This window comes from Sus scrofa, chromosome 6 (assembly GCF_000003025.6).
Source record: "Sus scrofa isolate TJ Tabasco breed Duroc chromosome 6, Sscrofa11.1, whole genome shotgun sequence".
Lineage (NCBI taxonomy): Eukaryota > Metazoa > Chordata > Mammalia > Artiodactyla > Suidae > Sus > Sus scrofa.
The window spans coordinates 53848835-53917479 of record NC_010448.4 but is presented as its reverse complement, the minus strand read 5'-3'; the positions used below and the strand labels follow the sequence as shown (position 1 = coordinate 53917479).

Genomic DNA, 68645 nt, shown 5'->3' with positions numbered 1-68645 from the left:
TCGAATCTGAGCCACAGAAGTAACAGCACTAGCTCTTCAGCCCAATGAACCACACGGGAACTCCCTGAGTTATATTCTTTTATAATACACTAGTGATCCAGTAATTAATGTTTCTCTGAGGTCTGTGAGCTGCTCTGGCAAATTAATTGAACCCAAGGAACGGTCATTGGAAGATCTGATCAGCTAGTCAGAAGCGCAGGTGACCACTTGAACTTAGACTGGTGTCTTAAGTGGGGATTGGGGGTGGGGTGGGGCGGTATCTTATTAAACTGAATCCTTAACTTGAGGGCTCTGACGTTTCGTCAGGAAGACAGCGTTAGAACCGAGTTGAACTGCAGGGCACCTGGTTCGGGTCTGAGAATTGCTTGATGTTGGGGAAAAAATGACATGGACATGCTGGAAGTGGAATTGGCATCAGAATATCACATGCTCAGTAGAAGAACTAAGGTTGGAGTTCCCATCGTGGCTCAGTGATTAACGAATCCGACTAGGAACCATGAGGTTGCAGGTTCGATCCCTGGCCTCGCTCAGTGGGTTAAGGACCCGGCATTGCTGTGAGCTGTGGTGTAGGTCGCAGGTGCAGCTCAGATCCTGTGTTGCTGTGGCTGTGGTGTAGACTGGCAGCTACAGCTCCAATTCAACCCCTAGCCTGGGAACCTCCATATGCCATGGGAGCAGCCCAAGAAATGGCAAGAAAAAGACCAAAAATAAAAATAAAAAGAAGTTAATAAACCCAACTAGCATCCCTGAGAATGCGGGTTCGATCCCTGGCCTCATTCAGTGGGTTAAGGATCCAGTTGCCATGAGCTGTGGTGTATGTTCCTGAGTTGCTGTGGCTGTGGCGTAGCTCAGACAGAATGGACGCCTAGTCTGGGGACCTCCATATGCCACAGGTGTAGCCCTCAAAAGACAAAATCAGGAGTTCCCATCCTGGCGCAGTGGTTCACGAATCCGACTAGGAACTACGAGGATCCTGCGTTGCTGTGGCTCTGGCGTGGGCGGGCAGCTACAGCTCCAATTCGACCCCTAGCCTGGGAAGCTCCATATGCCTCAGAAGCGGCCCAAGAAATGGCAAAAAGACAAAAAAAAAAAAAAAAAGACAAAAACAAAACGAACAAAAAATGGAAACCATACCTCACAGACTTAAAAAAAATCCATCCTGAAGCCGTGCCCCAGGACAGAACAGAAAGTGGTGACTAACAGAAAATCTTGAGATTGTTTTGCAGCTTGCTAAAACCCACTTTGCTTGTAGCCTAACCTTCACTGAGCACGCTTGCCTTAATTATTTTGTTACAAATTACCTACCCTCCAAGCTTCACCTAGGCTAAGCAGTGAGACGTTTGCCGAGGAATTCCCATTGTGACTCAGCAGGTTAAGAGCCTGACGTGGTGTCCATTGAGGATGTGGGTTCAATCCCCGGCCGTGCTCAGTGGGTTAAGGATGTGGTGTTGCCCTGAGCTGCAGTGTAGGTCACAGATGCGACTGGGATTCAGTGTGCTGTGGCTGTGGTGCAGGCCCCTAGCGGCAGCTCCGATGCGAACCCTAGCCTGGGAACTTCCGTAAGCCTCGAGTGTGTCCGTAAAAAGAAAAAAAAAAAAAAAGATGTCCGCCAGAGTTGTTTTCTAGGCACTTGGAGTCAGCTGTGTCTCCTTCCAGCTCCAGCTTCCAGCTCTTCGCTTCCAGCCAGTTGGGACCATCAACCCTAAAACTAGGCCTGCGTAGGTGTCTGATGAGTGACTTCGACGTCAGAGGGCCAAACATGCCACCCTCAGATGATGCTAAGCGCCTCCATTCTTTAAACATACATTCCATGAAGAAGCGTGTAACTCGGATATGCCTGCACGACCCCTTTATCCCATAAATATCTCAAGCCCCTCACCTTCGTGGAGGTGGATCTGAGACTTTGCTCTCTGGTCTCTCTGCCTGGCTGCCTGTGAAGACATTCTTTCTCAGCTGCAACTCTCTGCATCTCAGCATTTGTCTTGCGGTGCGTCCGGCAACCCTGGTTCCGTAACAAAACCTTAAATGTCTCCTCCACAAATACCCGTCTCATGATTAAACCTTGAAAATAGAAAGCTACGAGGTCTCTGCATCTGTCTGTATGGTCATGTGTGTCTATTTATATGCATTGTAGTTGTGCAGTATTTTCTACTTCCCCATGGTATTGCCAAAGTGAATGTGTAAAAGAGAGCTCTATTTAATTGGCTTAAAGGTGGAGTTCCCATTGTGGTTCAGTGGAAACAAACCCAGCTTGTACCCATGAGGATGCGGGTTCGATCCCTGGACTCGCTCAGTGGGGTCGAAGGTCTGGCGTGGCTGTGGCTGTGGCTGTGGTGTAGGCTGACAGCTGCAGCTCCGATTCGACCCCTAGCCTGGGAACTTCCAGATGCCGCGGGAACAGCCCTAAAAAGACAAAAAAAAAAAAAAAAAGAAGAAGAAGACCTGCCAGATTCCCATCACCTGCCCCCAGTCCATCTGAAGATGCTTTGAGCCCAATATGTAGCAACTGGGATTATAATCTGCTCCAATCATTAGCCATTGTTTTTCTTTTGTTTCCATAGAAATGCCTTATTAAATCCCTAATGTCTCATGCAATCAAGGCCTAACTTTGGGAGCCCAGCTGCACCACCACCTCCTAAAAAGGAGACGCAACTGTTGAGCTGAACTGACCTATTTTCAAGACTAAGCGATTCATTCCATGACATCACGGAACCAGCTACCAGCTCCGCGATGTGCAATTTCCAGGGACGCTGCGGAGGACGTTCCAGGTGGGGTGCAGGGCAGGGTCACCCCAGGATGTACCACTTCGGCGGGTGTAGATGATTTTAAACGGAGGGCACTCAAAGCCCAACAGACCCAGCAATCAGACATGGGGGTCTGGCCCAGGAAGAGAACGGTTACCCGAGAGGGGGCTAGGTGGGACAAGCTGGGGGGAGCCGGGCACAGATTCCTTTCTGTGCCCCATTGCCTCTCTGTGACGTGGCAAACATTTGCTCTTCCCATCTTCCAGTGAATTATCTTCCTTGGAAGCCCCAGACCCCTACCCGCTTCTCAACTCAGGATGGCACATAAGCCTCAATTTCTGTCTTCGAGCCTCGTGTCTACCTGGGGCTTCCATACACACCCACTTCAATCTTTTTCTCTCCAGTTGATGCGTCTTCATTCAATTGAATTATTGGACCAGCCCAAAGCACCTAGAAGGGTAGGGGGGCCTTTTTTTCCTCCCTACTCTCATCAAGTTAAATTACATGTGTCCCATGACCCAGCTGTTACACATCTGGGTATTCACTCAAGAGAAACGGCAGCACAGGTCTCTATGCAGATCCAGATAGGAAGGGTCCGCAGCTTTATTTATTGTACCCAAATCCAAGAAGCAACCCAAATGTTCACCAACAGGCAAATGAATCAGCAAATTGTGGCACGACCAGACCAGGGAATACTTCCTGACAATAAAAAGGAATGAACGTCTGAAATACCCAAAAATATGGACGAATCTCAAAATAATTCTGCTGAGTGAAAAAAAAGCCCGAGGAAAAAAATAGACCACTCTAAAAGATTGCATTTATATAAAAGTCTAGAAAATGCCGACTAATCTACAGTGACCGCAAGCAGATCAATGGGTGCTCACACATGGTGGGTGAGAAGGAGGAATTACGAAGCGGCACAGGAACTGCTGGGGGAGAGGCCACGTGTTCACTATCTGGCTGGTGGCTGTGGCTTCCCTGGGGTACACAATTGTGAAAGCTTAGCAAATTGTGCACTTTCAACTATGTACAGTGTATGGTACATTAATTATACCTCAATAAAATTGTAGGTAAAGAAATGGAAACAAATGCCTTGAACTGGGTGCTCCGTCCCTGGCCTGGGAACGTCCACATGTAGCAGGTGTGGCCAAAAAGAAAAAAAGAAACAGAAAAGAAAAAGAAAGCCGAGACTCAACATGGAAAACCTGACAATTACCGGAAAGGAGGAGGAGGAGGAGGAGGAGGAGCGGACCGTCTCCACGCAAAGCCACTGGCGTCCTCTCCTTCCAGGAACTTCTCCAAATCGCCCTAAAGACACATTTGAACGCCAAGCCGCGTTCAAGTGGGGACCTTGAACCTGCAAGAAGAGTCACCACTTTGCTGTTTATCACAGCAAAAGCTGTGAAGCCATCTAGGTGCCGCCAACAGGGCAATAATCAAATACACTGAGACTCACCCTTCTATGAAATTCGACGCAGCAGGTAAAAATCTCAGGATGGATAAAAGCAAGTTGCAGGACAACTCATTCAGGACGCTATGCAATGTTTAGATGCAAAAAAACCCTACAAAAGTATATGTTTATAAAGGTTTAAATATTTGGGAAATACATAGCAGCATAAAACAGTAAGGGGACATCCTACAGTGAAGGGTGGGGCCTCCAGGAAAGACGTGGAGGGGCCAAGGGGCTTTCTCTGTAAAGCGGAAGGGCTGGAGTTCCCGGAGTGGCGGAGTGGAAACCAATCCGACTAGGAAGCATGAGGTTGCGTGTTCGATCCCTGGCCTCGCTCAGTGGGTTAAGCATCCTGCGTGGCTGTGGCTGTGGTATAGGTGGGCAGCTGTAGCTCTGATTCGACCCCTGGCCTGAGAAGCTGCATATGCTGTGGGTGTGCACCCCCCCAAAAAAAACCAAAATAAATAAAGTTGAAAGGCCAAGACTGATCCCCAGGGCTCCTCCAAGAAATAACCAGGAGTAGTGCTTTTTTTTTTTTTTTTTTTTTTTTTTTTGCTTTTCAGGGCCTCATCTGTATCACAAGGAAGTTCTCAGGCTAGGGGTCAAATCAGAGTTGCATCTGCCAGCCACAGCCACAGCCACAGCCACAGCAATGCTGGGTCTGAGTCACATCTATGACCTATACCACAACTCAGGGCAACGCTGGATCCTTAACTCACTGAGTGAGGCCAGGGATCGAACCCAAATCCTCATGGAACCCAGCTGGGTTCGTTACTGCTGAGCCACAACAGGAACTCCAGGAGTGGCATTCTTTGAAGGGTTTTACCTTTGTAAAATTGTGTTATTAGCATCCTGGTTTTGTCTCCTAATTTCGCATATATATATATATACACACACACATAAAGATTACATAGAAATTTATAATATAAAATGTATACTATAATAAATATAGTAATATATTTATTATTATATAATAATTAAAATATAATATACATTTATAATATAAATTTGCATATTATAATGTAATAATAACTACACTACCACAAATATAAATATAATAAATTAAAAGTGTAAATATATATAACATGGAGGATGCAGGTTTGATCCCTGGCCTCCCTTAGTGGGTTAAGGATCCGGTGTTGCCATGAGCTGTGGTGTAGTTTGCAGACACAGCTCGTATCTGGCACAGCTCTGGCTGTGGCGTAGGCCAGTGGCTGCAGCTCCGATTTAATGCCTAGCCTGGGAACTTCCATATGCCACAGGTGGGACTCTAAAAAGCAAAAAAAGAGTAAATATATAAAATTTATATCACATTATATGTGTGTGTATATATATGTATAAAATCCCCTCTGTGCCTCTTTTTTTTTTCTTTTTTACCCTTTTTTGGATTTCCCAGGCCAGGGATCAGATCCAAGCTGCAGTTGCACCCTATGCCACAGCTGCCGCAAAGCCAGATCCTTAACTCACTGTACCAGGCTGGATATCGAACCTGCATCCTAGCCCTCCCAACATGCCACCAACCCCCTTGCACCACAGTGGGAACTCCTGTGCCTCTATTTTGTGTGTGCGTGTGTGTTGTATAGATAAAATCAAAGAGAACTCTGTGTATGTATATACGTGTGTATATATACAAAAATGTATATGCAAACATACATAGAGGTGATTCTATTGCATATGTCATTTTATATCTTGCTTTTTACACATGATTTTTTTCTCTTTTCTTCTTATTTATTTATTTTTTGGCTGCACCCACTGCATGCAGAAGTTGCTGGGCCAGGGATCAAACCCTTGCCACAGGAGTGACAACGCCAGATCCTTAACCCCCTGTGCCACATGGGAGCTTACATGTGATTTTCAACACAAACATTTTCCTGGGGGCTTGAAGCATGTCATAAACAGGACTTTTTTTTTTTCTTCTTCTTCTCTTTTTGTCTTTTAGGGCCGCATTGGCGGCAGAGGGAAGTTCCCAAGCTAGGGGTCGAATCAGAGCTGTTGCCCCCAGCCTCCACCCCAGCCACAGCAACACAGGATCTGAGCTGCATCTGCGACCTACACCACAGCTCACGGCAACGCCAGATGCTTAACCCGCTCGGCGAGGCCAGGGATCGAACCCAAGTCCTCATGGATCCTGGTCGGGTTTGTTAACCACTGAGCCACGACAGGACCTCCATAAACAGGACTTTTAATACCTGCCTAAGTCGCTATGGGCGGATTATGATTTAGCTTCCCCCCCCACCCCAGTTCCCTATGGTTGGACCTTTGGCTCCCTGCCACGCGTTCGCTGGGAAAATTACGCCTGTGCCTTGTGCCGTCTCTGCATCTGGAATTAGTTCCACCATCTCCAGGACCGAATCCCTGATCAGTCAGAGGAAGTAAACACTTTGCTTTGAAAATGATTTCCTTTGGGCTTTAGGATCATGTCTGTGTTTGTGCAGGGTGTTGGGAGCTACAGATAAGCAGAAGATGAAAAGCAAAACCGATGGCGATTCTGTCCCCATCATTCGCTATGGATCCTTCCAATAATTTGAAATGGTGACGCGTTTTCTTCGAATTTCTTGTTGAGGATACCGTACCCAGCACTTCCCCGGTCTGCTTATTTGTACTTAATATATCATCAAAACATTTTCTGCTTTTAGGTAAAATGATTGCATAATACTCCATGATGTTGCTACTCTCTCACTTAGAGAGCCTTTCCTCTAAAGCTTATTATCAAAAGTATATGAAAAGTATTATCAACATTTGCTGTACCAATTTTTTGTTTACCAACACAAAAGATAAAACAGAGAAAAGTCTTTGTGCATAAACTTTTGCACAAATCTAGGGGTTCCCATCATGGCGTAGTAGAAATGAATCCAATTAGGAACCGTGAGGTGGCGGGTCCGATTCCTGGCCTCGCCCAGTGGGTTAAGGATCGGGCATTGCCCTGAGCTATGTGTAGGTCGCACTCAAAGCTGGGATCCAGCGTTGCTGTGGCTGTGATGCAGGCTGGCAGCTGTAGCTCCAAGTCAACCCCTAGTCTGGCAACCTCCATATGCCGTGGGTGTGGCCCTAAAAAGCAAAAAAACAAAAAAACAAAAAAAACCCTTTTGTGCAGATCTTACATTATTTCCTTCTAGTAGAGTCTCAGAAGTGGAATGGCTGGGTAAGAGTCAGTTTCTAGAAAGGTTAAAACAATTTCCACTGGCTTACAGTAAACACGGTAAAGCCATGGTCTCGCCACATCCTCCCCTTTGAATGGTACCATTTTATTAGAGCTTTGCTATTGGTCAGTGAAAAGGTGACGCTCCTTTTCATTTCCATATTCATTTGTTGAGTAAGTAGTTATTGAGCACGGATTGCATGGCTGGTACAGTTCTGGGTGCTGGAGATGCAGCAATGAACAAAACAGAATCGTTCTAGTGGACAGAGGAGGGAGATGAAGACTAAATACGTAACTAATAAATTTTTTTTTTAGTTTGTTTTTTTTTTTTTTCAGAAAGCAATGCGTACTGGTCTGTCTTTCCTTCTTTCGTCCTTCCTGTCTCCCTCTCTTCCTTCCTTTTTTTCCTTCTCTCTCTCTTCCTTTCTTTCTTTGGCGAGCGTGGAGAAATTCCCCTGGCACCACAGCAGTGATCTGAGCCACAGCAGTGACAACGCTGGATCCTTCACTGGCACGTCACCAGGGAACTCCAATAGTACTACCAAAGTGAGTTAATACTGAGGGTAAATGCTTTTCCACTGGTTTGTAATCCACTGTAGTTCTGCCTTGTGATGTATTTGTCCTGCCTTTGCCCATTTTTTTATTGGCATAGCGGATCTGCATTTTCTCTTTCTTTCTCTTTTTGCTTTTTAGGGCCATGCCCAGGGCTTATGGAGGTCCCCAGGCTAGGGGTCTAATCAAAACTACAGCTACTGGCCACAGCAACCCAGGATCCGAGTTGCATCTGCAACCTACATCACAGTTCATGGCAACACCAGATCCTTAACCCACTGAGCAAGGCCAAGGATCAAACCCACAACCTCATGGTTCCTAGTTGGATTCCTTTCCACTGCACCATGATGGGAACTCCTGCATTTTTTATTTCTTTATGCATTTATCACAACTCTGGCAAACCCAACAGTGGTATCATGTAGCCAACATCTGCTCTGTGACAATGACTCTACTAAACACTTTCCCCTTTATCTCAGGCAGTTTTGCCCAGTAAGTGCTGTCTCCATTTCACAGATGTACAAATTAAGGGTCAGAGAGGTAAAGGAACTAGCCCAAAGCCACACAGCATTGGTGGCACAGTGGCATGCAAAGGCAGACAGCCCAGGCTCTCAACTACCAGGCAGTTCAGTTTCTAAAAAGCCTGAGATACTGATTCATTATCTTATTTGATAATATGCTTCTTGGGCAATAAAATTTGCTTGAGTTTTTATGGGACTCCGAAGTTCCTGTATAAGAGGACCTATTTCAGAAGTGGATTGCTTCATGAATTAATTCCAAGTAGACTCAAATATTATCTAGCACCAGAGTTTATTTTATTTTTAAAAGTCTTCATTTTATTTTATGTTTTTAGGGCCACATCTACAGCATACGGAGGTTCCCAGGCTTGGGGTCAAGTCAGAGCTGCAGCTGCCAGCCCAGGCCACAGCCACAGCCATACCAGATCCGAACTGTGTCTTCAACCTACACCACAGCTCATGGCAACGCCAGAGGATCCTTAACCCACTAAGCGAGGCCAGGGATCAAACCCACATCCTCATGGATACTAGACAGGTTCGTTACCTGTGCGCCACAACAGGAAGTCCAATATTTTATTTTTTAATTAAAATACAGTTGATTTACAATATTGTGCCAAGACAATAAGACAAAATTTGAAAAAAAAAGACAAAAAAAACCACCACAAAAAGAGTTTAATTAAGAAAATGCAATGTACCAATTTCTGCTGTACAGCAAAGTGACCCAGTCATATATCTATCTATCTATTTTTTTTTTTCTCGTTCTTCCATTGTCCTCCATCATGGTCTATCCCAAGAGACTGGATAGAGTTCCTCAAGCTGTACAGTAGGACCTCAATGCTTATCCATTCTAAATATAGTAGTTTAGCACCAGATTTTAAAAGTAAAACAGGAGTTCCTGTTGTGGCGCAGTGGTTAATGAACCTGACTAGCATCCATGAGGTTGCAGCTTCGATCCCTGGCCTCACTCAGTGGGTTAAGGATCCGGCGTAGTGGGGGGCTGTGGTGTAGATTGCAGACGCGGCTTGGATCCTGCATTGCTGTGGCTGTGGTGTAGGCCAGCAGCGGTAGCTCCGATGCGCCCCCTAGCCTGGGAACCTCCATATGCTGCGGGTGCGGCCCTAAAAAGACAAAAATGAATAAAATAAATGTTTAAAAAAAGCAAAGCCAAACCAAACCCGGGCCCTTGTACCCTGCAGCCCTGCCCTGCAAGGGAGTCATGCCCATTCATTCTCCTATCTGCTAATCCTGCTTTAACTGCCAGCTCTGAATTCCTGAAAGGCACACTTAATGAGATGCCTTTGTCAAACCAATGGAGCGTCCTCAGCATGCAGGCACACACGCCTTCCCCTTTATACCAAAGGTGCAATAAAAGCCACTTTTCATTCTCTGCATTCACAGTGTAGACGGCCTCATTTAAATTAATGAGGTGTGCCAACCCCCAAGCCAGAAGGTGATGCGGGGACAAATGGATGGATGTGGAAAGGGCATCAAGGTCGCAGGGAAGAGAGTGGGTCCCCCAGGGATTGTCAGGAATGTCCCTGGCTAGTGGGGAACATTTCAGCCATAGCTTTGGAAGCGAAACGGAGTGTCACAGGAACACAGGGCTGGATGCTATTTGGTCATTTGCACCCCCAGTGAACTGGTCCCAGATTGCAGCAGGCAGCCTCCAAGAGGGTCCCCAAGAATCCCTACCCCTGGCATTCCCACTCGGCTACACAATAACTAGGTGACACAATAAATAAGGGGTCGATTGGAGCTGCAGCTGCTGGTCTACACCGATGCCAGATCCAAGCTGAGTTTGTGACCTACACCACAGCTCATGGCAACACCGGATCCTTAACCCACTGAGTAAGGCCAGGGATCAAACCCACAACCTCATGGTTCCTAGTGGGATTTGTTAACCACTGAGCCACAACGGGAATTCCTCTAATGTGGTAAATATTGATAGATATAACCCACATAAATTATAGCCTTTGGGAATCCTTAATAATATTTTTTTTTTTTTTTTTTTTTGCTTTTTTGGGCCGCACCCACAGCATATGGAGATTCCCAGTCTAGGAGTCTAATCAGAGCTACAGCTGCCGGCCTACACCACAGCCACAGCAATTTAGAATCCGTTGCAGGTTGCAGACGCAGCTCGGATCACGCGTTGCTACGGCTCTGGCATAGGCCTATGGCTACAGCTCTGATTTGACCCCTAGCCTGGGAACCTCCATGTGCCGCGCGGGTGTGGCTCTAGAAAAGGCAAAAAGACCAAAAAAAAAAAAAAAAAGTTTTACCACATTAGAAATTAAAATTGATACTTTTAAAAATATTTTTAAAATTTGTTTACTAATGTATCTTAAAATAATAAACCCATTGCACTTAACCCATAAACTACTTTACTAAAAATAATAACTTTTCCAAACCAAAAAAAAAAAAAATTTAATGATAAGAGTGGCATTGGTTTTACCATTTTGCAAATCTTTTCAGTATCTGGCTCACCAAGGATCTGGCTGGATCCTTGTAACTGCTGCATGTAGGCACTATATTGCATGCTATATAGCTTCTGGAAAACTCCAGTGGACACTGAGAGAGAGAGAGAAAAAAAAAAGCATGTAAGCTTTAGTATGAAAAGAATTTTTACCTCCCTCATCCCCTGACTGGGTCTCATGGACCCCATGGGACACACGGAACCACAGTTTCAGATCAACAAAATGCTGAGAACAAAAAGGTTTATTGTAAATTTGGAAGCAGAACCTGGCCTAAACAGACACACAGTCTTAAATTTCTCCCGGAGTTCCCGTCGTGGTGCAGCGGTTAACGAATCCGACTAGAAACCATGAGGTTGCGGGTTTGATCCCTGGCCTTGCTCAGTGGGTTAAGGATCCGGTGTTGCCATGAGCTGTGGTGTAGGTCGCAGACGCGGCTCGGATCCCGCTCGGCTGTGGCGTAGGCCGGTGGCTACAGCTCCGATTGGACCCCTAGCCTGGGAACCTCCATATGCCGTGGGAGCAGCTCAAGAAAAGGCAAAAAGACAAAAAAAAAAAAAAAAAAATATATATATATATATATATATATATATATATATAATTTATCCCTTTTAGTGGGACAGCCCATAAATTTCACCCCTGAAATATGTCAGCCAGGCTGCCCCAGACCGCATTGGCGCTGTTCCGAATACACAAAATATGCTCCTATGATCTTATTCAAATTTAAAAATTCCCAAGTCCTGAGTATATCGGGGCCTCAGGTCTTCGAATAGGGACCTGTCAGAAATAAACGTTCCATACATGGATATTTCCCTTGCATCTTCTAGATTATTCCATTTTATTTTTCCTAAAACTCTGGTTGCAACCCAAAAGGTTGACATTAAACCTCGGGAATGGCTCACTGTTCACAGTTTGAAAAACTCTAGTGGACCTTCTGTGAGTCCCTGTGACATGCACCCTCCCACCCCCCAGGGCAGGGAACGGATTTGACTTGTTGCATGCTGCACCCCTGAATTCTGCCATGAGGCCTGGCTATGCACAGTAGGTTCAATGAATTTGTTTGTTGAGTGAATAAATGAACAAAGAGCAAGCCACCGTCAGAGTTAGGGCTGCATTCTCACTTACGCCGCTCCCTAGGACTCAAGTATTCTGCCCACGTCATTTCCAAAGACCCAAGCAGCGAAGCCCTCGCTCCTGCTACCTTCACGCACCGCCGCTTCCGCGGGGACAAAGGGGCGGGGGTGGTGAGGGGGGGAAAGACCATTAATCCGAGCCTCCCTTCTGGATGAACCAGAACTCCGTTTCCCACAAGTCTCCGGGGCGGGACTACATTTCCCATAAGCCTCTGCTTCCTCCAGGTTCTGTGCCCTTCAGCGCCCCGGCAGATAATTGCACCTTTCTTCACCCCCGCCCCCCCGGACCCTAGCCCCGAATCCTGTTCTTTCTACCCGCTTATGGTCAATTCACCCCTTAGCTCTGGTCCCAGCACCTCCTGCCTCCTACTCCTCCTGGTGTGATGAACCTGCCTCAGTGTCTCCAGTGAGACCCCCGAGAGGCAGCCTCCTCCTCCTCCCTCTCCCCCACCCCTGGGGTCGTCTGTCTGGAATGCACTGGCGGCGCGTTTTGGACCCCGAGGGTCCTGGACCCCTGCTAGGCAGCGGTGGCGGGGTGGGCCCTGCTGGGGAGGGGGTGTCTGGGTCGCCTCCGCGGTGTGTAGTGAGGCTGCGCCTGGGAGGCGCAGCTCCGGCCTCACGCGGGAGCGACCGCATCGCAGGGGCTCACGGACTACGGAGACGTCCGCTCGCACGGTGGGAACCCGTGCTTCCGGTGCGTCTGCAGCTCAGGGTGCTGTGCGGGGGCGGGGGGCCGGGGAGGGTGACCCCGAGATGGCGGCGCCCTGGCACGTGATGTGTGCGTCCTTGTCTGTTTTGTCTGTGTCCCTGATGGACCGAGTTCCAGTTCCCACTCTGCCACTTCCCGGCTGCGTGCCCTGGGGCAGATGTTTGCACCTCGCTGTGCCTCAGTTTCCTCGTCTGTAAGATGGGGATGATGATTTAAAAAAACCAAAAAAAACCCCAAAACTGCCCCAGAGGGCAGTTGTCAGGATTTAAAAGTAGTATATGTAAAACGCTGAGAACAAAGACTGGTGCCGAGTAAATGCTCATGAGAATAAATAAATTAAATAAGCTACGATCACGTATCTGTTGTATGAGGCAAGTGTCTATGGTTGTATAATGATTGTGTAACCTCACAGGAAATGTGAGTGTTTGTGATGTGTGTTCCATGTGTATCTTTGTATGTGTTCTGTACGCCTGTATTTCGGTATGTGATAGGTGACCACAGCGGGGTAATGTGTCTTTGTAGCCTCGTGTGACGTGTGTCCATCTGTGATGTGTGTGTCCACGAGTGTTCAGATATGTGATGTCTGTATCTTCGTGTATCTGTGTGTTCGATGTGTGTGCCGTGTGTGGCATGTGTCTGGATGCTTCTTTATGTATAATGTGTGTGACTGTCGTGTATGTGATATGTATGGATCAGTGGAATATATTTATGTGTGTTTTGGTACGTGATTTGTGTAGCTTTGTGTATTCTCTGTATGGCGCATCTATATCCATGTGTGAGTTGTGCTTGGATATAGATGAGTACACGTGTATTTGTGTGTCTGACGTGTGTCTCTGTGTATTCATGTGAGTGAGATGTGCCTGTGAGAGATGTATCTTTTCTGTGTCTGTATCTGTGTGTGTGTGTTGTGTATGTTGGTGTGTATTCTTGTATGCGGTGTGTACCTCTCTCTGTGGATCTGCTGTGTGTCTGTGTATATGCCTGCATGGGATACTGGTGTCTGTGTTCGTGTGTGTGTGGTGTGTGCCTGTGCGAGTGATGTCTGTATATTTGTGTGAGGTGCATATTTGTGTTTATCTGTGTGTGTGATTCATGGGTCTGTGAGTCTTCTTTGTTGCCCATTTGTCTGGAACGCCTGTGTTAGTGACTTGGTGCTTTGGCATGTCACCGTGGTGTCTCCGTGGATCTTTGTCTGTGGCGCGCATGTCTGTGGACTTGATGCTTTACTTTGTGGCGTGTGTGGGTCTTTGTGATGCATTTCCTGAGTGGCTGGGTGCATCTGTGCCGGGGGCCGGCCTGCCTGTGCGTTCTTAGTGCAGCCCATCATTCCTGCGTCTTTGTGTGTGACGTGTACGTGTCCCCGTCTGCCGATAGCCATCCACCTTTGTATGTGATGTGTTTGTCTATGAGGGTCTCTGCGACATGTGTCAGCTATGTGTGGGCTGCGTGTGCCTGCCTGACATCTGCATCTTGGCGTGGAGCACACGTGGCCATGCTGGTGGCATGTCACAGCAGTGTCTGGGCCAGGCACTGGGGGCCCTGCGCCCCCCCCCCATACACAAGGGTCTGCTGGTCCCTGTCTGTCCCTCCTCCTCCCCTCCCTCCTGGCAGCCAATGCTACTGGGGAGCCAGTTGCCATGACGACGCTCCATCCTCCCTCTTCCCACCCCTCCGCTGACAGGCTCTCTGCTCCCCCAATCCCAGCTGCCCTCGGGGGCGGGGCCCTCATTCTCCCCCCACCCATCCTACCCTCTCCCCCCCCACCCCAGCAACCCCGGCTCCCCAGCTCCTCTCCTCTGTCCGCCTCTCCATCCCTTCATCTGTCTGTCCCTTCAAAGAGGGGGAGGGGGGTACCTGAGCCAGTAAGCAGCCCCTCCCTCCCCCTGTCCTGAGTCTCCTGCCCCTCTCCTGGGCCGGGGGGGAGGCCAGGGTCGCGCGGGTCCCCATGGCTGGGGGCTGAGGGCCCGCCCCCCCCTCCTCCCCAGCCGCCACCACCTCCATCTCCCTTCCATCCTCGACAAGATGCCTGCCCCCGGCGCCCTCATCCTCCTCGCGGCCGTCTCCGCCTCCGGCTGCCTGGCGTCCCCGGCCCACCCCGGTAAGTCTGTCCGGCCATCCGGCTGTCCAGTGGTCCCCAACCCCACCCTGGCCTGCCCAGGGGTCTGTCTGCAGGGCTCCGGCTCCATCACCTGTGTGGCGTCTTCCCGCAGAGCCGGGGCCTGGGGAGCCGCGGGGACCGTGCCTCTGTCAGCAGGGCCTGTGGGAGGAAGGCTGGGGGCTGGATGGGGAGGGGGTCCGTTCTGGCACCATGTGTGTGTGCACACGCATGTGTGTGTGCAGGTGTGTGCAGGGAGCCGGGGAAGGACAGGGCCTCTGGCAGAATCGGGGGCAGAGGGGACGTATACTGTTTCTAAGGGGGACACGGCATAGGAGGCTGGCTCTAGCTTTGCGGGAGACCCGAGGCTTGCGGAGTTTCCTTCTCAGGGGCTTGGGCTGGGGACAGAGGACTCGTGTGTGCTCCAAGCCTCCCTAAAAGAGACAGGCCTCAACCCCCCTAACTAGGAGGTTCCAGCATGGGGCAAGAATCTTCTCCCAGCCTGCAGTTGGGGACTCATCCTCTTCCCCAAATACCGGGTCTGAAGGCTGTCGTGGGAGCGTATTTTAAATTCTGAGAGCTCCAGGCTCCACTACTACTCCTCCTTCCCGCAATCCTCACTGAAATTCATCCAAACCTGGGGGTGAGGTGATGGGGGGGGTCCCAGCTTAAGGAGAGAGGAGGGACCCCACCCCCAACCACTTGAGAAGGCCCCGAACTACAACTCCCACAATGCCCGGGGCCATCCGGCTCCTTTGCCAAGGGGGCCCCTGGTTACAGAGCATCATGGGAGCTGTAGTTAAGACCGGCTGGGCGGGGAGGGGCATGGAGTCTGGGAGCCCCTGGCTGAAAGCCGGGACCCCAGCCCAGCCCTGTGCCCACAGATGGATTCGCCCTGGGCCGGGCCCCTCTGGCTCCTCCCTATGCCGTGGTTCTCATTTCCTGCTCTGGCCTGCTGGCCTTCATCTTCCTCCTCCTCACCTGTCTGTGCTGCAAACGGGGCGATGTTGGCTTCAAGGTGAGGTGCACGAGGGGATTCAGGGTGGAGGGGAAGACTCAGGCAGGGCTGGGTTTCCCCAACCTGGGTGGCAGGAGGAGAGCGGGGCAGTGAGGCTGAGAGGCCTTCAGGCCTGAAGTTATGGCACGATCTCGAGCCTGGGGATGGAAATTGGGCTGGAATGGGGGGACAGATATGAAAAAGATAGGGATAATATTGATGAAAAGGACCATGGCATGTGTCAGCCCTGTGTTCTCCCCCCCCACCCCTCCTGGCCCCAGGAGTTTGAGAACCCCGAAGGGGAGGATTGCTCTGGGGAGTACACTCCCCCCGCGGAGGAGACCTCTTCCTCACAGTCGCTGCCTGATGTCTACATTCTCCCGCTGGCCGAGGTCTCCCTGCCGATGCCTGCCCCGCAGCCATCACACTCAGGTGCTGCCCCACACCCTGACTAGGATCCCCTGGCCCCAGGGGAGAGGGTAGAAGGCCCTCGGGGAGCAGGGAGCAGAGGCCCCAGGCAGCCAAGGGGAAAGGCAGAGGTGGGAGCCCTGAAATCTTGGAAGCAGCCTAAAGGAAGTTGGAAGTTATCTTGGTGGAAGCCACTGCTTAATCCCAAACCAGATTTGGGGGATTCTTACGGGGCGATCGATGGCGAGGTCAGCCTAGATCTTAATGGCAGAGGCAACCAATGGCAGGCTGAAGTCATGTCAGAGGATCTTGGGATGCCAAAGGGAAGGTCAGATTGGATGCTGGAACCTTGTGGGCAGCCAATGAGGAGGCTGAGATCCCATCATGGAATGTTGGGGGCAGCCTAGGAGAAGAGATTGGTTGGTGTCTCTGCTCTGACCCCGGTCGCCACTGAGTTGCCGGGTGTTGATGGGAGGGGAGAGAGGCTCAGGGGCCTCCCCCTTTTGTCCACCCCACCCCAGATATGAGCACCCCCCTGGGCCTTAGCCGCCAGCACCTCAGCTACCTACAGGAGATTGGGAGTGGCTGGTTTGGGAAGGTGAGTGGGGCTGGGGGTGGGAGCTGAGGATCCATGCAGTCCGGGGCCATGCTCCTGTTCTGTGTCCGTCCCCCCCACTTATCATCTGTCCCCTGCCTACCCCCCCACACCCCTTCAGCCCACCCATTGCCCCCCACTCTGTCCACCTCCCACCCACTGCCACCCACCCCTCCCCCCACATCTGTCCAGTCAGCGCCTCCCTCCTCACTCCATTGACCACTCCGCCTCGCCATCCGGCTCTCCACGCGTCCGTCTGTCCATCCTTCCACCCGTCCCTGCGTCCATCGGACTCTGGGTCTGTGAGTCTCTCACCCCACGCCTGGTGGGGGGACAAGGGTGGTGGGATTTGAAGGAAGAGCCTAGAAAGGAGGGGGGAAGATGGGATCCATGGGGTGGGGCCGAGGTGATCCCTGGGGACAGGGCTGTGGAAACAGCAGGCACTGACTCCTGGGTCCCCCTTGATCAGGTGATCCTGGGAGAGATTTTCTCTGACTACACCCCAGCTCAGGTGGTGGTGAAGGAGCTTCGAGCCAGCGCAGGGCCCCTGGAGCAGCGCAAGTTCATCTCGGAAGCACAGCCGTACAGGTATGGGGACTTCTCGGTGAGTGTGGGGCCCTGGAGGCCCACATGGTCTGAGTTTGCGTCGCATGGAGGCCACATCTGGAAGTGGGAGGAGTAGAGCAGGGGGTCAAACCTGGGTTTGAATCCTAGATCCACCGGTTCCTGGCTATGCCACTCAGGTCAAGTCATCTCCCTCCCTGAGCCTCGGGTTCTTCCTTGGGACAGAGCCTAGGATCTGAAGGCAGGGGGATGAAGGCGAGGGGAGAGCACGGAGGCCTGCCCCTCTCCACTCTGAACCTCGGTATCTTCATCTGGAAACTGAGTCCAGGAAGTCTAAGCATCCTCATGGAGAGGGCAGGAGATGACTTCCTGGGAGAGGATGGGAGGTGACCCTGTGTTAGACGCTGGGTACCTCGTGGTGGTTCCCTCCCTCAGGCCCCTCCTGGCGGGTGAGGAAGCCTAGAATTAGAATCAGAGATCAGGTCCCAAGCTGTTGCCCAGTAAGGCCACTGCGGGGTTTTGTCCTCCCACCCCTGCCTCACTGGACCCGTCCCTCCCCTGCCTGGCCTCCCCTCCACTCTAAAGGCTTCTAGATGAGGATGAAGTACATGGATGCCCTGTCATAGAAAGGGGGTGTCTATGGGGACTTCTCAGCAGCTGGTTGTAAATGTGAGCTTTACCCTGAGACTTGATCGGCCCCTCTTCTGTGAAACATCCCAAGGCTTCCTGTGGCTCACAGGACAAAGTCCCACATGTCTCTACAGCCCACAAGCCTTCTAGCTCCAAGCCCTCTAGCTCCCCCCCACCCCCCTGCCCCTGGCCACCCTCCTCTCCTCATTGACCCTCCCGTATATCAGCCTCTTTCCTGCCTCAGGACAGCCATCCTTGCTGTTCCCTCTGCCTAGAATACCACTCCTGGCTCACTCACCCCAGGTTTCAGATGGTGGGGTCCCTTCCCCTCCTCAGGTCTCAGCTCAGAAAAGCCTTCCCTTATGTGCACAAGCATGCATGCATGTGCACACGCACACATGCACACACACACACACACATACACATGAGCACAATCCCACCTCAGGAGGGCCCTGGGCTGTTCCATCACAACTTGTGTGTTTTCTTCATAACACTTATCCTAGCATGTCATTCATTATTTCTTCTGCTCACTTGCTTATTTCCCAGTCCCCCTCTAGACCCGTGCTGGCAACCACTAGCCACCAGGCTATTTAATTTTATCTTAAAGAAAATGCAGTCGGATTCAAAATGTCTTTCCCCAGCTACCTTTGCCACATTTCAAGGGTTCAGTGGCCACCTATGGCCGGGCTCCCGTGTTAGCTCAGATCTGGAACAGTCCCACCTTCACAGAAAGTTCGGTTGGAGAGTGCAAGACCACACTGGCAGCTCATCCGGGTCCGTCTCATCACCCTGGCACAAGTCTGCCCTCGGTAGGCGTTTGCTGATCAAGCCAGGGACCTGAGAGCAAATCCCAGCTCTGGCACTGTTCCCAGCTGTGTGACCCTGGGCCAGTCCGTTCCCCTCTCTGAGCCTCCTTTTTCCTCTGGCTCAAATGGGAAACATCATCCTGCCCAGCAGGGTTGTTGGAGGACTTAATAGCAGAAGGGGCCAGCCTTGGCTGTGATTAGTTAGTGGGCAGTGGACCCAAGTTCCTTCCACACCTGCCATTGGAAATCTACCCATGTCAGGAGCGCCGGCCAGTTTTTTGAAGCCCCAGCACATGGCCGGTGCTCTAAGAACACTTTCTCTCGTGAATCTTCTACAAAGGAGCTGGAGGCACTATTTCCACCCCGCCATGGCGGGGGGGGAGGTTGGAACACAGATGATGGGCTACTCGGCCCTTAGCACTGGTCCCCACAGTGAAGAAGGGACCCCTGCCTCCTGCCTGGCCCCTGTGGGACCATAACTTATTGTACACCCTCCTGAGCCAGGCTCTGGACCACAAACCTCGGATGTTTTCATCTTCCCACAGACCCTCAGGCTACGTATCAGGGTAAAATTCATTCCACACAGTTTTATTGAGCACCTACTAATCTAGGCACTGTGGACACAGCCACCTGAACAAAAAAACCTCAAATCTTTGTCCTTTGTCAAATCTTTGTCGAGCTCACCACCTAATGGAAGGAATAATAACATTATTATTATTGTTGGGACATTGTTCCATTATTATTATTATTATTATTATTATTATTATTATTATAGAACAACAAAGAAGCAAGTGGAGAAATAAATATTAACAAGAAAATATCAGAGGCTGACAGGTGCCTTGAGGAAGTAAAACAGAATGTGATGGAGTTGCGGGGCTTTGGATGGGTTCGTGAGGGAGGCGGGGTTGAGGAGGAGGAATCAGTCACGCAAAGCACTGTGGGAAGCAGGTTCCAGGCAGAGGGAACAGCAGGAGCGAAGGTGGTGAGGCAGGAGAATGCAGTCAAAATGCAGCGCAAGGAGCTCCCTGGTGGCACAGCCGGTTTAAGGATCCAGTGTTGTCACCGCTGTGGCTTGGGTTCAGTAGCAGCGTGGATCATTTATTCTGTGCTGCCAGCTGCTCTCTGTCCCCTGCTCACCATAACTGTAAGAGGGAGTTACTCGCACTGGCCCCATTTTACAGAAAACGGAGGCAGGTAGCCACGAAATGACTTCAGTGAGGTTACACACCTGGGACAGGGGGAGTCAGGAATCGACCCCCCAAGCCTGACTTCCCCACACTGTGAGGGTAAAGGAGGGGTGCTGCCCAGTGTTGGGGGGCAGTGACACGTCCTGAGGAAATGATGCTGAAACCAAGGGCTGTGGGGTGAATAGGATTTTGATGAGAGGAGAGTTTTCCACAGAGGAGAGCTCTCCAAGTGTAGACGCAAAGACCTGGAGCCTAAGCAGGCGCCTGTGAGTTGGGGGCGATGTGCGCAGGGATAGAGAGTGATGCTGGGACCAGCTGGAGGGGCAGGAAAGACCGAGGAATGAGCTAGCCTCTGTCCCAGGGGGCTGGGGAGCCATGGAGGGTTGTGAGCAGGTGGCAGCAGGTTGGGGACCGACTGAAAAGGAGAAACTGGAGGCAGGGAGGCCAGGAGGAGGCTGAAAAGAGAGTCCAGGAGGGGAAGAGGAGGCTTAAGCTGGCGCTGTGGGGTGGGAGGGGAGGGGAGGCGAGGGGAAGAGTTGGAGGGCAGGAAGGGAGGCTAAGCGGGCAGTGAGCCAGAAGGAAGGGCAAGGAGGTGCCTGGGGATCTGGCTCAGGAACTGGGAGCCAGAGATGGGGATATGGGGGAGAAGTGGGGGGAACACTCTCAAGTGAGGGTACTGAGAAGACTAAAGAGGTTGAAGCAACAGTTTTGTTTTTGCTGGGAGGTTGGGGTGGGACAAGAGGCTGGGCTGGGATGGAAAGGGCTATTTTCTGACCCAGGCAACCTCCCCCCCCTCCAGGAGCCTGCAGCATCCCAACGTCCTCCAGTGCCTGGGCGTCTGCGTTGAGACACTGCCCTTTCTGCTGATTATGGAGTTCTGTCAACTGGTGAGGGTCTTGGGGTGGGGGGGGGAGGGCAGAGGGGGAGCTGGACCTGGTGGGGGCCCAGGGCACTTCCTAGGAATCTTGGGCAATAACATCATCATCATCATTGCGACACCTGTGACATGCGCTAACCTCTCTGTAGAGGAGCATTCACTCCCCAGGGGGCGCGCACTGAACTAGCACTTAAGGTGGATTCTGTTCCTAAGCGCTTCTAAGCAGCTGGGGAAACTGAGGCTCAGAGGGGCTGCCCACTGAGTGCAAAGGCCTCCCCGTCCTCGCCTCGGATTGGCTGGATGCGTGGGTGCCTGAGAAGGGGAGGTGGTGCTGACCCGCCCTGCCCTCTCTCCCAGGGGGACCTGAAGCGTTACCTCCGGGCCCAGCGGCCCCCAGAGGGCCTTTCCCCAGAGCTGCCGCCTCGAGACCTGCGGACACTGCAGAGGATGGGCCTGGAGATCGCCCGCGGGCTGGCACATCTCCATTCCCACAACTACGTGCACAGGTGGCAGCCGGGGAGCCACCGGGAGGAGTTGGGGCTGGGCGGGGCCACCAGAAGGGTCGGGGGGGGAGAGGCGGGGTCAGGACATGAGGGGAGGAGTCAGGAGAGGGGCGGAGTCTGCAGAGGAGTGGGTAGTCGCTAGAGGAGGAGGCCTGGGGCAGGGGGGCGGAGCGGAGGAATCCTGGTGGGAGGGGAGGAATGAGGCCCAGAAGAGGAAAGGCAGCACGGCGGGGCGGGGCGGGGCGGGGCGAGGCGAGTGGGCGGAGTCTAGGCGGCGGGGGCGGGCTTCCCCAGGCTGCTGCCTCCTTCTCACCTCGCCCCCACTTGCCCTCCCCCAGCGACCTGGCCTTGCGCAACTGCCTGCTGACCTCCGACCTCACTGTACGCATCGGAGACTATGGGCTGGCTCACAGCAACTACAAGGTGGGGGCTTCCCTCCCTCACGGCGGGGAGGGGTGTTGAAGGGAGCCCTGGCCCCCTTGACCCCGTTCCGGCCCGCCCCCCAGGAGGACTACTACCTGACCCCAGAGCGCCTGTGGATCCCGCTGCGCTGGGCAGCGCCCGAGCTCCTCGGGGAGCTGCACGGGACCTTCATGGTGGTGGACCAGAGCCGCGAGAGTAACATCTGGTGAGGGACCCGGGCCGCGGGGGCACGGAGAAGGGCAAGGAAGGTGGAAGGGTCACAAGTTCCACAGATGGGGAGACTGAGGCCCGGAGGCCCGGGGGGAGCGCTGATCTCTCTCTGCCCTCCGCTCCTCGCAGGTCCCTAGGGGTGACCCTATGGGAGCTGTTTGAATTTGGGGCACAGCCCTACCGCCACTTGTCAGACGAAGAGGTCCTCGCCTTCGTTGTCCGTCAGCAGCACGTCAAGCTGGCCCGGCCGAGGCTCAAGCTGCCCTATGCGGATTACTGGTGAGGGCGGGGCCTGACCCCTGACCCCTGACTGACCTTCCACCTCCCACCCCAGGATGGTCCCAGAATCCTCCATCTCATTTCGCACCCTCACACGCCATTGCACTCATCACTTGCTGCCAGCCCTAGAATGGAACAGGGACGTCCCCACTCCTGGCAGCATCTGCTACTCGGAGGGGGGAACAGGCATGGAGTGACAGAGCTGGTGTTTGAACCTAGTTTCTCCAATCCTCGAAGACCCCTGCTGCTCGCTTGCGTCTAGTCCCAGCACTCACAGCCCAAACCGGAAGTCATCATGCCTTACTGCCTTCTCACTTCTTCTAGGTCTCTGTCCTTCCTCTCTGGGTTTCTGTCCCCCCCCCCCCCGGGTTTCCATCTTCCTGAGTCTCTGGCCCCTGGTTTCTCTTGGTCACTCCCTCCCCTGCTGGGACTGTACCCTACTCACTCTTGGCCCCTCCCTCTCCCCCAGGTACGACATTCTGCAGTCCTGCTGGCGACCACCTGCCCAGCGCCCCTCGGCCTCTGATCTCCAACTGCAGCTCACCTACCTGCTCTCTGAGCGGCCCCCGAGGCCCCCGCCGCCGCCACCCCCACCCCGGGATGGTCCCTTCCCCTGGCCCTGGCCCCCCAGCACAGCGCCCCCCGCCCGGGGACCCTGTCTTCGCCGTTCCCTCTTCTGGATGGCTTCCCTGGGGCTGACCCTGATGACGTGCTCACGGTCACCGAGAGTAGCCGTGGGCTCAACCTTGAGTGCCTGTGGGAGAAGGCGCGGCGGGGGGCCGGTCGGGGTGGGGGAGCACCTGCCTGGCAGCCGGCGTCCGCGCCCCCAGCCCCCCACGCCAACCCCTCCAACCCTTTCTACGAGGCGCTGTCCACACCCAGCGTGCTGCCGGTCATCAGTGCCCGCAGCCCCTCTGTGAGCAGCGAGTACTACATCCGCCTGGAGGAGCATGGCTCCCCCCCAGAGCCCCTCTTCCCCAATGACTGGGACCCACTGGACCCAGGAGTGCCTGCCCCCCAGGCTGCGCAAGCCCCTTCCGAGGTCCCCCAGCTGGTGTCCGAGACCTGGGCCTCCCCCCTCTTCCCGGCAGCCCGGCCCTTCCCGGCCCAGTCCTCAGCATCTGGCAGCTTCCTCCTGAGTGGCTGGGACCCCGAGGGCCGCGGTGCCGGGGAGACCCTGGCGGGAGACCCTGCCGAGGTGCTGGGGGAGCGGGGGGCCGCCCCGTGGGCCGAAGAAGAGGAGGAGGAGGAGGGCAGCTCCCCGGGGGAAGACAGCAGCAGCATCGGGGGCGGCCCCAGCCGCAGGGGCCCCCTACCCTGTCCCCTGTGCAGCCGCGAGGGGGCCTGCTCCTGCCTGCCCCTAGAGCGGGGGGACGCCGTCGCTGGCTGGGGGGGTCACCCTGCTCTTGGCTGTCCCCATCCCCCGGAAGACGACTCCTCCCTGCGGGCAGAGCGGGGCTCCCTGGCCGACCTGCCCCTGAACCCCCCCGCCTCGGCCCCCCCCGAGTTTCTGGACCCCCTCATGGGGGCGGCGGCGCCCCAGTACCCCGGGCGGGGGCCACCTCCCGCTCCCCCCCCCCGCCGCCACCTCCCCGGGCCTCCGCAGACCCAGCCGTGTCCCCCGACCCTCCCTCAGCCGTGGCCAGTCCCGGCTCAGGCCTGTCGTCTCCGGGCCCCAAGCCGGGGGACAGCGGCTACGAGACCGAGACCCCTTTTTCCCCCGAGGGAGCCTTCCCCGGTGGGGGGGCAGCAGAGGAGGAAGGGGTCCCTCGACCACGGGCTCCCCCCGAGCCCCCCGACCCGGGAGCGCCCCGGCCACCGCCAGACCCGGGTCCCCTCCCGCTCCCGGGGGCCCGGGAGAAGCCAACCTTCGTAGTTCAAGTGAGCACCGAGCAGCTGCTGATGTCCCTGCGGGAGGACGTGACAAGGAACCTCCTGGGGGAGAAGGGGGCAGCCGCCCACGAGACGGGGCCCAGGAAGGCGGCCAGAGGCTCCGGGAACCGAGAGAAAGCCCCGGGCCCAAGCAGGGACCCCGTAGTCCTGGACAGCGGGAAGCAAGCCCCAAGCCCGAACGAGGGCCTGAGCCTCCCCGTGAACGGGGTGACAGTGCTGGAGAACGGGCCACAGAGAGCCCTGGGCATCGAGGAGAAGGTGGCGGAGAACGGGGGGCCGCGGTCCCCAGAGAGAGAAGAGCAAGTGCTGGCGAATGGGGAGCTTCCACCCCCAAGGAAGGAGGAGAAAGTGCTGGAGAATGGGGACCCAGGGTCCCCGGAGAGAGAAGAGCAAGTGCTGGCGAATGGGGGACTGACACTCCCAAAGATCGAGGAGGTGTCAGAGAATGGGGGCCTGACACTCCCCAGGAACCCAGAGAGGCTGCCAGAGACTGGGCCTTGGAGAGCCCCAGGGCCCTGGGAGAAGAACCCCGAGAGTGGGGCTCCAGCCCCCACGACCGGGGAGCCAGTCCCAGAGACCTCGCTGGAGAGAGCCCCGGCCCCCGGCGCAGTGGCCTTGGCCCTGAACGGCGGGGAGACAGCCCCTGGCCCCACTGGCCCAGCCCCCAGGAGCGGGGTGCTGGAACCCGGGACCGAGAGGAGAGCCCCCGAGACTGGGGGGGCACCGAGAGCCCCCGGGGCTGGGAGGCTGGACCTCGGGAGTGGGGCCCGAGCCCCAGTGGGCATGGGGATGGCCCCCGGCGGCGGCCTCGGAAGCGGCGTGGACGCAAAGGCCGGATGGGTCGACAGCATGAGGCCACAGCCACCTCTGCCACCGCCGGAAGCACAGCCGAGGAGGCCGGAGCCAATGCTCCAGAGAGCCAGGCAGGAAGTGGTCCCCGAGGGAGAGCCCGGGGTCCCAGACAGCAAGGCCGGAGGAGACATGGCACCCAGCGGAGACGCGGACCCCCCCAAGCCCGAGAGGAAGGGCCCCGAGATGCCACGACTATTCTTGGACTTGGGACCTCCTCAGGGGAACAGCGAGCAGATCAAAGGTGAGCGGGCTGCTGGGAGCTTGGGAAACGCGGTTGGGGGCCGAGGCCCAGCTCCTTCTAAGGTATTGGGTGCAGCTGAGATGTTCAGGCTCCCGAGGACCAGACAGGTCAGCCTGGCAGTGAGGAGTGCAGACTGCACCCTGGAGCCCTACCACCTGGGTTCAAATCCTGCCTCTGCCCCTCCCTAGCTCTGTGACCTTGGACAAATGACCTTCCTTCTCTGTGTCTCAGTTTCCCCATCTGCCAAAAATGGATGACCCAGATGGCACCTACCTAACAGGGTTGTTGGGAGGGTTAAATGAGTTAGGACTTTCAAAGCCTTTGGCTAATGCCTGGCGGGTAAGCACCTGCTGTTATGATCACAGTTCACTTAGACCGGGGGTCGCAAACCCATGCCCATGGGGACCAGGCAATAAATATATGGGAATGAATGGAGGGGAGGGAATGAATCAATGAATGAATGAATGAGAACTGGGAGATATGGGGTGGGAGGTGGGGGGGGGAGGGAAATTGGGCCAGTTCTCAGCTCCATTCAGGAAATGTGCCACTTTCCCCCTTTAAGCCAGAGTTCAAATTGTTTTCATGGTTGACACCAATCCAAAGAAAACTTCTCTGTGGGCTGGGCTGCCGATGTGTGATCTCTGGTTTAAACTTTCCAACAAACTGAGGCATCTATTCAGTGTGCCAGACTGAGCTGCCCAGGGCTGGGACGCAGACCCTGCCCTGTCCACCTTAGTAGTGGTGGCCTCAAAGCCTGGTAGAAATGCCTTTTCTAGAAACTGAGCTTTGATAGGACTACAGGAGCGTTTTGTCATTGAGAGGGAGCAATGTGAGAAATTTAAGAGAAGAGAAATGGAGAGTAAAGATAAATGGTCCCATTGTGGCTCAGCGGTAAAGAACCCGATTAGGATCCATGAGTATAGGTAGGTTCCATCCCTGGCCTCACTCCGTGGGTTAAGGATCCGGTGTTGCCGTGAGCTGTGGTGCAGGTCGCAGATGCAGCTCGGATCTGGCATTGCTGTGGCTGTGGCGTAGGTGTGCAGCTCCAGCTCCAATGAGACCCCTGGCCTGGGAACCTTCATATGCCATGGGTGCGGCCCTAAAAGGGGAAAAAAAGATAAGTGGCCCCTGTTTAGGTGTGGGCATAGGGACTGTGGTTCCATGGGAGTCACCCAGAGGCCTGATCTCCTTTATTTAAGGTATCAAAGTTATGAATGACCGGGCCTGTTTTATTTTGGCAACCTTGTAGCCATACTTGAGGGGAGGGTTATCATCTCCATTTGCCAGAGGAGCCTGAGGCTCAAGAGGAAAGGTCGGGAAGGGAACTGGGTGTAGAACCTTCCTTCCTCAAAGTCTAGAGTATTAGAGCCCTATCCCTTCTTTGAGATTGTTGTGGGGAGTTTGCAACCCGCTTGGTCAGGAAAGACTCTGAGCAGCATGAAAATGTCAGGGGATGAGCAGCTAAGATGCCTCAGAGGATCTGGGGTGTGGGTGTTGTTGGGTGAGAAAAGATTGGGAATAACCTGCTTTTTAAAAAAACCCAGCGAACTCCTACACATCCTTCATGACCCCACTCAAATTTCCCTTTCTCTGGGAAGCCTTCTTAATTTCTAAAGGCTGTCCTTCTTCTGGGTACCCACAACCCCCATAGCTCCCTCTATACTGATCTCCCACCCCATCACCTTGAGATGGGTGGGCAAGGAAGGCTTCAATGAGGAGGTGACTTTTGGGGGGAGCTGCACCCCTGGCATGCAGAAGTTCCCAAATCAGGGATCAAACCTGTACCACAGCAGTGACAACGCTAGATACTTAACCACTAGGCCACCAGGGAACTCCCTAGGAGGTGACTTTTGAGCAGAGATGAAGGAAGTGAGCTGGGTGAACATTTGGGAGAAGGATGTTTCAGACAGATGACTCTGGGAGATGGGCACTAACTTGGCATGTTCAGGGAATAGCAAAGGGCCCCCCGAAGCTGGAGTAGAGTAAATGAGGGGGTGGAACTTGGCCTGGTCCACATCCCTCTTTATCCACGCCCTGCCCTGATCCTCTTGTCATCCCCGCCATCGCCTCCTACAGGGCCTGGAACACTGCATTTATCCAGTCATGGAGAATTAAGCAGCCCCTGTCCATTTACCAGTGAGGCAACAGAGGCTCAGAGAGGTGGATCCGCTGGCCTAGGGACACACAGCAAGAGAGCAGGGTAGGCTTGGTATTTGAAGCGAGGTTTTCTTCCCTCCCAGCAGGCTGTGATCAAGGAGTCTTAGGGCAGGAAAAGGGCCTGAACACGATTAGATGCCCCAATTTTCGGGCAATTGAGGTGCTTGGAGGGAAGAAACATCACCGAGCAGGGAACATTCAAGATTAATATTAACCAAGTGCTTCGATGTACTTGGGGCTTGGGGAGGAAGCCAGAGTGAGCCAGACGCAGTCTCTGTTCTGTGGCAAGGCAAACATTAACTACATTGCCGGAGAATTATAGTTTTACACTGAGAACAACCGCTCAGAAAGAGAGGTTCTTAGTGCAATGCAGTGCAGAGCAGGTGGCCTGGCCTGACCTCCTGGGAGAGCACTAAAGGCTTTGAAAGTCCAGACAGAGCTGGAGGATGAATAGAACTTGAGTTAGAAAAGGAACTTCCAGCAGAGGAACAACCTATGCAAAGGCTCCGAGGTGGGAGGGATGGGGATGTGGCCCAAGTGGCTGGAATAGGTCAAGCCAGAATGAGGTGGGGACAGAGCCAGAAGAAGTCAGCTGAGCCAGGGCGCCTGGGCCTGGTGGGCCTCGGGAGGAGCCGCATCTTTGTGCTGTGGGCCCTGGGGCACGGTGGGCAGGGTTAAGCCCTGGAGTGGGGGACGCTCTCTCATTCCGCTTGGAGAACCCCCATGCAGCCTTCTGCTTCACAAGGCTGGAAGCAGGTCCAGATTGTGGCTGAGATTTCCTGAGGAAACGCAGCTAGGCCCGAGAGCATGACTCAGTTTCCCCAGGATCAGGCGCTCACTGGGTCTCTTCCCTCGCAGCCAAGCTCTCACGGCTCTCGCTGGCGCTGCCGCCGCTCACGCTCACGCCGTTCCCGGGACCGGGCCCGCGGCGGCCCCCGTGGGAGGGCGCGGACGCCGGGGCGCCTGGCGGGGAGGCCGGCGGGGCGGGGGCGCCGGGGCCGGCGGAGGAGGACGGGGAGGACGAGGACGAGGACGAGGAGGAGGACGAGGAGGCGGCGGCAGCGGGCGCGGCAGCGGGGCCGCGGGGCCCCGGGAGAGCACGGGCAGCCCCGGTACCCGTCGTGGTGAGCAGCACCGACGCGGACGCGGCCCGCCCGTTGCGGGGGCTGCTCAAATCTCCGCGCGGGGCCGACGAACCCGAGGACAGCGAGCTGGAGAGGAAACGCAAGATGGTCTCCTTCCACGGGGACGTGACCGTCTACCTCTTCGACCAGGTGCGCTCCCGCGGGGGATGCGGGACCCGGGAGGCGGGGCTTGTGGAGGGCGGGGCCGCCTAGGATGGGGGCGGGGGGCAGGGCCTGGGAATAACTGACAAGGGAATGGGGCGGGACTTGAAGGTCGGGATGCGGGAAGGCGGGACTTGATTGTGGGGGCGGGGTCTGGGAATGGGGCGGGGCCCGGAGGAAGGGCCGGGCGGAGTCCAGGGCAGCAGAGGTGGGGCCTGAGGTGAGGATGCGGAGAGGCCTGGATGGGGAAGGGTGCTTGAGGGCTGGGAAGAAAGAGAGGATTAGAGCGTGGTCTGTAAAATGGAGGCGGGGCCTAAGCGTAGCTCGAGGCAGGGTTTGTCCACCAAAGCTCTACTGAGAGGCTAGGGGACCGCTCAGGATGGAGCGCATCTTAGCCACTAAGGGTAGGCAGTGGAGAGCTTGTTGGTAGAGCTTAAAAGATGCGACTTGTAGTGTTAAGATACTAAGTGCAGGAATGGATTCAGGAATGGGACAGAGCTGATGAACTAATGAATTGTGGCGGAACTCCGATGGGTTGAGGATTGTGTTAAGAGTTTCCTGAGCCTGGGGAGTTGCTGTTGTGGCTCGGTGGTTAACGAACCCAACTAGTATCCTTGAGGACGCGGGTTCGATCCCTGGCCTTGCTCAGTGGGTTAAGGATCTGGCGTTTTTGTGGCCGTGGTGTAGGTCGCAGACGCGGGTCTGATCCCGAGTTGTTGTGGCTGTGGCGTAGGCCGGCAGCTACAGCCGATTCGACCTCTAGCCTGGGAACCTCCATATGCCGCGAGTGCGGCCCTAAAAATACCAAAAAAAAAAAAAAAAAGAGTAACTAGCCTGGGAGGATAGTGTTGAAGAGAAAAACGGCGACGTGGTGCTTGTGGACTGCGGCCATATTTAAATGAACCTGGGCGGAGCACACTGAGGTCCTGAGATGAGTGAGAACAGGGTCAAGGCCACTGAAACGAAGTGGCGGGGCTTGGAAGACTGGAGTGGGGCCACTTCAGAGGGCGGCGCTTAGGGGCTCGAGGGAGGGTCAGGAGGTGCTCAGGCTGGGGTAGGGGTATAGGAGCCGGTAGTTCTGGGGTCCGCACTTAGACGCCTGCGGCCCATATCTGATAAGGGTCATGGAGACGGGGCGGGATTTACGGAGATTGTCTTATGTTAGAGTCGTCTGTGGAGGCAGGGCGTTAAGTGGCAGGGAGAGAATTCCGGCAGTGGACTGCTTAGCTGTGGTCGAGGCTCCCTCTTTGTTGGGGGAGGAGCCTCAGGCTCGGGTGGGGGTAAAGCTGGCCCGAGGCATCGAAGGGGATCTCAGAGAGAGAGGAAGGGCAAGTTGTTAACAAGCTTGTTGGGATGCAGCAATTTGGATGTGATGGTTCGCTCCCCTTCTCCTCCCCTCATCTGCCTTCACAGGAGACGCCAACCAACGAGCTGAGTGTCCAGGGCCCCCCCGAGGGGGACACGGACCCGTCAACGCCCCCAGCGCCCCCGACGCCTCCCCACCCCGCCACCCCCGGAGATGGGTTTCCCAGCAACGACAGCGGCTTTGGTGAGGGGCGGGGCGGGGCGGGGCAGAATTGGGGGCGGGGTCTGCGGCTAGAGCAGCGTCGGGGCGGGGCCTGCGGAGGGGCGGGGTCACAGGGCGTAAATTGAAGTTGGGACGCCGAAGAAGTCGCTGAGGGTCTGACGGTGCCTACTCTCTTCTTCCCCCTCAACCCCAACGCTAGGAGGCAGTTTCGAGTGGGCGGAGGATTTCCCCCTCCTCCCCCCGCCAGGCCCCCCGCTGTGCTTCTCCCGCTTCTCCGTCTCGCCTGCGCTGGAGACCCCGGGGCCCCCCGCCCGGGCCCCCGACGCCCGGCCCGCAGGTACCGTGCTTCAGACCCTCGACCCTGGCCCACCTCTGCCGGTCTCCCTCCGTCCTCATCTGTCCCTGCTCACTTTCTTGTCCCCATCTCTGAGTTCCCCTGCCTCTCTCGGTCAGCGTTTGCTGCTCACCAGTGAAATCCCACCCAACCCTGGAACCAGTTCAGGCTAAGTGGCGTCCATCATTTGGGCTCAGGCCGTCACGCCCTCACCTGAGTCTCAATTTCCCCTTCTGTAAGGATCCCCTCTGAGCCTTGCCCCTCTTTACCCCCCATCTCTGGGCTAGGATTCCTGCCTAGCACTTGCCAGATTCTCATCCCACCTCTGTTTGGGGGCACAGACTGGTCAGAGGCAAAGAGTGAGAGGAGGAGTTCCCGTCGTGGCGCAGCGGAAACGAATTCCGATTAGGAACCATGAGGATGTGGGTTCTATCCCTGGCCTCGCTCCATGGGTTAAGAAACTGGCGTTGCCATGAGCTGTGGTGCAGGCTGCAGACGTGGCTCAGAAGAGCGAGCGCAAAGGAGGGGGCTCACAGCTGGTTAATATGAACCAGAGGAGAGAGGGTGTGCGAGGGAGGCCCTGTAGTGAAAACGGCAGTGGCACACTACCACTAGTTAGTAATAGCAAGCACTCACCTAGACACTAGAATGTGACCCCATGGGGTGGATTCTAGTCTCGCCCCCATTCTGCAGAAGAGAAAACCGAAATGCAGAGAGAAATGGGGAGCCAGGTACAAACCTGGGCTGCCTGGCCTCTGAGTCCGTTCCCTCCCCAGCAGTCAGCATTTGTCAGCTTCTTGCCTCCTGGTGTTTTGCATAGGCTAATCCCCTGGATGCAGGGCTCGCACTGGGCCCGGCGGGTGGAGGTGTTCCCAGAGGACAGAGCTAAGGTGGAAGGTGCCGCTGGCCCTTTGTGGACAGTTCCGTGCCTGTCTCCCCCACATCGTACCTAACTGAGTCCAAGTGTTGGCCCTGCCCGTTCTCAGCTGTGTGACCTAGGGCAAGTCACTTTCCGTCTCTGTACCCCAGTTTCTCAGTGGACTGAGGAGGATAACAGGATCTAACTCATTAGATCATTAAGGGGATTAAGTGGCTTAATCCTCCCCATGCACGCAGCAGTGGTCTCCAGCTGGTAGCTGTTACCGCGCTTAAGTAATGCTTATTGGGCATTGGCTGTGCCGGGCACTGGGGGATTCTGTGCTGAGCACGATCAGGGAGCCCCCCCTGCCGCCTCCCCAACCCCTCACAGTCCTGCAGTGAATGAATAAGAGCAAGCGTGGGGGTGCTGAGAAAGCAGAGGGCAAGAGGAAAGGAATTTGCCTCTTCAGTGGCGGAAGAGTCATTTAACCAGGCACTTGGAGGGTCGGTTGTCATTAACCAGGTGAAGGGGAAGGGACCAGTTAGCTAGCAGTCGGGACAGCTTGCAGGGGGCCTGAGGCAGGACAGAGCTTGGCTGGTTCATGGAACAGAAGGAGGAGGATGTGTCTGGGGGTTGCAGTGGATGGGGGGTGGGGGAGGTGAGAGAGAGCAGGGAGGAGGGGCCGCGGGGGGGGGGGCGCTTGGTCCTGGGGACGCTTGGGAGCCACAGGAGGATTGTAAGCAGGGGAGGGCAGCACAGCCCTGGGTGTAGGAAGACTTCTCCAGGGCCGTGTGGGGGCCTCCGGAGGCGGGGAGGCTGGGGAGGCCAGGTCGAGTGTCCAGGAGGGAGAGGGGAGCACAAGGAGAGAGTCAAGGGCAACCTCCTCCGATTTCACCCCTAAATGTCACTTCTCCCAGACATCTCCTCTGATGCCCGCATGAAGACAGGGTGAGGCGGGTTCCAGGGCGTGGGGACACCGACCAAGCGGTGACTCAGGGTGGAGGCCAGCAGGGCTGGCGATCACAGATGACTTGATCTTTATTCACCAGGAGAGGAGAGGGAGGGCGCAACCGTGCAGCACCCCTGAATCCCTTTACTCAGAACTTAGCTATCCTGCTGCAGCTGGGCTGGGGAGCTGCTGAGCCGGTGTCCCTGAGATCGCAGCGTGGGGGCCCAAGGAGAGCCTCCTTCTTCCTTAGACCCGTGCTTGGCGTGGCTCTGCCTGCATCATTCACATTCCCCGGGTGCTGAGGGACGCCCTACCCCACCCCAGACTTTCCCTACTTCTTTGTTTTTTGGTTTTTTTTTTTTTGTCCTTTTGCCTTTTCTAGGGCCGCACCCATGGCACACGGAGGTTCCCAGGCTAGGGGATGAACCAGAACTGTAGCCGCCGGCCTACATCAGAGCCACAGCAACACAGGATCTGAGCCGCGTCTGCAGCCTACACCACAGCTCACGGCAACGCCAGATCCCCAACCTACTGAGCAAGGCCAGGGATCAAACCCGCAACCCCATGGTTCCTAGTCAGATTCGTTAACCACTGCACCACGACAGGAACTTCTGTCCCTACTTCTTTGAAAGGAACATGAGGGTCATGCTCCCCATAGGAGGAGAAAGAACGATGGGGCTCAGGACAGGGAGTGAGGGCAGTGACCTTCCCCAGGCCATTCAGGTGAGAAGTGGAGGTGGGGGGGGGTGCCCAGTGTGTAGCCCTGGGTGCGAGCCCCCACCCCACAGTCCTTGGTTTTCTGGATCTGTGGCATGGGTGGGAGGCTCTCCTTCCACTGGGAGAGGAGTGGTGGGAAAATTCGTTTCCCTTTGTGGTGCAGTGGAAACGAATCTGACTAGTATCCATGAGGATGTGGGTTCGATCCCTGGCCTCACTTGGAGGTTAAGGATCCGGTGTTGCCGTGAGCTGTGGTGTAGGCCGGCAGCCGCAGCTCCGATTCGACCCCTAGCCAGGGAACTTGCATATGCCTCGGGTGCAGCCCTAAAACAGCAAAAAAAAAAAAAAAAAAAAAAATTGGGGGGGTGGTTCTCTGTACGGGGGCACTGCTGGATGCTGGGGTTGTGGCGGTGACTAAACACAGTCCTGTCCTCTCTGACCTTCCATTCTAGTGGGGCAAGCAGGCAGGACCTGCTTTGACATTGACCAAGATTAGCCCAGAGAACATGAAGAGAAATAACTACAGTGCAATGAGATAGAATGACTTGGGGTGTGCAGTGGGGAGGAGCTGGGGGTGACTGGTTGACTGAACAGCCGGCCTGAGAAAGCCCCTGGGGGTGGGGCTCTAGTGACAGAGGCCTGAGTGCTATGGGAAGGGCTAAGGGAGGGCCAGGCCGTGGGAACGGCCAGTGCAAAGGCCCTGGGGCAAGTCCGTGCTTGGCTTGCAGGAGGAAGAGCAAGGTGGAGATCAATGTGGCTGGAGCAGAGTGGGTCTCGGGAGGGAGTGAACAAGGACAGCGAAGGGACAGAGCAGACCATGGGGCCATGGAGAGGGTGTTCTTTTCATCCCGATGAGCCCGAGGCCCCGAGCCCTTCCGTAACAACTCTGTTTCTCTCTCCACTCCCTCCATCCTCAGGCCCCGTGGAGAACTGACTCCCCGAAGACCTGACCCCCCTGCACCCCCAGAAGAGGGGCTGAGAATAGAATCCTCTGTGGACGACGGAGCCACTGCCACCACCACAGACGCCGCCTCCGGGGAGGCCCCCGAGGCTGGGCCCTCCCCCTCCCCCTCCCCCACCATGTGCCAAACGGGGGGCCCTGGCCCCCCGCCCCCCAGCCCCCCGGACGGCTCCCCCGAGCCCCCTGACCCCCTCGGTGCCAAATGAGGCAGGAAGCCCCTCGCCCCTCCCTGGAGAGCCGCCTTTCTCGGCACTGAACTGAACTCTTTCGGGCCTGGAGCCCCTCTGCACAGCAGAGGCCCCTCCTCACCCCCTTCCAGCCCCGGACAGGGGCAGCAGGCTTCGGGGACCTGGACCCCCCCATCTCGCGTCTCCCTTCGCGTCCCCCACCCGCCCGGCCCCTGGAGGGGCCTCTGGTTCAAACCTTCGCGTGGCATTTTCACATTATTTAAAAAAGACAAAAACAACTTTTTGGAGGAACGTGGGGCGTGTGTGTGTTTCGGGAGGCCCGGCGGGAGGATGCAGGGAGCGCGCAGCCGCCATCCTCACGGCCCCACTTGACAGATGGGAAGGTCAAGGCTCAGAAAGGCAGAGACGCCTGCGCAGTGGCGGGACCCTTGGCTTCTCCGCTTCTCTGGACCCCAGCCCCACGTCACCGTCACCGCTGCAGTCTCAACCTACAGTTCAAGAGGTGACGAAGACCCGGCGAGGGTGGGGGCAAGCATTATGGTCAGAGCCACGCTTCTGCCAGGTGGTCCGTGGTGGTGGCCAGAAGCTGTCCCGGGGCCGGGGCTGGGAGGAAGAGGCTCAGGAGTGACCTGCCAGCAGCCACACTGGACGGCGGCCACATCCCACACACGTCAGAGCAGCACCGCCTGTGCCTCGAGGGTCCGGCTCTGCCTCCCTGTGCAGACATGTTTTTGTCCCCCTCTTGCCCAGCCCCGTGCCCCTCTTCCCCTCCTGTGTTTCCCCACCTCTCCGGCCGTCTTCCTCTCAGCCTCCTTCTTCCCATCTGATCCTATTTTTAGTTGAGTTCCTCCCACCTCCACCTTGCTTCTTGTGTCTCCTCGTTGCCTTCCTGTATAATGTCTCTATCACAGGTTTGGTTGTTTTTTTTTGGGGGGGTGGGTTCTTTTGTCTTTTTAGGGCTGAACCCAAGGCATATGGAGGTTCCCAGGCCAGGGGTCGAATCAGAGCTGCAGCTGTCAGCCTACACCACAGCCCCAGCAGTGCAGGATCCGAGCCACATCTGCGACCTACACCACAGCACACAGCAATGCTGGATCCTTAACCTACAGGGTGAGGCCAGAGATCGAACCTGTGTCCTCATGGATACTAGTCAGGTTCATTACCACCAAGCCACAGTGGGAACTCCTGCTGCAGGTTTTTGTCTTGATTTCTTTCTCTCCCTTTGTCCTGGGCTCTTGACTGATTCTGTGTCCATCTTTCTTCCCCTCTGACTGGATCTGTCTTTGCATCTCTGACCTCCTTGCTTCACCCCATCTCCAGTCACTTTGGGACGAGATCCATTTGCGTGTCTGGGGGTGCGGTTTGGATAAGGGGGGAAGTAAGGCATCTGGCGTGGGAACCCAGCTGGGACTTAGGAGTTGGGGTGCCGAGGGCATCAGGGTCACGGGTACGTGGTCAGGGGCAGAGAAGGGGAGAGTGAGAGGATTAGGTTTTGCCTCTTTCCTTGGCCACCCCTGCTGGTAGGCTTGGCGGTTTTGGAACTAAACCCACCACTGCCCAGGGTGGGTGCTGCATGGAACCCGGTCAGGTGAGGCGGGGAGAGCCCAGGCTCCCGGGTCTGAGGGAGGAGGGGGGTATTAGTTTGCTAGGGCTGCTCTAACAAAAGTCCCACAAGTTGGGGAGCTTCAACCACAGGCATTTATTGTCTCCCAGTTCTGGAGGCTGGATGCTCAAGGTCATGGCGTTGGCAGGCTGGGCTCCTCCGCGAGGGAGGATCTGTTCCAGGCCTGTCTCGTAGCTTCCAGCGGTTTCGGGCGATCTTTGGTGTTCCCGGGCTTACAGAAGCATCGCCACCGTCTCTGCCTTCATCGTCTCGTGGTTCATCCCTGCATGCATGCCTCTGTGCCCTGAATGTCCCTTTGTAGCAGGACACCAGGCAAAGGGGATTAGGGCCTGTGTGCATGACCTCACCCCTACTAATGCCATCTGCAACGGTCCTATTTTGAAACAAGATCACATTCTGAGGTACGAGGGGTTAGAACTTCAGTATATGGATTTGCAGGGACACAGCTCAACCTGGAACATGGGGGTTGGGAGTCTGGGGTCCTGGGAGAGGAGGGAGCTGGGCGCCAGAGTTCTCCACCCTTGGGAGAAGACAGACTGGGGCCAAAACTGAAGCGCACGTCTGAGGTGACTGGGGTCTGATCTGAATGTTCCACTGGCATTTCTAGCCCACTTTGGCCCAAGTGGAACCACGGGTCTGCCCCCTAAATCTCCTCCTTGGCCCTCTCAGTCCGTGACACTGCCCTTCATCAGCGGCTCAAGCCAGAGGCCCAGAGCGGACCCAGCCCTCAGCAAGTCCTGCCGGCTCCTCTGCCACAGTGACTCACGCGGGCCCCGGTCTCTCCACCTTCAGAACCACACCCTCTCAGGCCAGGATGACGGCACAGCCTCCTAACTTATCTCCCTGCTGCCACTCCCGCGTCCCCCCAAATTACCTCCTGCAGCAGCCGGAGGCCCTTCCTACCACGTCAACCCCAACACATCACTCTCCTGCTTCCTGCCCTTCCTTGGATGCCTTCCTGTCAGCTAAGGATGCATTCAAAGTCCTAACCTGGCTGTCCACGCCCCGAATGATCAGGCCCAGGCGTCCCCTTCCTTCCCCATCGCCCCCATCCCCCCCATACTGGGGATGTCAGTTATGCCAAAACAACCTGCCTCTTCCTGCCTCTGCACGCGCTGTTCCCTCTGCCTGGGATGCTCTTCCGGGCATCTCCATCGAGCCAGGTACCTCCCCGCACACAGTACCCACAGTTCAGCACCTACGGGTCACTCCATAGAAGGGAGCAAAACAGGCTGAGACCCTCTCCCGACCTAGGGATCTCATTTCCCATGACTTTCTTGAGTCAATGACTCCATTTCTGAGGAACCACTGGGAGTTGGGAACTCCACTTCCCATCAGCACCTGGGGCTGAGGTGGTCAGAGCCTCGGTTCCCAACCTGGGGAGAATCAGGCTAAGGAAAACCTGACAGCGGAGTCCTGAGAAACTACATCTCCCAGGAGGTCTTCAGAATGGCTCTCCTGACAGTGAGGCGGCCAGCACCACATAGCTTGCTGGGAATTGTAGTCCAGCAATCTAGGGGTGGGAGACCCCACCTTCAAGGGTGGCAGTGTTGTTACAGCGCTAAGGGGCCTTTGCCCCGGATGTCTGTGGCCAGGAGGCAAGGCTAAGATCCAGGCCTTTCGGGATCCTCCACACCCCACTGGGAGCACTTGACAGTAGGGGTTCGACCCCTCAGGAACAGAGGACAGAGCACGGGGAGTAACTGCAGTTCTGGATGCCCTGGCGCCACAGCTTCCCTTCCAGCAGCTTCTTGGTCCAGGGCCTGCCTGGAGTTGTGGTTTCTTGTACCAAAGCCTCCTCACCTGCAGACCTGGACGAAGGAGGGAGACGCAGGGTCTCCCAACACCCCTCTCAAGATCATGTGCTTTTGTTCTTTGGGGATACCATGCATACCCCAAACTGGAAGGCAACGGGGGACAGGCCTGGACCTGGGGCTCAGGGGACCCTACCCTCCAAGGAGGCAGTCCTCACACTTCTGGAGGCTGTCAGATTCCTGGGAAAGGAGATGGTAGAAAAACGCAGGTTCTCAGCGCTCTCCCTGCCCGCTGTAAAATGGCCTCCGAAGGAGGGTCCTCTAGTGCCTGAGAAATGGGGTTCAACTGGCCTAGAGCCCTGCCCTTCTGGCCCCAAAGTCCTGCCACGTCTGTACTGGCCCCAACCCCTTTCTGACACCGCTGACCGCCTGCCCAGCCCTCCGAGCAAGCCTTCCCCAATCCCCAGGCCTTCTCTCTTCTTTTTTCCAGATTCACCCTCCCCACAACCTCCCAGAGCAGCTCCTCTTTGGAAATCCTCCAGCTCTGGTTTCCCCCAAAGCACGAGCCCAGCCCACCAGATACCACGCGTCGTTCCTCAAAGACCACAAGCCCGCGAGAGCAGCAGTGGGACCGCATCGGCCTGGCTCCTTGCTCTGAAGAGCCACCGAGAATGAGCGTCAGACCTCGTCCCCCCGCCCGGCCCAGCGTACCTGCGGGCTCAGCACCCAGCGGTTCTAACTCCACGCTCACTCCAGCCACGTTCAACTTCTGTCTTCGCTCCACCTCCGCAGGCTAAGCGCGCAACCAAAACCCAGCCATCCTGGGGTTGGAGAGGCCCCGTGGGGCTACACAGCACCCTCTCCCCACCTGCTGTGAGAGCCACCGAACCATCAGCGTTCCTGGCCCCGGGCACAGATGAAAGCTGCCGGGCCAGCTCCGCCAAGCACCTTAGCCCCATCAACCCCGAGAAATGAGGTGGTCCGCAGGCCACGAGTGGTTAAATAATTAATATTACCAATGGCGTGTTAATTACAAATAACGAGAGAGGAGCTAGAGATGATGGATCTTCCAAACGGGGAACCAGGATCCGCAGCCCCGGGGCCCAGGGGTCCGGCCACCCGGGCGGGGCAGCTCCGTAATAAATAATGGAGTTGGGGGCAGGGGGTCAGGGCTGCTCCTGCTTCTTCTTGACAGAAATCCGCTTCTTCCTTGCTGCCAACATCTCATAGAAGGGGTCCACGCTCACGGCGGCCCTGGGGAAGGGGCGGGATCCCAGGGTGAGGGCTGAGGCGTCGGGGCGCAGCCCCCCAACCCTCCCAAGGTCTCTGGGGGCCCAGGCTCACTGGATGGACTTGATCCACTCGTCCTTCTCCTCCTGCGTGGGGGCAGAGATCCGGTACACCATGTGGTTGCCCTCGACCACCCGGCCATCTGCCTCCGTCTTGCAGGCTTTGATTAGCTGCCCCTTGTTGTTGGGGATGTACAGCTCGAAGCAGTTCTGGGGAGACACGGGAGAGGCAGGGCAGCGGGGAAGAGCCGGCCCTGGGGCCTGAGGTGCTCCCCCGCGGCGGCGGGACGGGGACAGGGAGGGTCTTACTGGTTTCCGGGGGTCGTCCACTTCGCGGATGCTCAGATTCTCCAGCGGGATGATGCCTCGGGGCTCTTTGTCCTGACCCAACGAGGGTGAGCAGACTCAGACCTCCCTCCCGAGCCTCCCCGGAAGCCCCGCCCCGGCCCCGCCCCCGGCCCCGCCCTCACCGTAGTGTATTCAAAGTAGTAGAGGCAGTTGTCAGTGAGGATAAACCAGCGGCGCTTCCACGTCTTCACCCGGCCCCCTGGAAGGGAAGGGGGGGAGGGGGCCTGGGCTCAACGGGGGGACGGGGCCTCTGGGAGGGCGGGGAGGGCGGGAGAGACAGAGCCGAGCGGGAAGGTGGCCTAGGACAGAGCGTGGGAAGACAGACAAGCAGGGACAGGCGTGTCGTGTTGGGGGACCCCGGGGAACCGGCCCACTCCCAGCGTGGGCCTCTACACTCTCTAAGGCTGTCCGTCCACCCGGGGCCCGGGAGTCCGAGCCTCCAGCCCCCCTCACATGGGCAGCCCCCTCCCCTTGTGTCCTGCCGGGGACAGGCCTTGTACCTACCTCCTGGGGCAGACAGCGAGAAAGCAGGCAGGACCAGGCGAGAAGGGAAGGCGGAGGAAGGGGGTGCCCCGCGAGCCGCAGGGTGGGCGAGGGAAGGGGTGCGCAGGGGGTGGCCCAGAGAGAGACAGGAACAGCAGAGAGACAGGCAGGGAGGGAGGCAGGGAGGGAGGGAGAGAGAGGGAAGAAAACCAGTTACATCCACATGAGGGGGGACCCCTGCCGGACCCCTCCCTCCCAGGAAGGCCAAGGATCCGGAGCCGCACTGAGGCCAATCGGCTTAATCCCCAGGATGCATCCGAGGCCAAGGGGGGGGTCCTCCACTGCCAAGGTGAAGAGGTCTCGACCCGGAGGTCATCCCCACAAAGCTGAAGACAAAACTCCCCAGTCCTTGGGTCAGGGTGGGTGTGGGGGACTCACATTCAGGGGAGTACAAACCAGCTGTGTGACCTTAGGACAGCTACTTGCCCTCTCTGGACTCCAATGTGGAGACACACTCCAGGCCATACCTTCCTGCTTCAAAGTGACCTGCTTCTGGGCTCCGTGTGGTCCCCAAAGGATTAAACAGCAGCAATAACGACTTTGACTAACCGTCTTTGTGGGTATGACCACCACCACCGAGTCCCTTTCCTATTTCAGTGTTTTAAGAGGTGCTTTTTTTTTTTTTAATGACCTTGTGATGACCTGGCCAGAGATCTGGATCTAAGGCCACCTCTGCCCTGCGGGCCGCTGGACAGTGGCCGAGCTGCGATTTCCTCATCTAAGAAATGGGAAGGATTCCTGCTGACAGGAGCGGTCTGGAGGGGAACCAGCCCCTCCTGCTTTTCTTTCCACCCCCTCGCCACCAGGGGCGCCACTTGGCCTTCCTTGAAGAATCGAAACTGGCCCCAGACCCCTCGGACCCGTGAGCCTCTCTGGAGCTGATGCAGATAGATCATCAGCCAGCATGGGGCCTGGGAAGAGTGACTGGCATTCTTTATGCCCCCGTTGCCAGAGAAGGGATTCCTCAATCTGAGAGCACAGCTGGGGGGAAGAGGGTGCTGAAAGGGGTGGGTGGTGAGACCTGAAGGGAGCAAAGCCCTGCTTTGATCCCCTGCTTGGGGCTGGAAGCTTCCTCTGCTCCCCCCCCCCGCTCCACCCCCTCACTGTCCAGGCTCACAGTCTCCACTGCCTGCACTGGATGGTAATTCCTCACCAGAGTCTCTGCCTCCCTGAAACAGCTGTTCTCCGCTTCCCTATTAAAAACCCAGCGGGACCAACTATTACCAGACACAGCTCCGAGCCAGCAGCTCTCAACCTTGGCCAGCACTGGAACCCCTGGGGAGCTTTGGACATGACGGATGGCCTGTCCTGCACAGAAGCCTGACTTCACGGGTCTGTGACCTGGTTACTGCGGTTTTCAGAGCTCCCAGGGGGAATCTCCAGGCAGCCGAGGGTTAAGAGTCACTCCAATCCTCAGACAACTGCACCTACAGGACCTCTGCTAAGTGACCTTGAACTTGCTGATGCCCCGTTCTCTAAAGGTGGATGGACCCCCGCCCCATCTGCCCCATTCTGGTGTTCTGGGTTCATCTGAGCCAGCCAGGGCAGTCCCCTTCCCACCAGGAACCAATCCAGCCAGCTGAGAGGTCCAGGGGGCAGGCTGCCCAGGTTTCCTCCCTCTGCAGGCTCTTTTCTGCCTCCTGTGGGTAATGTTCTGCCTTTTTTTTTTTTTTTTTTTTTCTTAAGGCCGAACCTGCAGCATATGGAGGTTCCCAAGCTAGGGATCTAATCGGAGGTGTAGCTGCCAGCCTACACCACAGCCACGGCAACACCAGATCTGAGCCTCGTCTGTGACCTACACACACAGCTCATGGCAACACTGGATCCTTAACCCACTGAGCAAGGTCAGGGATCAAACACGCAACCTCATGGATACCAGTCAGATTTGTTTCTGCTGAGCTAAGGTGACAACTCCTGGGCCGTGTTCTGGGCAGGTACACTACCTCTGGAGCAGCCACCTTGCTGCTGGGCTGATGAGGAGGCAGCAGACGGTGAGGGCAGACTCGATGGTCTCCCAGTGGGTCTAGCCTGGAACCTGATTCCCCGCCAAGTGAGCCAAGAGGCGCCTGGGTGCCTTGGCCCCTTGGGTTGTTTTCTGCTCCCTGAGAGCATCGTGAGCGAACCCTCCTCCAGAGGGGGACCATGCTGCTGGCATCTCGACTGTGCCCTCAGGGCTGGAACAGGGCCTGGCCTAGGGGAGGGCTTCCTGAAGGATAGGCGGGCAGCCAGAAGGGGTTAGTGGGCCCTGAACGTGTGCCCGGCAGGCCTGATCGTCTTTTTGGGTGTGGAGACTGGAGGTTCAGAGAGGTCAAATCACTGGCCTAAGGTCACACAGTGGGCAGGTGCGAAAGCTGAGTCCAGAGCCCGGGGCCCAGCAGCCTCCCGCCCTGCAGAGGCAGAGTCAGGAGGGGACGTACCCAGCTTGAGGAGCCAGCCCTCCCGGTCCGGGTTGAAGAAGGTGTGAGTCAGGTCGTTGCCGTCGTCCTCGGGAATCTTGAACGGCTCATTTCGGATGCTGTCGTAGAGGTTCTGAGAGGCCAAGGAGCAGTCAGTGACTCCAGGCTCCGGGGACCAGCCCGGGGCTACCTGGCAGGGGGTGGGGGCTCCAACAGCCCGGGCACCACTGAGACCTGGGGTGGGAGAGCCCCAAAGGGAGCAGGAGAGGAGCCCGGGGATGAAAGGGAAGCAGAAGACGGAAGACTGGAGGGAGCTCCGAGGAGGAGAGAGAGATGCTGAGACAGACACAGCAGGAGCTGCTGAGTGCTGAGAGACAAGGACGGCGACACAGGGACAGACCGGGCCACCAAAAAGAGCCAGCAGGCCCATGAGCGACAGAAACAGGAAACAGAGAGACGAAGACGGGCAGCCAGACGGAAGGAAAGAGAAGCGGCGACCAAGCGGGCGTGAGCACACACACACACACACACCATCCGCGGGCGATGGTGTTCCTGGCAGGAGGCCGGGCAGGAAGAGGGACAGGGCTGGGGGCTGGGGGACGGGAGGGCGACCTGACCCTGAGCAGCTCCTCGGGCAGGTCCCCGCCCTCGTTGATGCCCCGGTTCATGGCCACGAAGCGCTCCAGGCCCGGCTTGTCCCGGACGTTGGGGTTGTGGAGGCTGGTGTTCAGCATGATCACAGCGAAGGACAGCACGTAGCACGTGTCTGCACCAGAGGCGGGAGGAGGTGACGCGGGCCTGTGGGCCCCCGGGACCCAAGGGGTCAAGCCCCCAGCTCCCTCCTCCCCAGGACCCGGGTGCCGGGGCCCCCACCTGTGGACTGGAAAACCCCGGGGTTGCACAGGCAGTAGCGCTGGGCAAAGGCTTCCATCATGCGGTCGATCTTCTGGGCCTCTCCAGGGAGGCGGAAGCTCCAGAGAAATTGCCTGCGTCAGAGAGGAGCTGGGTATGGATGCAGTCCCTGGGACAGGAACTGGCCAAGGAGGGCTCCATACGTGGGGTAGACCTGACCGCTGAGTATTGGCCATGAAACTTTGGGGGGATTTACATAGTGACAGCCTCTTTCTTTCTACCAAGGTTGTTCAACAGGTCTGATGGCTGACAGGGGCTTCTGCTACCATGTGGAGGAGGGTCGGCAGAAAGCAATGCCCACTCTGTGGCAAAAACAAGCGAGAGAGAGGATGACAAGTTGCCCTTCATCATCTTTTTTTTTTTTTTTTTTTTTGGTTTTTTTGTTATTTCTTCGGGCCGCTCCCGCGGCATATGGAGGTTCCCAGGCTAGGGGTCGAATCGGAGCTGTAGCCACCGGCCTACGTCAGAGCCACAGCAACGCGGGATCCGAGCTGCGTCTGCAACCTACACCACAGCTCACGGCAACGCTGGATTGTTAACCCATTGAGCAAGGGCAGGGACCGAACCCGCAACCTCATGGTTCCTAGTTGGATTCGTTAACCACTGCGCCACGACGGGAACTCCCCTTCATCATCTTCTGAACACCTGGATACAGCTATGCCTGAAGGAGGCCCTACCGTGGACTCTGGAGTCACGTGAGGCAATCCATTCCCTACTTTTCGTGGCCATTTTTGTTTTGAGTAGGGGTCATTGCTTGTAGAGCAAGCCAACAGGGACCTTCCTGCCCTTCCAACCCTGCCCTCCTCACCTGAGGGCCTGCACCAGATTGAGGTCGGTGAACTCGTGCAGATCCACAAAGGCATGGAGCACTGCCAGGTTCAACTCTTCCCTGGGAAGACAGGGACAAAGTCACGCACAGGAGGGAGTCTCCAGGGGTGGGTGGGAGTGGACAAGAGGCAAAGCACCGGGAGGCTGTGCCCCCTCTTCCGCACAGCGGCTGCCCCTGCAGGCAGTGAAAGTTCCGGCCGGGCCCCCCCACAGGCCTGGCACCTGGGCAGGGATACTCCGAACGCTCCTGGGGGGACCGCCTGCCGCAAGAACCCTGCTGTGGCTGGAATTCTGCACAGCTGGGAGAAACGCAGCAAACACATGCTCCGCCAGCCTCCACAGATGCCCAGAGCCAGTGCCCCAGCCTGCAGACATCCACGGCCAGTCCCTGTGCACCCGAGAGGCTCACCAAATGACCCCCGTGATACCAGACATCCAACCGTCTCCACACACGCCCTCAGATCATGGACAATCCCGGGGCAGGCAGAGATGACCCCCGCATCCCCTAGGTGTCCAGACCGTCCCCAGGCACCCCCGAGGTCCCCAGTCTCTTCACCGCAGATATCCAGAAGGTTCCACACCCCCTAGAGGTCTGCACAATCCCTGTGATCCCAGACACCGACGGATGGTCCTGGGCACCGCAGCTGTTCAGGCGGTCTCCACCCCCCAGAGCCTCACAGAAGGTCCCCAGACACCCTGGGTGTCCAGACAGGTGCCGTATCCCAACATCCATGATGGTCCCCACGTGCCCAGGTATCCGTAAACCCCTGGGAACCCCAGACAGCCATCCACTCCTGCCGACGTCTCACATACTCTACACTTCTAGGTGCCCCACACACACCCTGGAGGGCCACATGGCCCTCACGCTCACGGACGTCCACGGGGCCCCCATGTTCCCCAGATATCCACCGGCAGCCCCCACGCTTCCCAGCTGTCCACATGGTTCCCGTGCACGCCTGCGGTCTACACGTGCTTCGCACGCTCCCGCAACACTTGCAGGTGTTCTCAACTGTCTCCCGACATAAATGGATGGTCCCCCACGCGGCCCAGATGTCCACAAAGGTCCCCAAGCCCCCTAGATGCTCGCAGATGGTCCCCAGGCTCCCCAGAAGGTCTCTGGCTCCCCCAGACCCGTGTCAGTTCCTTTTGCCAGTCCAGCCGGCTGGGCCTCTCCTCGGGAGGCGCTGGCAGTCCGAGGGCAGGAGCTGGGTGCGAGCGGTAGGGGTGGGGTGGGGGCTCACCTCTCCCCCAGGTAGTCCCCGATGGCCGTCTTGTTCAGGCCTTCGCCCTTGTACAGGAAGCGGGCGATCTCCTCGGGGGTGTTCTGTAGAAGTTCATCCTCCACCAGGAACTGGATCCCCTGGTGGGCGGGGGTGGGGGCTGGGTCTCAGGGCCGGCGTGCTGGGCAGGCCACTTCCCACCAAAGTCTCAGAACCCTCAGCCTCCGAACCCACCCCCCATGCCCAACAGAGCAGGGCCGAGTTTCATTTCCAAGCTTTGCCCAGGTCCGTACTTAGCATCATCCCTCCCACGTCATAGCCTTTGCCTGGTTAATGCCAGCCCCGCCCTCCCCAACTCCCCCCAGCCCAGCAGGGTCTGGCAAGAAACAGGAGCTCCAAAAATGTTTGCTGGTTGACTGAACAAACTACAACTACTTCAGGCAAGCAGAATAAAGTGGGAGTTCCTGCTGTGGCACAACAGGATTAGCAGCATTTCTGCAGCACCAGGACACAGGTTTGATTCCCCAGCCTGGCACTGTGGGTTAAACGATCCGGCACTGCTGCAGCTGCAGCACTGGTTACAAGAGCGGCCTGGATCTGATCCCTGGCCACATGTCCCAGGGCAGCCAAAAATGGAAAGGAAAAAAAAAAAAAAAAGAAAAAAGGAATAAAGTGGAAAACCATTAGTAGTCAAGTGCTGTGAGGGCCAGGCCTCAGGCCAGACTAGGGCTTTTTCTGGCTCTCCTGATGCCACGAGGATCCCCACTGTGGCTACACCTCACTCTGGATTGTGTATCCAGGTCTAGGGGCTCCTGGAGGGCAAGACAGGGTCAAAGTCTTCTCTGGGTCCCCGGCCTTGCCTAGCAGAGGGACGGGCCCCAGGCAGGCCTCAGAAAATGGGCGTAAAATGAAAGAATGAATGAACAAACATTTTTCTTCCATTCGGGGAACACTAATTCATCCTTCAAACCTGACCTGAATACCCCCTCCTCAGGGAAGCCCTCTTTGATGCCACCAGGCTTCCTGCTCTGAACATCCATGGCCCTGGTACCTCTCTCTCTGTTATGGCACCTGTCAACCCTCCTTTGCTCATGTCCCTGTCCACGTTCCCTACCAGACTCAACTGAGTTCCTCCTGGGGACTCCAGATTACATCAGAAGTGGGTCCAGGGAGTTCCCGTCGTGGCGCAGTGGTTAACGAATCCAACTAGGAACCATGAGGTTGAGGGTTCGGTCCCTGCCCTTGCTCAGTGGGTTAAGGATCCGGCGTTGCTGTGAGCTGTGGTGTAGGTTGCAGACGCGGCTCGGATCCCGCGTTGCTGTGGCTCTGGCGTAGGCCGGTGGCTACAGCTCCGATTCAACCCCTAGCCTGGGAACCTCCATATGCCGCGGGAGCGGCCCAAGAACCAAGAGATAGCAACAATAACAACAACAACAAAAAAAAAAAAAAAAAGAAGTGGGTCCAGAAATATGAGCAAAAAGGGGAAGAGGACCTCCCACGCAGAGGATCAGGCACAAGCAAAGGTCAGGGGACAGAGGGACAGCCAATATCTGAATCCAGGGATCAGGCCCGAGTCTGTCCACCACCACACCTCTGCTACCTGGAGATGCCAGAATCCCTGTCTGTCTTCCTGGCTGATCCCAGCCCTGTGGTCCCAAGCACCTTTTTGGGGTCCATGTTGAACTTCTTCCTGCCCATTGCCATCTTCCGGTTCCGCTGCAAGGTCTTGCTGCAGGGGCAGAGAGTGCAGGATGGAGGGTCAATGCCTGTGCATCTCCGGCCCAAGCCAAGCCCCCTGACCCCCAGGATCCCGGCCCCAGCCCTCACCTGCCCTCATTGGCCTCCAGCCCCTCGACTTCGCTCATGGCTTCGCTGAGCTCCTCCCGCAGGCGCTGGATCTCCACCAGCAGCTCCTGCTTCCGCCGCCGGATGTTCTCCAGCTCCATCCGCTCCTCGGGAGTCAGGTCCGGGGGCTCTGGGGAAGAGGGTCGGGGGTGGGGGGGGTCAGTTCTGGGGACCCCAAACCCGGATGTCTGCCATCTGCGGGAGGACAGGGGTGGGGGTGGGGGATGGGCAGGACGTCTAGGTTCGGGGAGGATGAGGGTCCAGCCTCCTCCGTCTGCTGGAAGAAGGGGTTGGGGGCCTAGATTCCTCAATCCAGAGATGGAAGGGCTGGGAATCCAAACTCTTTAGTCCGGGGGTGGAGGAAGGGGACTGGGAGCCTCAACTCAGGTCTGCGGGGAGCAAAAAAGGGCTGGAAGCTTGAGCTACGGTCCATTACTTGACAGGGGGCTGAGGCCTTGGTTTTCTGCCTCCATTCTCGGCGAGGGAGCTGAGGGTCTGGGTGTCCGGACTCCTGGGTCCATGGAAAGTAACTATGGCAGGGGAAGCTGATGACAGCTGGCAAGAGTTAAGGAAGGGGGCGGGGCATCGGAAGCCCCCGCCCCCGCCTTAGCGGGCTCTCGGTAGGCCCCAAGATTTCTCCCCACCCCACCGCCCCCAGAAGCCCCCCTTCCCGCTCCCAGCAGGCACTGGGCTCGCCCGGCCCCTCCAGAGGGAATGGTTCCGCCCCGGGCCTCGCCTCCACCGCTCCATCCCACCCCCTCCCGCCGCCACCGGAAACAGGCTCGGCCCAAACAATGGCCTGGAACGCCCCAGTCTCCAGCCCCGCCGGAAGCGCGTCCCAGGCCCCACAAAAGCAAGGCGACGACGGGGCCGAAAGGCTCAGCAAGGCGCGCTACGGGGAGAACGTTCGCGGCGGAACCTTCGGGGCGAAACTCTCCATCCACTTGCAGCCGGCCCCGCCCCTCCCCGACTCACCGTAGACACCGTCCTCCATGGCGGCTAGGAAGGCCCGCGGGGAGTCCGGGGCGGTCCCGCCGGTCGGGCCTGGATCCGCGTTGGCCCGCGGGCTCGGGTGAGCCCGCTCAAACGCCCCGGGAGCCACCGCCGCCTCCTCAGCGCCAGTCCTCAGCGCTGAAAAGACTCTCCCTTCGTCTCCCAACCGCCCCGCCAGTAGGGACCGCCCCTCGTTTTGACACCGCCCAATCTACGGCGGGACTTCTCGCCTGCCCCGCCTCCGATATCAAAGGATCGCCCTCCACGGCCAATAGACGCACAAGGAGTAGATATAGCCGTGTCCGGCAGGAGGTAGATGGTCTGCGAGGCCAATCGGAATGCTGGCAGGGGACCGGGTCCCGCCTCCGAAACTAAAGAAAGCACTTGGCTGGCTTGCAAGCCAATGAGAAGCCTCGGAAAGGAGTTGCGTGAGAAGAGAGAGAGGAATACGCCTGCGCAAGGGCTGCGGGCATTTAGGATACCATTCAACTGAGCCCCGCCTCCACCAATACGTTGCTAGGGGGCGGTACCTTATTAGGCTTGTTGCCAGGGGGCGGGGCACAACCATTGGTTGTTTCTGTGAGTCACATCTCCTAGCAGGCATAGCTGGCTTTTGACCGCAGTGGTTGCCATGCAACCGAGAGCGGCTTTGGCTCACCTTTCTTTGGGCCTCCTTCCTCTGGGCACTGGCCCCTCCGATCTCTTACCCCTTCCCATGGCCTCCCCATCAACCTCAGCCTCTTCATAGTCAAAGAGTGGTGAAACAAAAGACATTCTTTCTTCCAAATGCTAGCTTTTTGGTCCCTGTCTTGGAGAATGGGACAATAGGAGAAGGCCAGATACAGTGAAAACGTAGGCTCTGCCTTCCCAGAGCCGGCTGCCTCTCAATTTCCTCCCTCTCTCCCCCGAATTCCTCCCCTTATTTTACCACCCTACACCACCCCCGCCCCAGGACAACTCCCCTTTCCTCGGCATCCTCCCACCTTTCATTCCTCCCCCTTACTGTCCTCTCCAACCCGGCTCAGCTCACTTTCCCCTCCTCTCAAAGTCTTGTTCTTCTTAAACTCCTCCCTCCTCTCCGAGCCCTGCATCTGAGGACATTTCCCCTCCCCCACCTCTCATTCCCTTTCCTTGCAGGCAAAACGGGTGCAGGGACCTGGTTCAGATGGAGAAACTGGGCAAAAACCGCCTCTTCCCTCGCTCCCCAGGCCCTGTCATGGACAGATCCCTAATTGGGTCTGAGGTGCTGTCTGGGCCTGGTCCTCATTCAACGTCCCTGAACCAGGCAGGTGGGGACAGATTCCCAGCCAGGACCTGGTTAAGCTGACAGATTAGACACGGACCTTCCTAATCCCCTCAATGACCTTTATGAGTGGCTCAAGCCTGCCCTCCCCAGCGAGTGGAAACCCGGGTTGCGCCAGGCCCAATCCCACCCTCTCTCCTTCCAAGCAGAACCCTTTTTCTGTCCCTTTACCCCCAACTTAACACCCTCTTCATGCCTCTGTTTCCGTTGCCCCACAATACCTACCCCAACCATCCCGAGATGGGGGAGCAGCCAGCTAATTAATCCCATCCGGTTATTAGGTGGGGATTCAGAAGGATAAAGGGAGGTGGGAAAGCCGGAAGGGGGGACTGGGGTTGATGCAGCACTGGGACAGGCTGATGGGCAATGACAGTGCCTGCCCTCAATTCTGGGACACAGGGGTGGGAACGTGTCCTCCCTGGCACCGGCTCCTTTTGCAGCTGGCTCCCAGCCTCCTGGGCACTTAGGTAGATAGCGGCATGGACAGGGGCCAGATCCAAGGACTCACACCCCAGAAGCACACTCCGAGACACATTGTTAGGGCTCCCAGTGATTGAATCTAGGGGACAGTCTCCCCCAAACACATACATTCCCCTGACATTCTGCATCCAGTGTTCCTGTGGCTGTGGCACAGGCTGGCAGCTGCAGCTGTGATTCGACCCTTAGCCTGGGAACTTCCATATGTCACCCGTGTGGCCCTAAAAAGAAAAGAAAAAAAAAGAAGTACCTCCCCCTACACCCCCACCCCCAGCTGCAGCAGAGAGGAAGTGCTTCTGGCCATTAGCCGCAACTCACACTCCCCCTTGCCTTCGCATCAGCCGGACATCCAAGTTCAGATCCAGCTTCAGAGAGCATCTCCCATCCCACGTGCCCTTGGAAGGCCAGGCCTTCTAGCCCCAGGAGAGCTCGGGAATCTCCAGTCCCCTCAACCCCACCCCACCCTCAGCCAAGTAAGGAATCATCCTAGTGGAAAAGCCCTTGGAGAACTATGTGTTCCCACATCCCGATTTGACAGATGGGGCAACAGAGGAGAGGGGAGCGATTCACTCAAGGTCACAGTCGGTTGAAGCAGTGCTGGGATTTAGAGCAAAGTTTCCTGGATCCTGGTAAAGGTCTCTACTTAGCTCAAACTCAATTTGTGCCCTTTTTATTTATTTATTTTTTCATTTGTATGGCCACACCCCCTGCATGTGGAAGTTCCTGGGCCAGGGATTGACTCCACGCTGCAGCAGAGACCTAAGCCACAGCTGCGGCGACACTGGATCTTCTAGCCCACTGTGCCGGGCTGGGGATCAAACCCTCGCCTCTGCAGTGATACCAGCTGCTGCAGTCAGATTCTTAACCCACTGCAACATCTTAGGAACTCCAAGCTCACTTTCTAATTTTTCTTAGGAACCACAGGAAAAAACAGATAGATATCTTTATTTATATTATTTATATACATAATACACATATGTATAACATCTTTAAGAAATAGACACATATCACTAGGTGGAAGATTCCAGAGCACTGTAGATTCACCAGCCTCAGGCCTCTCCCTTCCCTTGCCAGTAACTAGCCCTGTTCCCCACAGTGTCTTTCTGGGGTCCTCACCTTCTAGGTCAGCCTAGCAACGTGGTCTGTCAAATCCTGAATCCACCTGCTAGAACCGCTCAAGTTCTAGAAGTGGATTAGAACTTCCAGGTTTTAATCAGGGACAGCTCTGGATCCCTGGAGCCCCGATTCCTTTTGGCATTACAGAACCACCAAGAAGTCATCCATCCTCATCCGTATTCACCACGGCCCTGGGCAAACCAGAACCAGCCAATCTCAGACGTCTAGAACCGTCCATGCTTCCTTGACTCCGATCAATCCAGAGCCGCAGACTCTTGGTTCCTTTGGATATTCTAGAATGGCACTTTTAAAAGACACAAAACCTGTGGATCATTTAGAAGCACGGATCATTCCCTCAGTTTGATGCTCTACAGCCAGTGGTCCAAAGTTAGCTAATATCAACAACTCCCAGTCTGCCACTTTAGTTCTGGTAGACCCACAGACACTCCATTGTTTTGTGCATTCTAGAAAGAGAACTCTAGTTTCTGGAGTAGTCCAACTCTTGGCTCAAAGCTGCCCGAGAATCACCAGTGCTTGCCTCTGTGGTCAATCTGGATTCACAGAATCTCAATTCTTGGATGTTTTGGAAGAACCAGGTCTTTTCTTGACTTGCAGTGAACATTCCATGTCATTGGTCCATCAAGATAGTCTTGACTTCTTGGGGCATTCCATAACTTTCCCTCCTTAGGTCGTCTAGTAAAAAAATGTTTTGCTACATGGCTGGCTGAATCTAGAAGCAACAGTCCCTTGAATCTTAGGTCAATTCAGACCAACAAATTCTAGATCTCTGTTGCTGCTTGAGATCAGCTGACGCCCTCCCCCAGAGGCAGCCTAGAGCACTGTTTCAGGATCCTGCTTAACAAACCAAACTGGCCATCTAGAGGAATCTAGAATTACCAGTCCTTGCCTCTTGGGTGGTCCAGCATTCTGGATCCCTCATCTCTGATGAGACTCCAGAATGGGGCTGTCAAAGGGGTCTTGGGAGGGAGCGCGGAATTTGGAGGAATTAAGGTCTGGTACGTCCATGGTGGGTCCGCGAGCCAAGGCAGAATATCACCACCTAGTCCTTTACCCAGCAGGCCTGCTGGTCTCAGAAAACACCTGTTCCCATCCCAGGAGAGGACCCAATCTCTCCATCTTGCTACCACCGGGAAGGGGGTACAAATAGAGGGATGCCAGCTTGCATCATGGAGGCAAGGTCAGCGCCAAGGTTGGTGTGAGTACTCGGGGGCTGGCAGCTCCATCTTCTGCCTCTGCCCCATCCCCCTCCGTGGCCTCCTCTTCCTCCTCTTCTTCCTGGCAGCAGCTCAGAGCAAGTTCATTCTCATAACAGAAGGCGGCCAGAGAGCCAGGGAAGCTTGACTTGGGGCTGTGGGAAGCCCGCTCAGCCCGTTCGTCCAGTTCCTTGGCGCTGCAGACAGGTGTCCCTGGGACCTCGTAAGTGCGATGGAAGTGGCGATAGTCGACCTCATACTGGGAGCCACGCTGGAAGAGGACTGGCTCAAAACGATGGCCCCAAAGCAGCTCACCAGGGAGGTAGGACGAACGACACTGTGTGGTCATAGCTGTGGCCTCGACCATGCCCTCGAGGATGACCACCAGCTCAAAGTCAGCCCGGGCCAGCTCAGCCCGTCCTAGTTCATACAGGGGACTGGCAGAGTCGATCTCGTGCACGATGGTGATGGGAGACACGAGGAAGATGCGGTCGGTGCCACCATCAAAGCCCACGTCTACGTCCTGGTGGTCCAGCGGTATGTACTCACCCTCTGGGGTCACTCGAGGCTGCGGCAAAAGGTGGCCCAAGACAGACAGCAGGGAGCGCAGACATCAACGGAGGCAGAGACAGCGACAGTGAGAAAGAGCAGAGCAGAGATCAGCAGGGGTGCGGAGAGTACACGGACCCAGAGAGGCGGGGTGGCGACCCAGAAAGAGAGGAGGACAGAGACCCAGAGAGAGGGAGATGGGGGTGCAGGGAAGGGGAGGATGGAGGCGCAGAGCAAGGAGGGACAGAGACGCAGAGAGGGTTTGGGGATGGAAGCCCAAGTTAAGAGGAAGACAGGGGAGGGAAAGAGACAGGGAAGGAGTCACATTGGCATAAGCCACAGAAATCAGCAAGGCAGAGACGGGGTTAAAGAGACACCAGAAAGTAAGAAGGACATCCAGCCAGCAAGCAAGTGGAGGAGGAGGGGAGGGATAGAAAAATGCCTTTCAATACACGCTGGAGAAAAATAAACCAGGACGGCAATCTAGGTCCAACAGCCTATGTTCCATCACTGCCTCAGGCTAGCCCCTGGGCTATCCACCTGCGCCCCCAACCCCACCAACTCCATTCGCGTGTGCAGCCGAGTATTTGTGTGGGGTGGGGCCTAACCCCAGGCCAGGTATTGGCAATTTCACCCCACCTTACCCAATGGTTTCACACCCACCTCCCAGGCCAGGTCAGTGCCCCACAGGCTTCTGGGAGAGATAGTGTCCCTCCTGGTCATGAATCCTCCTTTCTTAAGCAGGAGACAGAAGTGGGGGCTCCTGGGAGTTGTAGTTCCCACCACCACTTGGTCCTCCCTCTCCCCCAAGTCCAGCCTCAGCCCAGGGTTCTCAAGTGTCCTGACTTGGACAAGGGCAGCTACTGCGCCAGAATTTGTTTGGGCAGTTTGATCAAAATTCTAGAAACACTAAGTCACCTTCATCAGACGCGGGAGGGAGCCACTGCCCCAGGGGCCAACAGGAGCTGTAGTTTTTTTGTTTGTTTTGGTGTTCTGCTGAGAAGCTAACATTCAAGAGTTTCACAAACCCTGCCCTGTACTTCTGTGACCAGGAGGCAGGTGGGAGGGTCTGGGCCACTGAGGTGGGGAATGAAGTCTCCCACAACTGCTGCAGGACCCCGAGTCCAGAGGCCATGGAGAGTTGCTTTCCCTGGCTGTACAGGTATGAGCAGCCCCGCCACCCTCAGGCCTATATCACCCACAAGCTCATGGGGGCCTGGCCTCAGTCACAGGCCTCGCTCTGTACCGCAATATCTTCTGGGAAATGGAAACCTGAGCAGTGGTTTACACCACCCACCAAACCACAATGCCTCCTCAAAACACCCCAGATAGGCACTTTCCCTGCCTCCAGAGGCTTCTGGGAATTGTAGTTCAAGGCTTGGACCGTCCAGCTCCGAATTTCCCACAATTCCATAGGAGGTCCATCCTCAAGCCCCAAGAAGCTCTTTATGTCTCAAAATCTGTCTCAAGTCTAGCCCCCCAGGAAGAAACGATCAGAGACCTCTCTCTCGGGGTTACAACTTCTACAATGGCTCGGGGAACCATCCTCAGCCTAGAAGGTGGGGGCGGAAGGGTCCGGGTCAGAGAGGCTGCTGGGAATTGTAGTCCAGGTTCCCTCCAGGCTCGACTCACCTGCCGCCTAGACCTACAATTCTCACCATCCCCGGAGGCACCCCCTCCCCTCAACCTCGTGGCTTCCGAGGGTGGGTCTCGCACCTGCAGCAGCTGCGCCCGCACGTGGGCTTCGACGAGGTGGCTGCGACGCAGGTTGCCGACGCGCCACATGAGGCAGAGGCGGCGGTCGCGCAGCGCCACGACGGCGTTCTCGCTGAAGACCAGCGTCTCGTTGCGCTTCTTGGGCTTGGCCATCTTGGCCATGACGGCGCCCACGACAAAGGCGTCCAGCACGCAGCCGGCGATGCACTGCAGCACCACAGCGGCCACGGCGGCCGGGCACTCCTCGGTGACGCTGCGCACGCCGTAGCCGATTGACGTCTGCGTCTCCAGCGCGAAGAGGAAAGCGGCCAGGAAGCTGGCCACCTGCGAGAAGCACGGCGCGGGCGGCGGCGGGGCGGCCAGGTCGCCGTGCAGGGAGGCAATGAGCCAGAAGGCCAGGCCGAAAAGCAGCCAGGAAGCGAGGAAGGAGCAGGAGAAGAGCAGACACATCCAGCGCCAGCGCACGTCCACGCACGTGGTGAACAGGTCGCTCAGGTAGCGGGCGCCCTGGCCGCCCAGGTTCACGAAGCGCACGTTGCAGTGCCCGTCCTTCTTGACGAAGCGCCCGCGACGCCGCCCTACCGGCGACGGCGCCGGCGCCCACCCGTTGCGGCACAGCTCCGGCCCGGCCTCCTCCTCGTCGCGCGCCGGGTTGTCCCTCGGCTCCCGGGCGCCGCTGAGGCGGCGCAGGGCCCTGGCCAGGCCCATTGGGCGGGGACACCCCCTCCACTTGGCCTAGCGGGGGGCGGGCGCCCCGAACCTGTGGGGACAAGAAACGGCGTGCCAGGTGTGCCACCACTTCAGGGGTGCCAGGAATGGATGGGCTCATTGGCCTGGCATGCTCCCTGGGCTTTAGGGGACTCATCTGGCAAATAGGTGGATAGATCGGAACTGCAGGGCATCAACAAGAAGGATAACAGGAGATACCTGTATAGTAACAATAGCAGCACAACTATAGGCGTAACAGCAATACTGTCGGTGTTACAGCAAGCGCTGCAGTAATTAGAGTGGACATTTATACAGCGCCAGACTCTGTCTTAAACACTTGTGAACTCCCATATTTGAGCTTCTGCAATGCAGACATTTTTATCCCCATTTTACAAATGAGAAAACTGAGGTACAGAGCCATCTGTCGAACTTGCCCAAGGTCATGGCTGAATAAGCTGGTGTTTGAGTGCTGGCCATCCAGCTCCAGAGTCCACGTTCATAAAGACGAAATGGTCACAGAAGAAGAGAACAAACTTATGGTTACCAAAGGGGAAAGGGAGTTGGGGGGTGGGTGGGGAGAGGATAAATTAGGAGTTTGGGATTGACAGACACACACTACTGCACATGAAGGAGACTTAAAAAGGACCTGCAACATAGCACAGGCAACTGTTTAATTCCCTGTAATGGACAAGATCTGAAAAAGAATGTATATGTACACACGTATGTAACTGAATCACTTTGCTGTACACCTGAAACTAATGCAACATTGGAAATCCACTACACTGCAATAAAAATGAATAAAAGAATGAAAGAACAAAAGACAAAGTGATAATTGCTGCTCACCATGGAGTCAGCGTGGAGAGATGAGCCTGGGCTCTGAGGTCACCCGTGGTTCAAAAGCTCAGAAAGCACAAGCAACAAAAGGAAATACATACATAACTTGAATTTCATCAAAGTGAAAAACTTGGAGTTCCCACTGTGGTGCAATGGGATTGGCAGTCTCTGCAGCACCAGGACTCAGGTTTCATCCCCGGCTCAGCGCAACAGGTTGAAGGATCTGGTGTCGCCACAGCTGTGGCTCTGATCTGATTCTGGGCCCAGGAACTCCATATGCTGTGGGGCGGCCAAAAAAGAAAAAGAGAAGAAAAACGTTTGTGCTTCCAAGGACTCTAAGATGAAAGTGAAAAGTCAGCCCACTAATGGAAAAACAGTTGCATATCGTATCCAAGAAATTTGTATCTAAAACATATAAGGAGTGCTTAGAAGTCAATAAGACAACCCAACTTTAAAATGGGCACAGGGGAGTTCCTGTTATGACTCATCGGTAACGAACCCGACTACTATACATGAGAACGCCGGTTCAATCCCCAGCCTCACTCAGTGGGTTAAGGATCCCGCATTGCCATGAGCTGTGGTGTAGGTCACAGACGGCTCAGATCCCGAGTTGCTGTGGCTGTGGTGTAGGCCAGCAGCTGTAGCTCCAGTTCGACCCCTAGCCCGGGAACCTCCATATGCCACGAGTGCAGCCCTAAAAAGCAAATAAAATGGGCAAAGGATCTAAAATAGACATTTCTCCAAAAAAAGATAAGAGTTGAACGACATGGGTCCACTTATATGCAGATTGTTTCCCAGTAAATACTGCAGTAGTACTCTGTGGTCTCTAGTTGGTTGAATGCTTGGATTCAGAACCATGGAGACAGGAGGATGGGTTTCCAGCTGTGCAGAGGTCAGCACTCCTAACCCCCATGTTACTTGAGGCTCAACTGTACAGATAGTAAGCACATGAAAAGAATCGACATTATGCCATCTGGGAAATGCAAATCAAAACCACCAGCCATGAGGAGTTCTCGTTGTGGCTCAGCGGAAATGAATCCGACTAGTATCCACAAGGGCGCAGGTTCGATCCCTGGCCTCGCTCAGTGGGTTGAGGATCTGGTGTTGCCGTGACCTGTGGTGTAGGTCGCAGACGCAGCTCGGATCTGGAGTTGTTGTGGCTGTGGTGTAGCCTGGCAGCTGCAGCGCCAATTCGACCCCTAGCCTGGGAACCTCCATATGCCACGAGTGCGGCCCTAAAAATAAAATAAAATAAAAAAATCCACGAGATTACACTTTATGACCACTTAGGATGGCTGTGAAAATTGGAAAAAACAAAAACAGAAAAGCTCCAAGGATGAGGAGACAGTGGCACCCTCCTAAGCTACTGGTGGAATGAAAAGTGTGTAGCTGGTGTGGAAAATCGTCTGGCAGTTCCTTAAATGGGTAAACAGGATTACCATGTATCCCAGCAATTCCACCCCAGGTATGTACTTGAGAGAAAAACAAGTGTCCACAGGTGTTCATAGAAGCATCATTCAACTATAGCCAAAAGACGGGAACAACCTAAATATCTGTCAATTGAGGGATGAATAAATAAAATGTGATATATCCACACAATGGAATACTACCCAGCAATAAAAAAAAAAAATTAAGCAATAGATGCTACAACATGGATGAACCTTGAAAACATCATGGTAAGTGAAAGACACAAAAGACCGTATATTATATATTTCCATGAGTATGAAATAGCCAGAATGGGTAAATCTATACCCTGAGGAAGTAGAAGAGTGGTGCCCAGGACTGGGGAGATGGAGGGATTGGGGAGTGAGAGCCAGAGGAATGGAGTTTCTTATTGGGGTGATGAAAATGTCTAAAATTGATTGAGGGAGTTCCCTGGTGGCTCAGCAAGTTAAGGATCTTGCATTATCACCACTCTGGCTCTGGTTACAGCTGTGGCACAGGTTTGACCCATGGCCCGGGAACTGCCACATGCCACAGGTGTGGCTGAAACAATAAAAAATAAATTAAAACCGATTGTGGTGATGGTTGCACATCTCTGCATATACTAAAAATATTACAGTGCAGTGTGAATGGTATGGCATGTGAATTCAATTTCTTTTTTTTTAAACAACCAGTGTGATGTATTTTATTTTTTCTTTTTTCCCCCTAGTTTTTTACATTCTTTTTTTAAAGTGGCTACACCGGTGGCACATGGAAGTTCCCCAGGCCAGGGACTGACTCCTAGCCGAAGCCACGGCAACACTGGTTCCCACTGTGCCAGGCTGGGGATGGAACCCACTCCTCCACAGTGACCAGAGCCCTCCCCCCGCCCCCCGTCAAATTCTTAACCCACTGCACCACAGCGGGAACTCCATGTGAATTCTATTTCAGTGAAGCTCTTACAAGAAACCAAAATATACAATAAAACCCAGGCTCAGCCCTGACTCTCAGGTCACGGGCAAGCCTCTCTGAACCTCAGTTTCCTCAACTGTAAAATGGGGGAATTGGACTTCTTCAAGGTCAGGAAGGGCCTTCCTGGCTCCGTTGCTGACACACTGGGTGCCCTGGGACCACTGGCTTCCTTTTCTGGAGCCTCAGTTTGTTCATCTGTGGAATGGGGATTTTGAAAACCCCACCTTGAAAGGAAGAGGGATTCAGAAGAAGGAACTCAGCCTTTTCCAGGTTGAATCCCAGCTCAGGCACTTACTAGTTGTATGACTGGTGGCAAGTCACGTCCCTTCCTGAACCTTGGTTCCCTCATTTGAGAGATGGAGGCAACCCTAGCAGCTGAACCAGGGTTGGAGGGGTGGGGAGGGAGGGGAGAGGAAGGAAGGGGCCCGCGTGACCTACGGGCCTCACTGGCCTCCAGCAGCTGCAGGGTTAACATGTGGCTCCGTGGAGGAGGGACTGCAGGGACCTGCTGGGCTGGGGGGCTGAATGGCTTGCACAGCCATCATTTCCATCAATACCTACCACGCGCCTATGCACCTGAGCCCCTGTGCCAGGCTCTGGGGATCCTCATGGGCTTCTTGGCATGGCTGGGGGCACTCACGCCAAGGAGAGGGCTATGAGTGGCTGCCAAGTTCAACAGCAATGGGTACCCAGCCCCTCCCTCACCTCTGGGGCTCTCTGCCCCTGCTGTCCGGGACCACCCAGGCAGCCCCACCAGGTAGTCGTTTCTTAGGCCCATTCTACAGAGGCTCAGGTCAGAGTAGGCTGGGCCTGGCCGTGTTCCACGCCCATGATAAGCCCCAACTCTCCTTTTTTCACCCTCAGCTACTCTGGACATTAGCTTGTTCCTGCAAAGGGGGAACTGAGGTCAGCGCAGGCTCTACATCCGCAGGCCGCTCCAAGCCCGGAGTCCCCGCACTGCACCAGCCCCCTCTCAGGGGTCACCTAACGACACGGTGGAGTGGGGGAGGCAGGTGACCCGCAGGGCCTCCTCACACCCACTCACCACCTCTGGCCACAGCCTTTGGATGTGGGGACTTGCCTCTCACAATAAACCAAACTGAGGCGCAGAGGTCTGTCTCTTGTCCCAGGTCCCTCAGCCAAGGAGTGACAAACTCTGGCCTCCCAACCCCTTCCTGGTGCCAAAGCCCGGGGAACAGACCTGACCATGAACCACCTGCTGGTCCACTCCTGTTTCCCAAGCACCCGAGTTCTGAGCCTTACTGAGCACAAGAGCTGTCTGCAGCCCGCCCACCAGGCTCCATCACACCCCACCCACCGCTCACCTTGGATGCTGGGAGGTCAAGATCATCCCCCCAGTTCACAGGTTGGGGAGCAGGCTCAGAGGCCCGGCCAGACCCACGAAGTGCCAGGAGTGTGCTGCCGGCTTGGGTCCTGGGCCTTTCCGACCCAGGGCTCCGCCTTCTTAAATCCCCCCACACTACCCTCAGACCCGTGAGGCAGACGTAGTCTTGTCCGTTTCACAGAGAAGGGGGCCCTTTACCTCCAAGGGGGTCCTGTCTGCCCCCCGACATGGCCCAGCCAGCAGGCAGTGGATGGGACCTGGCCTCAGGGCACACTCACCAGGGGCAGCAGGATCCAAGGGAAGAGGATCCAGAGCCTCAAGCCCTCCCCACCTCCACCTCCCCCTGACCTGGGAGAGCAGCTTAATGTTTCCATATAAAGGCGACACGGGGCTTAAGGTGCATCAACTTCGTGTCAAAGTCACTGTCTAATCTGGGGCTGAGGAGCCCCGCCCCCACCCCAGAGCAGCACTTTCACACGCTCCCTGAGACCCTGGCTGTCCCCCCTCGGCCCCCCACTCACCAGTGGGGTGCGGGCAGCCAGCTGGAGGCAGAGATTGACGGGAGGCTGAGACCCCATCGGGGTCACAGGAACCCAGAGGTGCAGAGGTCCCGAGAGAGGGGGACAGGAAAGAGGCAGGCAGGTGAGGTGCCATCGGGCAGAGACGTGATTGCGTCTTGGGAAACGGAAAGACTGGAAGTGTGGAGTCGGCAGATGGAGGCAGAGATGGGACGAGAGGGCGGGTGGTGCGGTGGGGAGGGAGGCAGTGAAAAGGGGCAGGAAGAGGAGATGTGCTTGGACCTGGGGGGCACTGAACTGGGGGCGGGCGGGGGAGGGGGGTCGGAAGACTGTTCTGGGTTTGGAATCTGTCACTGAGGGGGAACAGCAAGGATGGGGTGGGGCTCTTGGGGGCGGATGCCAGAGCAAGGGGTGGAGGGTGGCTCCCAGACTCAGAGCCGGGGCTCCGCACCGGAGGCACATACCTGCTGGGGCGGCCCACCCCCATGCCCTCTGCCGGGGGGATCCTCTGCTCGGGCACAGGGGAGGCCTCCGTGGGTGCTGAGGGGCTGCCGTCTGTCCTCGGCGCCCAACCTCTGCGTCCACAGCAGATCAGAGGCCTGGCCCGAGGGGGGGCAGGGGGTGGGGCCAGCCCAGAGCCGCAGAGGGGGAGCCAGGGAGGACGGCCAGGCAGGGCGGCTGGGCCCCGGCCCAAGCAGGCTGGTGAGGAGACGGTGGCGGAGGAGAGACACAGAAGGGGGAGGCGGCAGGGAGCCAGAGCTTGGGGGCCAGGAGACGCAGGACAGACGGGGACGCCAGTGCGACAGAGAAAGACGGGGACCCACATGAGGGAACAAAGACATGGTGAGTGAGACAGAGACCACGAGGACAGTGGTGGAGAGACAAGAGGGACGGGGGCTCCCTGGGTCCCCGAGATGCTGGGGGGCACATGGGAGATTCCTGCCCAGAGACCCGGGGTGAACTGCAGGTGGAACAGGATGTAGGGAGGACAGAACCGGACAGCACTTAATGGGCTGAGGGTTCGGCCACATACAGCAGGGACCCAGTGGCCAGGAGGACAAGTCTAATCCACTCCGCATCTCCTCTGGTCCTTTATTGCCCCTCGGGAGCCCGCACTTTTCCTCCCTGCAAGCGCCCCCCTTCGGGAGGAGGGGAGAAGGCCCCACACAGCCTCTCCCTGGGAAGCTCTGTGGCCACATCCAGCTGGCAGGAGGACAGGGACTAAACCAAATTCGGCTGGAAGAACCCAGCCCTCAAATTTGGCACAGCCACTGCAAAGCACGCGAGTTCCCTGGGGGAGCCCAGTGGCTGAGAGGTCAAAGGGTCAAGCCCAGTGGCATGCAGCTAACAGAGTATCTGCAGCAACACAGCCACCTTCAGGCCCACCTGGGAAATGGGCCAATGGACTCTTCTGACAGGTGGGGGTCACCGGGCTGAACCAAGTCCTTGGGTAGGAGGGGTCAGTGGGGTCAAACCCAGTGGTTTTATAGGGCCACGGGGCAAACCACATCCTTCGGCTGGAAGGGTCACTGGACCAAACCAACACCTTTCCAAGTCAAATGGAATCCATCGGGGCGGTCAACCGGCCAAACTAAGTCCCTTCGGAGGGGGGGGGCTGGCCTCCCCTCCAGATCTGAGAGAGTCCCCTCCAGGGGAAGGAACTTAACTTCCGCTCCCGAGCGGAGGACCAGACAGACGCGGGCGGGCAGGCGGCGGGCGGCCTCACACGCTGATGGTGCGGAAGACGGTAAAGCCCGACAGGGCGGTGCTGACCAGGACCCCGGGGCACTGCGGGTGCCAGTGCAGCTCCTTCAGGTCCGTCTCGCCCTGGTGCACGAACAGCAGCTGCTGGGGCAGGCCCACCAGCCCGGGGTCGGTCTCCGTGTCGCCTGCCTCGGGGTCCCGCTCCACGGCCAGGTCCCACTGGGTGATCTGGTTGTCTGCTCCGGAGGCCGCGAAGACCCCGCTGTCCTGGGGGTGCCACTCAACCGAGGTCACGGGGGCCACATGCTGCTTGAAGGTGGCCACTGGGGAGCCCGACTGTGGGAAGATCGGAGTCAGGGCCTCTGAGCCCCTCAGCCTGACTCTTGGGGTGACCTGGGCAGAGTACCCCACCCTTCTCCAGCCTTGGGATTCAACCAAGGTTCCACCCCTTGTGCCCCCACGAACCCAGGTTCTCTGAAAGGGACAGAGGGCAAACTGCAGCTGGTCGCAAAGGTGTAATGTCTCAGGGGCTGCAGTGCCCTCACCTGCCAAGAGGCCCTGCCCAGCTCTAGGTCACAGAACCCCCCCTCGCTCCTGCCTGGCCTGCCTCCGTTTCCTTTCCTATGAAAGGAACATGTGGCTCTCCAGGTTCATCCCAGAAGGCCTTAAAGGTGACAAAAGCACTCCCAGGCTGGGAGTTCCCTGGTGGCCTAGCAGTTAAGGATTTGGTGTTGTCACTACTGTGGCACGGTTCAATTCCTGGCCCAGAAACTATCATATGCCACGTGGATGACCAAAAAGCAAAACAAGGTGTTCCCGTGTGGCTCAGTGGTAATGAACCCAACTAGTGTCCATGAGGATGCGGCTTCCATCCCTGGCCTCGCTCAGTGGGTTATGGATCTGGCGTTGCTATGAGCTGCATTGTAAGTCTCAGACACAGCTTGGATCCCTTGGTGCTGTGGCTGTGGTGTAGGCTGGCAGCTGGAGCTCCGATTAGACGCCTAGCCTGGGAACCTCCATATGCTGTGGGTGTGACCCTAAAAAGACAAAAAAACCCAAACCAAAACCAAACGAAAACATTCCCGGGCTCCAGAGAAGGCTGATGCAGAGCATAGCACTTTTACTAAAGCAAAGGTGGGGATCAGAGCCTCTGTGATTTGGCAAGGTGGTTCCAAAGTTCCAACCACCAATCCACTTGGCCATATGACCTGGCCCTGAACCTCCTGCCTTGGGGGCTCCCTTTCCAGAAGTTTCTCCCTTCCATTGGGGAAAGAAAAAAGATGATCTGGGGAGGGCACAGAGGTGCATGAAGCCCTGGCTCTGTCTAGGGAGACACCAGAGGCTGCCCCAGCCCCACAGTTCTACAAGGTCCACTCCTCGCTGGCAATACCGCACCCCCTCCCCGTGTGCCTCTGCCCCTTCTTCACCTCGGGTCCCTCTCCCAGTCATGCTGTGAAATCCACTGGAAGCAAAACTATGATCTTCTGAAGCCCCGGAGGCCCTGGGCAGCACGGCGCGACGGCTGGAGTCCCTGCCACCACCTGCCCCTCTTGACAGCGCTCCAGCTGGCATGGAGCAACCCCACTGCAGCCCCAAGCCTGGTCCCTGCTGAGCCTGGTGCCCCATCTGTTCCCTGATTCAAAGGGCCTTCCCGGCACCAGTGTATAAACCCCACAGGAGGGAAACCCCACAGATCCTAGCGGCTGCAGGAAGCAAGGGCTTCTCCCCTGGGGCCCAGCTGGGACTGTACCTTGAACTGCCGCAAGTCCCAGACCTTGAGGGCTCCGTCGTCCCCGCCACTGAGCAGAAAGGGCTCCTGCCGGCTCCAGCTGATGACGTTGACATCCCCGTTGTGGGCGGCGGGGGTGGTGAGCATGCAGGCCTTGCTGGGCGCCGCCCGGATGTCCCAGATGCGAATGGAAGCGTCGGCCGAGCAGGAGGCAAATACCTGGACAAGGCAGAGTCTGAGGGACCCTGGTGGACCCCACATACCCTGAAGATCCTGATCCCTCAGCAGGACCTGCGCCCAGCCCCCTCCTCCCCCAAGACCTTGGAGTCGAGACCCCCAGCCCTCCCTCACCGTGTCCTCTGTTGGGGACCACTGCAGGTCCTCCACGGAGCGTGTGTGGCCCACAAACGGCCGCTGGTCCACGTGCCAGGAGCCACTGTCCGTAGGTGTCCAGAGGTGGATGTTCTTCTGACAGTCCCCGGTCAGCAGGCGCCCTGGGTGAGGGAGTCGGGAAACGACGTCTTGGCACCCGGCCATGGCTCACTCCCGCTCCTCCCAGAGCCTGCTCCCTCTCAGCCCCCAGGTGGAAGTTCCCGGGCCAGGGATCGACCCCGAGCCACTGCAGTGACAACACTGGATCCTTTAGCTACTGTGCCACAAGGGCGCACCCCAAGGACTCACCAGGCACTCGAGGGGACCAGTCAAGTGCAAAGCCCTCGCCCATGTGGCCAGAGAAGGCGAAGATGGGCTTCACGCGGGCCTGCTCATCTCGGAGGAAAGTGGCCAGGGCCTGGGGGTCATCCACCACCTGCAGGAGCCGCCGCAGTGCAAACACCTCTACCTGGCCCTTCTCTGACCACACCCCGGCCACCGGCTCCTCACCCAGCCACGACACCTGCAGGGGAGCGAGGAGGAGAGGGGAGGGGGGAGGCACAGGGTGGTGACCACAGTCCCTAGCATTGCTGAGAACCAGAAGTGCAGTTACTCAGACCCCACCCACCCAGCCCTGGGACTACAACTCCCAGAAACCCTTGCGAGTCCGGACTCATGGCCGCAAGACGGGATTGGTACCTGGGACAGCTCCACCCCGCAGGAGAGGTGGTGCTTGGGGAGGACAAAACTCCTCCCAGACTCCCGGGATTTGAGGCTCTGGTTCCACTAGCGCCCCAAAGTGTGTTCAGACTCCTGTCTCCGTAACCCTCTAAACGTAGGCAGCTCAGGGGCTTCAGTCTCTGGATCTCTCTGCCTCTGCATGTTTGCCCACTAGGAGGGCCTGCGGACTCAAGGTTCCCAGTAGCCGCTGGCCCTGACCGCTCTCCTCAACTCCAGCTCATGTTGAACTGACCATTCAGATGTCACAGACCACAGCCGGGCTCCGAATCGCCCCCTGCAACCTACTTCTCTCCAGAGGTCCCCACCTCGGGCCTCAAACTGTAGGACTTGTTCTCCTTCCTCAGGCCCAGCACCCATGCCGGCTGCACTCCGCACGCACCATTTCCAAGCCCTTCGGCCGCCACCCATGCCACTATGGAAGTCACCCTCCCCTGCATTCTTCACAGTGCTGGCCGCCTCACCGGACCCTGGCCTCCTGCCCTTGCCCCCCCTACAGTCTATCCTAAATACAACAGTCAGAGGGATCCCTTTCAAACACAAGTCAGACCCCATCCATCCTCTGCTCTAAACCTCTGATGGCTCCCAATTTCCCTCCAAGTGAAAACCAAGTCCTTACAATGGCCTATGAGGCCCAAAACAATGTCTCTGCCACACCCACCTGCCAAACCTCATCACTCGCCCCCCTCATCCATTTAGCACTGCCCTCCCCAGCTTTCCTCAAAATTTCTCAAACATGCCATGGTCACCCCCAGGCCTTTGCACTTATTATTCCCTGGCTGGCAACCCTTCCCACAGACATCCTTGCCTCACTCCTTTATTCCCTGTGGGTCTCTGTTCACATGGTCTCTTATCAGTCAAATGACACCTTATCGGTGACTGCTTCCTTGACCAAACTTTTAGTTTGGGGTGGGGGGCAGGGTTTGAGCAGCAGCTTGATGTGGGACCTCAGTTCCCAGACTAGGAATTGAACCTGGGCTGCAGCAGTGAAAGCACCAGGTCCTAACCAGGAAGCTCCCTTGACTATTTAAAATAGCAGCCCCACAGCGGAAGATCCTAACTCCCTTATTTTCCTCCACAACACTCAGCACCTGGGGACACACGTGAATACACTTAGTTTCTTCTTGTTCTCTTCCCACTGGCATGTGTCAAGGAGCCAGCGACCTTTTGCTCCCTGTTAAAACCCCAGGCTCTAGAACAGCACCTGAAGCTCAGTAATACTTTAATGGAAATGTTTAGCAAGGACTATGGGCCAAGCACTGCGCATGCAACACTTTACTGCTCATGTCAACCCCGTCAGAAGGGGCTGTTAATTCTGAAGCACAAAAGTAACCGCATAGGCCAGAACAGTCCCTAAGCAATAACAGAAAACAAACATCTCATATGATAGCACTGTTTTTAGATACCTAAAGTAACTCTATTTCAGTTCTTTTGTTTGTTTTTTGCTTTTTTTTTAGGACCAGGCTTGCTGCATATGGAAGTTCCCAGGCTATGGGTGGAATCAGAGCTGCAGCTGCCGGCCTACACCACACCCACTGCAACTGGGGATCCAAGCCGTGTCTGCGACCTACATCACAACTCATGGCAACCCGGATCCTTAACCCACTGAGTGAGGCCGGGGGTCGAACCCACAGCCTCAGGGATGCTAGTTGGGTTACCGATGAGTCACAGCAGGAACTTGGGAGTTTCAATGCTTGAAGTAACACAAAGTGATCCCATTTTACCCTCATATCAGTCACACCAGGTAAGTTTTCTAACTCTCACCATTTTACAGAAAAGGAAAGAACACTAAAGATATCCCCACAGCATCTAGCACGATGACAACTACCATGACAGTTAAGATGTGATAAACTCATATACGAAATTGTGTCAAGTGTTTTCTAAAAGCTGAAGGGCGTGGATGGGGGGCGGGGACGCTCTGTGCTCCAGAGAATGGAGGGCAGGCTTCGGGGGCTGTATTTACCCGAACTCTGTTGATGCCACCATAGTGCGGCACCATAGCCAACTCTAGCTGAGGCTTTCGCTCTTCTTCATCCTCTTCATCCTCCTCCTCCTCTTCATCACTGCCCTCTGATGGCGGGGGCTTTGTCCCATGCAAATTGTGCATTCGAAGCATCATCAATCTGGCGGAAGTGTGGGATGAAATGAGGCCCTGGATACCAGGATCCTTGGGAAGAAGGGAGTGGGGAGGCTGGAAACCCCCCTATTTCTAGGTGCGGGGGCCGCGGGGGGGGCCGCGGGGGGGGGAGCCGCGGGGGCGGGGGGCTGAAGGCTCAGACTCCTGGTCGAAGTAAAGGCCCAGTTCTCACCTGTTGCTTTGGGCGCTCTCTGCCTGGGTTCCAGCACACAGGTAAAGTGTAAGAGGAAGCTCAGTCCGGTTGTCTCCCAGGTGATCCCGGACTATGTCGAAGCTGAGGCAGGGGGCGCCTGGGGATGGAAGGAGCGGTTGGAAAATTAGGATGGGACATAAGTATCTCAGGCCCTAATAGCCAGAGGTATCTCTTGAGTGTGGTGTCAATTCTCTTAGACCCCAGTTTCCTCTTTCAGAGCGCCTCTTAAGTTAAAGGCTCAGGACCGGCTCCCCTCGGGAACCCCAGTTTCCCCTTTCAGAGCGCCTCTTAAATTAAAGGCTCAGGACCAGCTCCCCTCAGGACCCAGATTTCCAGTCCCTCCTTGCTCTGGCCCCGGGAAGTCCGAATGCCCCAGCCCTACCAGTCTGTGCTCGGTGGTACAGCACGTAGGCCTCCTCGTCCATGACCAGCTCCTCTCCCTCACGCAGTGGCGGTCCCCGGCCCGGTAGGTAGACCTGGGGAGGGCCCTCGGACCCTGCATCGTGGGACTCAGCCTCCATGGGCTCCCCAGTTTCACACGTGCGCCGCCGCCCCTTGCGCGCTGCCATCTTCCAACCCGTTCGCAGCCGGCGCGAGGTAAGAGCGTCACTTCCGGGTTGCGTTGCCTTCTTATGAGATCCGCCCTGCTGCGTGGTTACCTTGGAAACCCCCGGGTTCGCTGATTAGAGAGGGCGATGGGACCGGGTGAAGGAGAACTGACATAATCGTGTCCTGGTCCAGCTAGCGAGGCCTGCGGATCTGGAGAATTACCCCCTCCCGGTGACTTTGCGGAGTTCCTCCGCAGAGCCGCGGCAAGGCCTCCTGGGAGTTGTAGTTCTACGGGAGGCCTGTTTTTTCCTCATCAGCTAGAGGAGGTCCAAGCCCAGACACCATCTTCCACTTTTGACTCCCAAGGCATTCTTTCCACTTAATTAATTATTCGTGTATGCAAATAATCCTAGCTAGGAGACTAGGTTTCTGCTCCCTTAGGACCAATAAAGCCGGTTTCTTCTCCCCTCCTTATTCTTCCCCCGCTTCTTGTTATGAAGGCTTTAATTCATTTCCAAATGCTTAAGTAGAGTGAGGATGAGTTGCCTCATCAGGCGTTCACGTTGCAGCTGTGGTCAGCAAGCACTTAATCAGAAAGCCCACCCTCTGGAGGCAGCTATTACAAGTGTTTCGGCTCTTTTTATTGCCCATTAGCACCAGAGGTTTGGCTAATTGGCATAATGAAATGTTAGAACTAGGTTCTCATTGGTGAGCTTCACAACATTGAAGATTTGTGGATTGGCTGGGATATAATAGGCACTCTCCTCACTTGCCTGAACAGGATATTAAGAACCTAGCAAACCTCATTGCCTGTTGCCATAGGAATGGTACCCTCTAGGATGTTTTGAATCCCAGATCTTTCTTGAGTTCTCTGTCCCCCTTCTCTTAACGCCTCCACCCCTTCTTAGCTCGTCTCTTCTCATGGCTTCTTTCTGGGTCTTCACCTCCCGCCTCCCTCTGGGGTCTCTGTTCTTGCTCAAATTCTCTTTCTGCACCCTCTTCCTCTGAGGGACTTTTCTCAGTTTCTGTTTCCTCCGGAGAAGTT

At 56.3% G+C, this 68645-nt stretch overlaps 5 protein-coding genes across 7 annotated transcripts in view; 1 reads left to right on the top strand and 4 right to left on the bottom strand.

The window, feature by feature from the left end:
* Nucleotides 12269–34171, top strand: LMTK3 (lemur tyrosine kinase 3). Its single transcript, XM_005664670.3, is given in 18 exon segments — nt 12269–12698; nt 14736–14811; nt 15693–15826; nt 16087–16237; nt 16735–16811; nt 17278–17396; nt 20795–20882; nt 21230–21378; nt 21714–21798; nt 21882–22003; nt 22138–22287; nt 22757–22914; nt 22917–23855; nt 23858–25273; nt 28289–28704; nt 30130–30265; nt 30444–30581; nt 34021–34171. Coding segments are annotated over 18 exon segments (4593 nt in total). The 5' UTR covers nt 12269–12476; the 3' UTR covers nt 34038–34171.
* Nucleotides 38624–48005, bottom strand: CYTH2 (cytohesin 2). Of its 3 annotated transcripts, none has more exons than XR_002344395.1 (12): nt 47448–47595; nt 46994–47141; nt 46829–46895; nt 45188–45306; nt 43927–44007; nt 43080–43192; nt 42824–42972; nt 39772–42339; nt 39390–39466; nt 39229–39300; nt 38975–39129; nt 38624–38884 (listed from the first exon to the last, which is right to left on the bottom strand). XR_002344395.1 is itself a non-coding variant. In NM_001144120.1 (12 exon segments), coding segments are annotated over 12 exon segments (1200 nt in total). In that variant the 3' UTR covers nt 38624–38796.
* On the bottom strand, nt 50715–55725 carry KCNJ14 (potassium voltage-gated channel subfamily J member 14). The gene is made up of 2 exons (XM_003127272.4): nt 54380–55725; nt 50715–52682 (listed from the first exon to the last, which is right to left on the bottom strand). The coding sequence occupies exons 1-2, from the start codon at nt 55085–55087 to the stop codon at nt 52086–52088; spliced, it is 1305 nt and encodes a 434-aa protein (XP_003127320.1). The 5' UTR covers nt 55088–55725; the 3' UTR covers nt 50715–52085.
* GRWD1 (glutamate rich WD repeat containing 1) lies at nt 61251–67807 on the bottom strand. The gene is made up of 7 exons (XM_003127271.4): nt 67434–67807; nt 67031–67148; nt 66685–66844; nt 64293–64506; nt 63963–64105; nt 63633–63830; nt 61251–62218 (listed from the first exon to the last, which is right to left on the bottom strand). Exons 1-7 carry the CDS (start codon nt 67618–67620, stop codon nt 61901–61903), a joined length of 1338 nt encoding a protein of 445 aa, XP_003127319.1. The 5' UTR covers nt 67621–67807; the 3' UTR covers nt 61251–61900.
* GRIN2D (glutamate ionotropic receptor NMDA type subunit 2D) overlaps nt 67945–68645 on the bottom strand; it is a 39946-nt gene continuing 39245 nt past the window's right edge. The window contains 1 exon segment of the mRNA XM_021094673.1: nt 67945–68645. This exon segment is cut by the window's right edge and continues 2375 nt beyond it. The gene's annotated coding sequence lies outside the window, so the exon portion shown is untranslated.

Excerpts from the sequence above, each read along its gene's own strand:
- KCNJ14 (XM_003127272.4), bottom strand. The coding sequence starts at position 55,087 with ATGGGCCTGGCCAGGGCCCTGCGCCGCCTCAGCGGCGCCCGGGAGCCG. Across the intron at positions 52,683-54,379 it reads TGCGGGCGCAGCTGCTGCAG|CCTCGAGTGACCCCAGAGGG; the intron begins GTGCGAGACCCA and ends CTTTTGCCGCAG.
- GRWD1 (XM_003127271.4), bottom strand. The coding sequence starts at position 67,620 with ATGGCAGCGCGCAAGGGGCGGCGGCGCACGTGTGAAACTGGGGAGCCC. Across the intron at positions 64,507-66,684 it reads GTGGCATCAACAGAGTTCGG|GTGTCGTGGCTGGGTGAGGA; the intron begins GTAAATACAGCC and ends GCTCCCCTGCAG. Across the intron at positions 62,219-63,632 it reads GGGACTTGCGGCAGTTCAAG|TCGGGCTCCCCAGTGGCCAC; the intron begins GTACAGTCCCAG and ends ATCTTCCCACAG.
- CYTH2 (XM_005664661.3), bottom strand. The coding sequence starts at position 47,532 with ATGGACCCAGGAGTCCGGACACCCAGACCCTCAGCTCCCTCGCCGAGA. Across the intron at positions 46,896-46,993 it reads CTGGAGGCCAATGAGGGCAG|CAAGACCTTGCAGCGGAACC; the intron begins GTGAGGGCTGGG and ends CTGCCCCTGCAG. Across the intron at positions 44,008-45,187 it reads GGGGACTACCTGGGGGAGAG|GGAAGAGTTGAACCTGGCAG; the intron begins GTGAGCCCCCAC and ends CTGTCTTCCCAG.